Consider the following 68,648-nt stretch of genomic DNA (forward strand, 5'->3'; position numbering starts at 1 on the left):
AAGATTTGGAAGAAGGAGAGTTCATTACTTCGGAAGCTGATAGAAAAAGGTTGTTTGAGACACCTTATGACTTTGATCGTGTCTTTAATGAAGATGAAGTCATTCAAGTTGAACCAATAGCTGAAGTAGAACATCTCAATCTCAATCCAATCAGAGATAGTCCAGATGAACCTAAGAATGCTACAAGGTTGAGATTTACAGTATATGCAAATATAGTTGATGAAGGACATGATAATAATTTGATCTATACTGGAATATAGATGCTACACGAGAGGTTGATCTTGGAAGATTTAATATACCTCCGGTGCAGCAAGATCATGAGTTTATTGTTAATAGACTAATTCCAGGTTATAGAGGACATACTGGTTTGATGATACGTGATACGTATAAACCATCAATGTTTTGGGAATATATCTTAGACTAGGATGCACCCAAATATTTCTCAGTGATACAAAGTTGGTTCTATGATCACAGAATCAAATTGTTTATTATCAAGAGAAAGGAGGGATGCCAGTACATGTCAATAAGTCAAAGATATTTCCACTCTCTCAGTTATTCAGACATGATAGATTTGGGAAAACGATGGTTCGTTAATCTTCAGAGCAATGGACTTGCAGATTTCTACTGGAATAGATTCAGAGATGAAAGAATTAAGTATTTCAGTGATAGAGGTCTGAAGCCAGAAGAAAGGTTGATAAAGCCAACACCTTTGAAGAAGATTAAGAATCTAGATGGCACATTTCGGTTTGTCCAGAAAAGAATTAAATGTGTTAAGAAGGTTCGCGCTATCAGATGGGATCAAGATATGTTAACGGAGATGAGATTTTGGCAGATAGATATCAAGTCAGGCGAAGCACAGATGTTTGTTGATGATTCACAAAAACAGATGTTGCTACGCATATATGATCCAATGCAGGTTGTCAATTTGTCAAGAGGTGATCATAGAAGACTTTTGGATACACCTTGCTCAGCAGTGGATTTTTGGAGAGTAGAGGAAAGACGCTATCGCAGCATTCTCGCTCATTGTTTACAAAAGAGAATTCATGCGAATAGCACCAGACTTTTGTTTAACGGTAATTTTGAAGTTCAAGTTTGAAGACTTTAAAGAGATCTAGTTGCAATCGTCAAGGGGGAGTCTGTAGATGCAGATTTGTTATGACAATCGCAACATAGATTTGATTATCGTTTATGTTTTTAGGAACTTGTGTGTAATCATTTAAATAAGAACTTGTGTTGATATTTAATGATTACGTTTGAACTTCAATATTATATCTGTTTATGTTTTATATTGTGTTTGTGTGTTATATATTGTTTTGCAGGTACAAGAACATAAAATCAAGATTTATAAGTGTCATAGAACACTTAAACGATGATTGGATGTTATGTACGAGCCAAACAAAGCTAAACAAAGAGTCAAAGGTCGTCCCTCGTGCTGACGTCATCAGCATGTAGGAACAACCTCGTGCTGACGTCAGCACGAGGTAAGTCGATTGACTTATTGATTCGGGCTTAATTACACGATTAAGGTCGAAGCCCATACAACCCAACATCAACTAGTATAAATACAAGACCTAATCTACGAAATTAGGTTAATGATTTACGAATCCTTGATAGTTATTCACGAATTTCAGAGCTAAGGTTAATTGTTCCTTCGTGTGTTCTTCTACACGAACCACAAACCTTGTGCATCTCCTTGGGTTGATTAATTACTTATTAGTTAACAAAAGGCAATAGCAATCTAGTTATCTCAAGACGATTCCGCACTCTTGACATAACGAATCACATCTTATTACGATCCACGCAACGATAGGGCACCTTACACCACTAGAAGCCGCATCCAAGGTGGGGTGGTGCATCATGGTTGTAAGTCCCTCTGATCTTGTACTACTATCAAACCAGAGATCTACTTAAGGATATGTCGAGGTGCGGAAATTCCTCAAGATAACCCACGGTTTATATATCGACCTTTAGATGATATATATATATATATATATATCTCTTTTACGTGATGATAAATACTCCGGGAACGGCTCTCCGGACGCATCTTACCAAACACGTGGTAACTTGCAATCTACGAGCCGTTTGGGGGCCGAGTGTGTGTTTGCGGTTCGTGCACGAGACGAGTATTACCCACAAGATAAATCGTGCGTGTTCTTAGTTTTCTCTCTTTAGGATTTGTTCGTTTCTCTCTCTACACTCTTGTTAGAACACTCATGACACACACCCTCTATTTATAGGCAAGGGCTAGGAACACGCAAATGGCTATATGCGTGTTCTAAAACACGCTAGCCCATGCGTGTTTCGCAGCCCAAGCCCATTAGGGTTTTGGCCAGTTTACGTGTTTCTGTGGGCATAGCATACTTTTGCTTGCTTCCACAGAAACTCTCATACCATTTGAGAGTTCTTGAGAACAAGCATATTTTTGTTTGTTTCATAGAAACTCTCAAATGAACATTTGAGTGTTCTTACTTTGACCAAGCAAGACTTTTTTCTTGTTCCTAAGAACCCTCAAATAACACTTAGGATATGGTGAGTAAATGTCTTTACTGCTGTCAAGACGCAGAACCCGACATTGTACTCTGAGTTAATGTCTTTACTGCTGTCAAGATGCAGAACCGACATTCTTTAACTGTTGTAAAGATACGCAGAACTAGCATTAGCCTTTGACACATTTCAACTGCTGTGAATACGCAGAAACAGTGTCGTCAATATTACCTATTGGAAGTGTGTATATAAGATTAATGTTCAAACTGCTGTAAATACGCAGCAACACAAATATCTTAACTTCCCTCTGGAAGTACACTAAGTTAATATCTCAACTGCTGTTAATACGCAGAAACAATATTAACTTAATGACTCTTTACATGTTATGTCTAAAACCTGCAAAATACAAATAATAAACAAACATATAAACATAAGTTGGATCCCAATTGGCTTACACAAAATATGCCAGGGTAATATTAAGACAAACGGTAATTACAAGATAATTACAAGACTTGAAATTATACACAAATATACAACACATATCTAGAATGCTCATGTCACCGAGAATCATGCACTAACAGTCTCCCCCTTGACATCAGCATCTAGATATGGCCTTCAAGACTTCGTTTGTCATCCTAAGTGTGGCCAAAAACCCTTTTTAGGAACTTCAGTCTAAGGTACTATTATTGAAGCACCTGGCTCAAATGCTGGAGGAAACGTAACTCGCTCACCTCCTGCAGGAACCCTTACTTCTGCGGTTGACTCTACAACTGGAGGAACTACAGATTGTTCTAGTCCAGATGGAGTCCCTGCGTGTACCCTTTTAAGGAACTACTTTTTGCTCAATAGTTGACCTGAACTGAATACCAACTTTTCCAATAAGAGTTGGTTGTTCCCGGACACCAACCACATCTTTTGCGGTCGGTGGATAAGATGAAGAAGCATTAGCTTGATCAAGTTGACCCTGCTTTCATTGCTCCCCCTGAGCTGTATAAACATCAGATGCCGGAAATCTCTGAATCTCCTCTTGGTGTATGGAACTGCTTGGATCTTCATCCTCATCATATCTTCGACGATGTTTGAGAGTATCATCCTTGCATCCAGACTTCTCCCCCTGAGATTCAAGAATCCTGATCTTGTTATGCAGCTCAACAGACCTCAGATGACAGTGTCATATGAGATCAACATCTCTTCTTGCATGATCATTGTGATAACATTATCACAACATGCAAGGACTGGAAAGTTTGATTAGGAAGTATCTTTGTTCAGGAAGTGTTAATGGAGATGTTTTTGGTCACAAAAACACGTATCAATCAAGTGTTATGAATCGAAGATATGCATAGTGTTTGAACAGGGAACGCGCAGATGGAATGTTTGGAAGAACACGTAAATAGTTTTTAGGATAAAAACATTAAATGTGTGTTCTTTTCCTTTTATATCCAAACAAACACGCAAACCCTTCATCCACTAAAACACGCATATCGTCCCACTTGGCCAAACACGCATATAGGTCCAATTGGATGAAACGCGCATATCGAAGCCCATTTGGCACAAACATGCAAATCAATCCAATGAAACATATGCAAAGTTAATCTCACTTGACTACAATATGCATTATTAGCCCGTTTTGCTTAAAACATGCATATAAGTCCACTTGGTGTAATCCAACTTGACTACAATATACATTATTAGCCCATTTTGCTAATGACACGCATACGAGTCCACTTGGCATACTTTGCATAAAAATGCAACCTATTATTCTTCGATTGAAGGAACCTTGACTTACATAAAGTCAAATTTCACAAACTTGATTAACACATTTAAAATTCACAAAGAATTTTATCGAACCCGATATGATTAACGAAAAGAATTCTTTAGAGAATATGATAAAACGAATATAAACCACTTTTTCATATCAAAGTTATCATATTTTTTCTCGATAAAGGAATTCTTTACAATTATCGCTACTTAATAATCTTGCAATATAAAGACATTAAATTATGACCCATTATGTCGTTAATTAATAAAATTCAATGCACCATCTTTAAGCGTTGACAATGACAGCCATTGGACACACACAATGCTGTATAATAAATTCAAATACGACAAAAATGAATGATACAAGATTGATCACCCTCATACAATCTCTCAGTCATTATTTTCGTCTCCATTTGAATTTAGCTGAGTTGTGGATGTGCAAGTGTACTCTGCTTCCATTTTAAGCTTGAGTTGTCTCCATTCCGGACTGGATAGACTCAGTTTTCATACACTTTGGAGATCTTTCACCTTGCTGGTTGACACACATCCAGATAAGATAAATAAAACTGTAACCACATCAACGAACTCATGAGATCTATGCAACTAATGCATTTACCTCAAAAATAAATAATTGAATTCAGAAAATACTTCAACAGAGTTAACTGATAACATACAACAGATTCTTACACTCAAGAGTAGAATCTAAGCACTTTATCAAGTTATCGCATACAATAAGAATATTCAATTCAATAATTATTTAATAAATTGCAAATCAAAATATATATCTGTCAAATATATCAATTAAATGATTCTGTTTGACCATTTTGACCGAAACCTTAAGTATCAAAACTTAACTTTCCGTGCAAATTATAAACAAGACCTAATTTTAGGCGTACTAAACACACTCAAATTCATGGCTTTTACTTTACACTTCTTCCTTGTCACAATACACATTTTTCCTTGTGTTTACCAAGAACACAATCAAGTCCTTCAGGAACCCAAAAAACCCTAATTATTGTCTCTCGTGCAATAGAACCCTTTTATTGAGCAAGAACCTTACGAAGTATAAAGTTACAAAATCAATCACGGTGACTTTTAGATCAAAATCACTCTAACCAATCTTGTAATAGCCATGCAGTTCCTTGTGATGTGCCTAACAGAGGATAAAGGTACAAAATCAATCACAGTGATTTTAGAGTCAAAATCACTCTAACCAATCTTATAATAGTCATGCTTGGTCCAGCATATGCAATATACCCTACTGAGCATGAAATTTAAAAGTCAATCACAGTAGCCTTCATGAGTGAAGGTACTCTAATCAACCTTAGAATAAACATACTTAGTCTGATACATGCGATAGGTTCTAGAAGAAATAATTACTACTAAAGAGATCGGATATAGCAAATGAGTAAACTTAAATGCCATATTGAATAGTCATTTCTCTTGCAGTAACGACTTCCCCATTAAACCATTATTGTATTTTTTGTGTTACATTTTTTGATTTTCCAAATCAAGAAAGTTCTAGAAGGAACAATTACTACTTAAGAGATCGGATATACCAAATGAGTAAACTTAAATGCCATATTGAATCGTCATTTCTCTTGTAGTAACGACTCCCCCTTAAACCATTATTCTATTTTTGTGTTGCATTTTCTGAATAGGCTGATTCTTGAGAGATAACAACTAAGAATTTCTCATTCCAGTTAACTGGACTAGAAGCTCAAAACATGATCGATCAAAGGCCTTATTGTAAGCATCATATGTAACTCATCATTGCATATTCATCATTGGATAACATTAATCATTAGACTAATCATCGAGTTATCACAAATGATTTATTAACAGGTATAAAGTAAAGTAAAGACTTTACATACATCCATTTTTCTCAAAGTTGTTCCTTTATAAATGGATTATAAATCAACATTTATGAGACTTGCACAATGATTTACAAAGATAAAAACTAATAAATAAGTATGATAACCCACTATGTTATCTAATGAAAGTGTGCCTAGAACTCAATCACCGATAATCAATATAACATGATATTCCTTGACTGTGTTCTTCGCACGAATGAAGGGAGTTAGTTTTCTTCATCAAGAACCCAGACCTTCTTTGTCCAGATTCTCCCTGAATCATCACGATATGCAAACTCTCCCCATCCTCCCTTACCCAAAACCTGATTTAATTGATTGGAATCATCTTTATGTCCCTTTTTCTGAGAGACCTTTGATGATTCTCCAACATGAAAGCTCTGAGGAGTTGATCTAAAATTGTTTCTACTTCTTCCAGCAAATCGATCATAGTATGTACTATGATATTCTGTAGGCTTAGTAGGAGATTTGTTACTTGAAGAAGCATAATTTGAAGAAACCGATTTCTTAACAACCACCTTTGATTTTTTAGTAGATAAGGGATGCATAGGAATCTTTTGAGAAGAACCAACAAGATTTCCAGTTGATCTCTTGTGTTGTTCATTCATCATATCTTTTCCCTTCAATCTTTGAGAACTAATTCTCAAATTTCTCTCATTTAACCTGGATAGGTTGTCTGAAGATTGATCATCATTGCTTGTAGATGCATTAATGTTTGATCCTTTGCTTGGGCATTTACTTGAAGAGTGACCTTTCTCACGACATATGAAGCAGGAAATTCTCTTTTTACTTCGTTTCCATTTGAATTTCTTGAGATTTTCTTCAGTAATGGGAATCCTATACTCTGTCATTTCTTCTATACATGAAAATCTTTCCAAAACTTCCTTCATTGTTTTCACAGGCTTCAATGGAGTAGACTTTGAATGTCTCAAATACATTGTCTCATTTTCTTCAAGAATACCTCTTCCGCTTGTTGAATAATTGCCAACCCTGGAAGATTCTGGAATCAAATGAGGAACATTTTCATGATCCTTGTCCCATTTATGACACACATCATGTATTTGACTGACACTCACAGTGTTTTGACTAAGATGTTCAACATGGAACACCTTGTCAAGACAAAGATTTGCGATGTTCACTTTACCATGGCCTGTGGCATAGCCTTTTGCAGATCCGGCAAAGTTCGCCTGAGCATCAGAAATCTTAACAAAGTCTGACAAAATACCACTATCTTCAGTCACATGAACGGAACTCCCTGTATCAATGTTCCACATGTTATCAGTCTCTTTTACTGACATTTGACTCTATGAGATCGTTAGGTCCGTTATGAGGTTCATCAGACCCAATAATGTCTTTTGAACTTCGACTTTATTTGGATTGCTCAAAACTAATATTTTTCAAAAGTCTCAGACGCTTGAGTATCATCACTTTCTTGAATCTCTGATTCAGAATCTGAAGATACATCAAAACTAATCTCAACAAGATAGGCATTGTCGGCTTCTTCCACAATTGAACCCTAGTCATACGATCCCTCCTGTTGTTGAACCACCAAAGCTCTTGACCCACTTTGGTTACTAGATTTTGGACTTTCAACCTGTGAACTTTGATAACTGTTTTGTTGAGAAGAGTTATTAGCATTTGAACTTGATCCTTAGAAAAATCTTCGTTGTGAAGCACCGGGAGGAGTTGTTGGTCCACCTTGATTGAAGTTTTGACGAGTCACAATTGACTTATCATCCTTTTTCGATCTCTGGCATTCCCTAGCAAAGTGTCCAAATCCTTCACAATTGTAACACTTTATCTTTGACTTAACAAAGCCAAACTTGGAACCCACGACCTTACGCCCTGTCCTTGATAAGAACCGTTTAGCCCGAAGAGTGAGCATAGCCATTTGCCATTGCAAATCCATCTCTTCTAAGTCCAAAGGATCAATTTGCTCATAGTCTTCATCTATAAGACTAGGGTCTTGAACCTTTCCTTGGATAAAATGTTCATATGATGTCACGAATGACCCAAGAACTGATAAGTGACTTTCCGCATTTTTGACACTTTTAGGCATGGTGGAACGAGCACTGGAAGTAGAATATCCACGGTTGCCTAAACTGTCGTTTTGACTCAAAACAAGGCATATTTTCCCCTCAGAATCAACAGAGATCCTTTGTAAGTCGACATCTTCACTCATGAATGCCTTGGTGCTTTCATCAGGAGAACTTGTACTTACATTAATCGAAGGCCTTCTATAATAAAGCTCAGGAATCTGAGCATTATTATATCCTGCTAATTAGCAACTGTTTGAGTTAGAGACATGCCGTCGGAATCTGCTTTCTCTTGCAAAGTGGTAATATAGTGATTCCACTTTTCTAGCAAAGAGCTCAAAAATTTCTCAAATGCTTGCAACTCTGCTAGCAGATGATAATATCGTGTAATTAGTTGATCTAAGTTTTCACTTCTTAACCTATTAAATACATTATACTGATGCTTTAGAAGGTCTTTTCTATTCTTTTTAAGTGTTTCATCCCTTTCACAATGATTTTTTAGTGCTAACCAAAGTTCTTTAGAAGTATTAAATCCGTTAAACAAATGTAATATATCTTGTGGCAATGACACCTTTAAACATGAAAGTGCCTTTTTCTCTGCCTCATATAGTTTCTTATCGGATTCAGTCATATCTTGATAAGCATATACTTTGGTAACACCACTGTCCTCATATGTCGGGGCTTTATATCCTTCAGTCATACAAGTCCACATTCTAATATCGGTGAATTGCATAAAGGATTCAAATCGACCGTTCCAAGAAAAGTATTGGTCTATGATTATTAGCTTGGGTGGTAAATTACCCTTACCAGTCTCATGGTCCATTAGTATTTATTGATTAAGATAGTTTGCAGCCATTTTGTATGTGGTTCAACTTATAAACACAAAAACTTGACAAGAACACCCAAACTGGGAACACGCAAATGAAACACGCAAAAATGTAGGAACACGCAAACACCATGAACAGGCAAATGGTCCAGGAACGCGCAAAATCTAAGAACACGCAAACTAGGAGAAACGCGCACCGTTCAAGAAACACACAAAGTTCAAGAAACACACAAAATCTCAAGAACAAGCAAAACACAAGAACACATAAAAGTCTTGGTAATATCGAAACGCCCACGAAAGGTACTAGTGTTCAAGAACACGCATAGTACACTTATCAAGAACACACAAACACCACTTTCCCATAATTTCTTAGATTCCGAGCCCGATATTGCTCAAGGATACACAAGATTATGAGAAATTATTACTAGGATATAGATTAATCAATATTTGGCAACAAGTTTGAACCTTTCTTTCAAAAACGTGCCCAAATATTAAATTTCACCTAATTCACGTAAATAAAGGGATACCACAAAACCGTTGTCAATCTCTAACTAAGGTTACGAGAACCTGGGTCTGATACCAGTTGTAAGTCCCTCTGTTCTTGTACTACTATCAAACCAGAGATCGACTTAAGGATATGTCGAGGTGCGTAAATTCCTCGACATAACCCACGATTTATATATCTATCTTTAGATGATATATATATCACTATATATATATATCTTTTACGTGATGATAAACACTCTGGGAATAGCTCTCCGGACGCACCTTACCAAACACGTGGTAACTTGCAATCTACGAGCCGTTTGGGGGCCGGGTGTGTGTTTGCGGTTCGTGCACGAAACGAGTATTACCCACAAGATATACCGTGCGTGTTCTTAGTTTTCTTTCTCTAGGATTTGCTCATTTCTCTCTCTACACTCTTGTTAGAACACGCATGACACACACCCTCTATTTATAGGCAAGGGCTGGGAACAAGTAAATGGCTATATGTGTGTTCTGAAACACGTTGGCCCATGCGTGTTTCCAAGCCCAAGCCCATTAGGGTTTTTTCCAGTTTGCGTGTTTCTGTGGGCATAGCATACTTTTGCTTGTTTCGACAGACACTCTCAAACCATTTGAGAGTTCTTGAGAACAAGCATATTTTTGCTTGTTTTATAGAAACTCTCAAATGAACATTTGAGTGTTCTTACTTTGACCAAGCAAGACTTTTTTCTTGTTCCTAAGAACCCTCAAATAACACTTAGGATATGGTGAGTAAATGTCTTTACTGCTATCAAGACACAGAACCGACATTAACTCAACTAATGCTTTAACTACTGTAAAGATACGTAGAACTAGCATTAGCCTTTGACACATTTCAACTTCTGTGAATACGCAGAAACAGTGTCGTCAATATTACCTATGGGAAGTGTGTATATAAGATTAATGTTCAAACTGTTGTAAATACGCAACAACACAAATATCTTAACTTCCCTCTGGAAGTACACTAAGTTAATATCTCAACTACTGTTAATACGCAGAAACAATATTACCTTAATGACTTCTTACATGTTATGTCTAAAACCTGCAAAATACAAATAATAAACAAACATATAAACATAAGTTGGATCCCAATTGGCTTACACAATATATGCCAGGGTAATATTAAGATAAACGGTAATTACAAGATAATTACAAGACTTGAAATTATACACAAATATACAACACATATCTAGAATGCTCATGTCACCGAGAATCATGCACTAACAATGGTTAACCCATTATAGAAGGTTTGGATAACATGAGTATCCGTGAGATTATGATTAGGGCACCTCTGCAGCAATCCTTTAAACCGTTCTCAGGCATCATAGTGATTCACCAAATTCCGGACAAAAATTGATGATATCATTTCGAGTCTGAGTAAACTTGGATGCTGGAAAATACTTCTGCAAAAACTTGGTAGCCAACTCATCCCATGAAGTGATGGACTAAGGCTTGAGGCTATCGAAACAAGTTTGAGCATGATGAGTGAGAGAGAAAGGGAAGATATGCAAATAAATGGTCGTTTGAGAGATACCCCTTTGGGTGAATGTATCAGCTAACTTGAGAAAGTTCCTCATATGACTATTTGCATCCTCCTTAGCAAGCCCATGAAACCGATAATTGTTTTGAATCAATTGTATGATATGGTGCTTAAGCTCAAGGGTATGTCCCTCAATGACAGAAAAGCAGATCGGACCGCCACGTCCTTCAAGTGAAGGACGGGTAATATCCGCCATAGTCTGACGTGCATCCATGGGGTCAGGAGAAAGAAGAAAAGAAGATGATGAAGACTCGGTGTTACTCGACACGGCTTGTGGCTCTTTGAAAGCTTGTGAAGTAGTCTCTCCGGATTGGACGAAGGACTTATATGATCTTTCGAGGAACCACGGGTCATACACCACGGTGATGAACAACCGACTCTCGCACGAGTACACAAAAATGAAGCAAATAGCACAAATAAAAGCAAATAAAACAAGTAACTTCAACAGAGATGTAAGTCTCAAATGAAGGATCACAAAATGCACACAAAATCAAATAACTCACACAAAATGATCGGACACCAACCTCCCCGGCAACGGCGCCAATTGACGCAGGCCCCAGATGACGTCAACGGAAAGTCAAAGGGCCACGGTCAATAAAAGGGGGTGGAAATGAAATGAGATGATGGAAAGTTAATAATTGACTAGATACAAAAGTATATGGCAAATATGACTCGGGTGTCGAACAAGGATAGCGAACCGGTTGTTTTTAGATCATATCGTTTTTGGTCATTTACATCAAATTATTTATTATTGGTATGTATTTTTTTTTATGTCTAGCTACATACTTATTTATTATTGCTATATATTTTTTTTTATGTCTAGCTACTTATTTGAAGATTTTAATATAAGAGAATAATAACACCGTGACAAACATCACAAAAAATGTTAATTAAATAAAGGTTCTGAGTCATTTAAAATTCCTTTTATATTTATATTTAACTTTTGTTTAATTACAACTAATTGTAAAATTTATCTTTGTAATATGTAGTAGCTAATTAATTCGGTTAAATCCGGAAATATTAATAAAAGGTTTATAAAAACATATCTTCTCTACTAAAGTTGCGATAAAATTGATTGAGCCTATTCTTTATCCATGTGATATTTTACTAAAGTAATTTTTAGTTTTGATAAACAATGCATACACTTAATGTGCGTAAACAACAAATATATCTCACAACCTCAAAATATAGTATACCCTATAAGTTTCAAATAAATATAATTAGCGTATAATCCGTATATATAATGCGCAGACGATAAAAATATCTATTATGACATAGTTATTTAGATGATGAACATTAAATGACTATGTATAAACTATTAGAGTTTTCGGAAAAAAAATTTATTTAAAAGATGAAATCATAATAACATAAAATAAAAATGAAACAAAATTTAAAATTGAAAATGTCTATGACATCATAATTTAATTTAACAAAGAAGAGCTAAGTTTTAAGAAAAAATGTGAATATGACAAATAAGTTATTTTTATAAATTACTTATGTCATAACAATTGTCTTTTATTTGATACGAGTCATATGTTCGCGCAATGTAACAGCGATGGTAGTAGCATCACGGGGTGGTGGTGTTGGCGGTGGTGCGATGGGTGGCGGCGGGCCGGGGGTGGAGACATGTGGTGGCGATGACGGGTGGTGGGGCGTCAATGGTGGTGAATGTAAAAGTAATTGATGTTAAAGGAGATAGTGTAGTAAATTTATGTAATAAATAATTTATTAATGATATTGTATGTATATTAGGTGAATAGTTTTAAATTAATAAATAAAGAGAATGAGTATTTTAGATAGTTCAACTTCTTTTTGGAATTTGAGGTGGATGAATTTCCGAAAAATTTCTTGAAATGGTGTGATTTCATTTTGGTTTGTCAAACAAGTTTCTTGAAAGGGTAATCCGGCACTCCCACTGCCGGACTCGCTATTCTCACACGAGACCGGCATTGACAATGTCGGCCTTGGTTTGATTAGCGAGACCGGCACTCCCACTGCCGGCCTCGGTTCAAAGACGACAAAGCCACTGACAAGGTGCAGGTAGGTGTAGTCCGAGGTCGAATAATTTTAGTCCACCAAATTGTACTTGACCTGGAAATTTAGCCATACCATGAGGTCCATTTTTATACTTTAACTCAGTTTTGATATTTTCTTTGTGTTTCATATGATATAAGGGTTGAAACTCAGTTTCTATATCGTTCAATAGTTTCTATATCGTTCAATGTTTATTATTGTCCTATGCTGTAAGGTATCATCTATCCTTTTCTTTCCGTTTTTTTAACTTGGATGGTTGGTTGAAGGAGCAAAGAGTCTAACATCATGAGTTGGCGATGATAGATTTTAACTATTGCAGTAAATATATTCTAATCTCCTACAGAAAATATATTGTTTTATGCAGCCAGAAGGAGCATCGGCTCAGAACTCACTGATATATGTAGCACTTCATATGGTAAGTAACATTGAATGATCGTCTGATTGAACTTTGGTGCTCTTTATCAAATGTTAATATCTGCTCGTGTCTTATATATAGAACTAAGAAAGTTTAGATTTGAATAATGTATCCATGTTTCCAGGCACTGAGTTTGTTCAGGTTTTATGCGAGATGTAAAGCTGGCTGGAAACCTTTGTCACTGGCTTTGTCGTCTTTGAACCGAGGCCGGCAGTGGGAGTGCTGGTCTCGCTAATCAAACCGAGGTCGGCATTACCAATGCCGGTCTCGTGTGAGAATAGCGAGTCCGGCAATGGGAGTGCCGGATCACCCACTTTCACAAAAAAAAAAATCAAGAAACTTGTTTGACAAAAACAAAATGAAATCACACCATTTCAAAAAAAATTTCATGAATTTTCTTATAAATAGAGATTAAGTACCTTAATTATTGAATGAATATGAACATTTTTGATTTCTTTCATGCTAAAATTGATTACGAGCGCTCATTGACACCATCTTTGTATATCTTTCATTGCAAAATAGTCACAATTGTTGTAATGCAAACAATAATGTAAAAAGATAAGATGTCACCATTCACCCTACCAGTCTTTATAATGTGTTTTTTTTAACTAATTACATAAATAACAAAAGAAATACATTTCAGACAACATTAGTTTTGTTAGCTGTTATTTACGATGAATTATGTTAGAAATCAAAAAAGACCGATGCAACGCACGGGTTTCACCTAGTTCTATACATATTTACATATCTAAAAAAGATAAGTGGTGGGAACCCTCTCGTCCCATGTATCGTCTTGGTACCCAAAGCGTACATTGCATAGAACTTATATGTCTGGCAGTCTGGTGAAGAATCATAATCCCTCATACATGAATGTTTGTGCAGGCATCTGTGACAAAAACATTCTAGATTGATATGTTTTTTTGTCATAAAGTCTTGTAATTTATATTAGAAATTGCCGCCTGTTAATGAAACTATACCTTTACATATTTTATGATCATATTGAGATCTTTATATATATGTTTTATATATTGGTTTATTGTTTTTGTTTTGCAAGTACTTAACATTAATATAAACAATTAACATATAAAGGGTAATTAGTTAACATTGGATCTATGCTTCATAAATGAAATATTAACTACTTGGAATATTCTTAAGTGTCATTTGAGATTTCTTGGAAACACGCATATGTTGCGTGTTGTAAGAACACTCAAATGGTTTGAGAGTTCTTGGAAACACGCATGTGTTGCGTGTTGTGGTAACACTGAGACCAGTATGCATATTCTTGGGAACACGCATATCAACATATCTTTAGTCAATCTCGTTTTGACGGTGTACAAATGAGGGCGAACTGAAACTTACAACCAATCACAAGATATCGTTTTTCCAATTTTTTTACAAATTTTGAACTTGTGACATGCATTTTTTTTAACTGAATTTGAGAAGTGGGTTACTAATTACGTTATGTTAACATTGATTATTTTTAATAACTTTTTGGTATCGTTACCATGTTACACATGGGCCCACAGATGTAGGCTGCAAGTTACAAGTTTAAAACCTTTTTTTGGAAAGGCATACGCTAAGTTTGTTAAAGTTAAGTGAAGAAACTAAATTTTATTATTTATATGTAAATTAAGATGGTGATTCACTGTGCATGAATTATATGCATGCATATGAGATAAAAGTTTTCCCACCCATTTTTTTTTATCGAAGTATCTTCTACATGACTTTAACACTGGCCCGGTTGTTAGCATGTGCCACCGGCTCAATTAAGCAGCGCACCAACAATTCATGGGGCACCAAATTTATATAAGATACGTGTATAGATGCGATCATATTTTCATAGTCCAATATTAATAATATTTATATTATAACTTATATGTCTTATCCCCATAATAAAAAATTACACCTTATACGCTGAATGGAATTCGGGAATTTTAACTTTAGAGGTTTGGAAACGTAATAATAATACACTTAGGCCCCGTTCTTTTTTTACTTAACAGACTTAATAGTTAAGAACTTAATGCATTCGGTCAAATTTTATGTTATTTTTTTGACTTAACAAACAAAAATAACTATCAATTACCTGTTTTTTACTTAATACATACAGATATTATTAATACATTCAGTTACTTAATACATTCAACACTTAATGACTAAAAAAAAGAACAGATCCTTAAACTTTTATTAATAATAATATTAATACACTTTTATTCGGCAAGTGGCGAGTTGGAAACGTAACATACATTGATCGAACATTTACAATTTTAGTGTTTAGAAGGCCTCGTTTATGTTATCAAGCAGGGTATTTAAAATTTATGGGACGGGTTTGCTTTTAACACAATGTAAAATTGATGTATGAATCGTTACACACAACACGAACCAGATCAAATTCAACAGTAAACCCATGCCGGTGGTAAAAAGAAGTTGAAATTATATTATGTCTGGATTATTAATTAGAAGTTCAGTTTTATAATACCCTTACCCAAACATGATTGTCAAATAAATTAGTTTCTACATGTATATCCAAACACGTACATACACTTAATTGAATAGAATTCTTTGCTATTCCAAGGGGGCGCGGTATATACTAGAACATGAATTATTTCTTATCACATGTATTTCCATATCCTTGCATACTATTCCAACTCATCCACGTATCACCAATCACGTAAAGGCCTCATGTGCTACTTACTTAAACAAAGCCAATTAAAAGTCAGTTTCTCACCATGTTTCCATGTTAGCTGTTACTTTTCTATTCATGCTAATGTGAGGTGCTCGACGTTATCGATTTTTTCTTTGTGAGTTAGCTAGTTTGTTCATGTGCTTAATAACTTTCATACATATTTTACTAAATTTCATATATATTTTACTAAAATCAGAATATGTGTATAAATTTAATATACGTATTCTGATTTTTATCAGCCTGCATGAATTTAAGTTTTGTTAAGTTATATATACAAGAAAACAATGAGCTTTAAATAACCATGTATTCCAACAGCTTTGTACGGTACGTATATTAATTATGGTCTATTTTGTGATGCATTGTTTCTATCAATAACTTGTACATTATTTGGCTAATTGGCTCAATGATTAGATCCCAGTTTGTAATATTACTTATAAGCAGAAGCTAAGTTGACAATGATAAAATAATGCAAATAACCATATAAATAAAAATGTTGACAACAATAATCCATAATACAGTTGACTTCTGCAAATGTCTCTTAAAATTTGAAGGATATTTTCTATTCTTAGCAACTATAAAATCATGACACTCGATGCCTTTCTAAATCATCTCTCCAATTAACGTCCGCATAACTACATAGACGGATTGAAATGGCTTCCCAAAAACACATTTCGTCAGTTGTTCTCCAGCTTGTTTTTGTTGCGCTGCTTCTATTAGTGGCCTTTGCCAATGGACAAGGCCTTAAGGTAGGGTTCTACAAAAAAACCTGTCCTAGAGCAGAGGCTATTGTAGACAAGGCAACTGCAGATCACATTTCTCGCGCTCCATCTCTTGCAGCTCCTTTACTCCGAATGCATTTTCATGATTGCTTTATTAGGGTTCGTTCGTTCGTTAACCACCCACCTCATTGCTTAATTTGTTTCTAACATTATGCATTATCTATTCATTAAATTGTATACGTATATGATTTTTGTGCATGTAGGGCTGTGACGGGTCTGTGCTAATAAACTCAACCAGAAATAACCAAGCCGAGAAAAGTGGAATTCCTAATCTTTCCCTCAGAGGATTTCAAGTTATAGATGCTGCAAAAGCTGCACTCGAAAAGGCATGCCCCGGTGTTGTTTCTTGTGCAGATATCATCGCTTTAGTTGCTCGAGATGCAATCCACCAGGTACTTAAACATTTTTGTGTAATGTTACGTCTAGCTTGTCCTTGACTAGCTACTAAACTAACATATGCATCTTTCCCCGCAGATTAAAGGACCATTTTGGCCAGTACCCTTGGGAAGAAGAGATGGAAGAGTATCAATTGCATCCGAGACTTTGACCCAACTACCTGCACCTTTTGCCAACATTACTCAGCTCAAAACACTATTTAAGGCCAAGGGTTTAAGTGTAAAGGATTTGGTTGTTCTTTCAGGTATTTTTCTCCATTTTTTGCCTACAATATAACTCCAATAATTAAAATATCAAAAAAAGATAATGTGACTCTTATTAATAGGACCTGGAACGACAACATAGGCTAAATATTCATCATTGTGAAAACCTTATACAGAATGCATGCAGCTTAAGTATTACTGTAATAGTTTGTAATATCATTGTTCATATATATATATATATATATAGGAGGACACACTGTGGGGACTTCTCATTGCTCTACCATTGCAAATCGGTTGTACAACTTCACCGGAAGAGGTGATACTGACCCTTCTTTGGACTCGGAATATGTACCTCACTTGAAGAGTCGATGTAAGCCCGCCGACCAAACCACGTTGCTTGAGATGGATCCAGGGAGTTTTAGAACATTCGACGAGAGTTACTACACTATGGTCTTGAAAAGGAGAGGCCTGTTTGAATCAGATGCTGCTCTTCTCGCGGACAAGGAAACGAGTGCTTATGTCAAGCTTCAAGCACAGACGCATGGATCGACTTTCCTAAAAGATTTCAAAAGATCAATGGTTAAGATGGGTAAAATGGGAGTTTTGACAGGCAATGCTGGTGAAATCAGGAGACACTGTGCCATAATTAACTAATTAAGTTTGATTAATTAAGTTTTGCTTAATTAATTAACATCGCAAATAAAGTCAAGGGATGATCTTCTCTGTGTTACGAGATTCCAGCGGATCGGATTATATTTTTGTTAAATTGAATTAAATTGATTGTATTTATTTCTTTTGGCATTGACATTTGTTTGAGAAGGTGTTGATGTATAATATTTGGATTTGGAAAGTCGAGAATCTGATTAATTAACTCGAGAATCTGCAATATGTGAAGACCACTTGTTAAATTCTTTTCTATATGACAATATCTATAAAAAAAAAAAAAAAAAGAAATTTTCCCTTCCGCTAACTATTTCGGTAGAAGCAATTAACGACGTTGGCCAACCGACTACTCTGCTGATGGTTAATTCATTCTTATATTACGATTTCAAATCCCAATCTCATTTCCGGCCCTATAATGATATTTGTCACGTACACGATTTATTTTTTCCGTTTTGGTTGCTGCAACACCGACCGGCTTTTTTTTTTTTTTTCCACTTCTGCAAACAGAAACTCGATCACAAACATCCAACATTTGCAATAATCCATAACTTATTAGTACTTTGCTATCTATATATTGTATGTATATGTTTAGCGACAGTAGTTTTGTAGTAGTGTTTGCAACCCGTACTTCGAGTGCCATGCTAGCAAAACTCGAGACTAAGAACTAATTTGTTATTCGTTTATAAGGCGTTTTCACAATTATATATACTAAGAAAGTACGTACGTAAAGATGAATATATAGGAAATTAACAAATCTTGTAGTATTAAATACAGTAATGCATTGTTTAACATTGTCAACCCTAATGTAATCCCTGTCGCTAGATTCCAAACTAAAGCCATGTGTAGACTTCTCAACCATTTGTTAATTGGTTACTAACTTAAATGGGAAAACAAGAGAAACCCTCCCTTTTTGGTTCATTTAGATTCCTAAAGCTTCATACATCGTGTTTGTTTATTATACACATATGAAATGTTCAAAGATTCCAAATATCTACTTTTTGTTAAATGATCTCAAGAATTGGCACTTGTATATATCAACTTATAAAGCAATGATTAACTGGTTAATTAAGAAAAAAACAACTCATTCCAATCAGTGCAATTAAGCTAGGAACTTTTCTCATATTCACCACTCTATATAAAAGTAAAAACTAAATTGGAGCATAGAAAGACGGACCTCCAAACCTTGACAACATTACTACATTGAAAGCAAAATTTGCCTCTAGGGGCTTGAGCGTCAAATTAAAGACCTTGTAGTTCTTTCAGGTATCTTATTAACTTGTGAATTCTCGATCCAAATTTCCCATATGTTCTCGTAAGGCCGGAGCAATACCATTGCAACTTGATTGTACAACTTTACAGGCAATTATTAGGCAAAGGCGACACTGACCCATCTCTGGACTCAAATTACGTAACTCAACTGAAACGTAAATGTAAGCCCACGGACACAACCACGCTCCTAGAAATGGATCTAGGTAGTTCCAAAATATTTGATGATGATTACTACACTATTGTTTCAAAAGAAGAGGGTTTGTTTCAGTCAGATGCTGCTCTTCTTAATGACAAGAAAACAAGTGCTTATGTGAAGCGTCAAGTACTACAGACTCAGGGATTTTCATTTATCAAGGATTTCCAAGTCTCGATAGTTAAGATGGGTAAAATTGGAGTTTTGACTGGGAAAAATTAACAGTACTGAATTCAGAAAACGGTATAGTTTAATTAACTAATCATCCTTGAATTATTTACTCCAAGAAAAATCATTTTTTTCGGCGATGTCAAAATCTGATCATATGTTTTCGCAATCGACTTTTTGTGACGCAAAAGTCTGTCGTATGTGTTATTTGAGTTACAAAAGAGAGATCGAGGCATGGGCCTCTTGGTCTTTAAAACAAGATCCTGCTTTTGAAATTGATTGTTTTTGTGGTTTTTTTACTTTTATATGCTGTAAAATATTCTTTGTGAAAAACTTATTTATAATTTAATTAATGATATGATTTATTTGTGGTATACTTTGCTCCTCAATTTCAAGTTGTTTGCATCTTCATATGATCATATCCACAAACTAAGTTAAAAGTAACAATTAATTTGATACTATTAACATTTTTTATTTTCACAAATCCTTATTCAAGTCACTTACTACATATGAAAAATATGTCATTGGTCGAGTATAATGGATTGATGGGTGACAAATTAATATGCATTAATTTTATTATTTTGATACATATCTGAAGATGATCCACAAGACATTTTAATTAGTAAAAGCTTCGTGTAGCCGCCTCCTTAGCCTATTGTATTTGAACCAAATGAAGATATTGTGGGTCTCACAAAATTCCATATAGAGCCACCATAATCAATAATATGCCATTCTACCGACAAAATCTCAATAAGTTACATAAACTTCTAGTTCTTTATTAACAAAAAGATAGAAACAATTATTCAAGAAATTCGTAAAGCCGCCCTATATGGCAAATATACCCTACTTTCGATAGAAATGAAGGATTGATATGAATTTAGTCAGTCAACTTTGTACCAAGTTAACTGTACGTGATTTTAACATGCATGCAATATATTGCCTATAAATACTTTTTAATCCCTTCACCAATGCATATATCAGTCTCATCTCAAATTATAAATCTCAATTCATCTTTCCCATGGCTTCTGCTTTTTCCATTCCTTTAGTTTTCTTGTGTTCATTTCTCTTTATTGTGTCTTCTTGCATAGCCAAAACAACACCTCGTCCTATCCTTCAAGTAACAAAAGATGCCAAAACACTTCAATATGTCACCCAAGTCTATCAGAGAACACCTCTAGTCCCCATCAAATTAAGTCTTGATCTTGGTGGCGAATTCATGTGGGTTAATTGCGAGCGTGGATACGCCTCCTCGAGCTATAAAAACCCCACTTGTGGCTCCCCTCCATGCCAACTTCTCAACACCACTTCATGCATCACCGGATGTCTTGGTTCGCCATCTGTCGATTGTGCCAATAACACTTGTGGTAGCACTGCTAGCAACCCATTTGGTAGCATTAGCACTGGAGGTCCCATTGTGGGGGATGTATTTGCTATTCAATCGACTAATGGGAAAAGTATTTTGCCATTGATCAAGCTCCCTAGCTTTTATTTCGTATGCGGTAGCAATGTGCTTGATGTCGGTCTAGCTAATGGGGTTACTGGCTTGGCTGGGCTAGGAAGGACTGGCATGTCACTTCCGGCTCAATTATCTTCTTATTTGAAATACGATAGGAAGTTTGCTTTATGTTTGAGCTCATCTAATGGTGCTGTATTCTTTGGAGATGGACCATATATGTTAGGTCCAAATGTTGATGCGTCAACCTCTCTTCAATACACTCCTCTAATTGTTAACACAATTACTGGTGGTGGTTTCTTTGGTGATGCCTCTCCTGAGTACTTCATTGGAGTGAAATCAATCAAAATAAACGAAAAACGAGTAACAGGGTTCAATGAATCTTTGTTCTCCTTCAATGCGGAAGGTGAGGGTGGCACAATAATCAGCACGACTAGACCTTACACTGTCTTGGAGACGACAATCTATAGGGCTGTCATTTCAGCATTTGTGAAGGCAATGCCCAAGAATGTGGAAAGAGTTGCTAATGTTGCACCTTTTGGAGCATGTTTTAGTTCCAAGAATATCATTAGCACCCGCCTCGGTCCGGCCGTGCCTTCCATCGAGCTTGTTTTGGAGAGCAAGAATGTGTGGAGGATATATGGTGCAAACTCCATGGTTCAGGTGAATAAGGATGTTTTGTGCCTTGGATTTGTTGAAGCACGTACAGATTTTTCACCAACTATTAAGGTTGTTATTGGGGGGTATCAAATTGAGAACAATCTACTACAATTTGACCTTGTTAAATCAAGGCTAGGATTCAGCTCTTCACTTCTTGGTCGATCAACCACTTGCGCCAATTTTAACTTCAAATGAGCCTAGTAGACTTCAAAAAGTTATTCCTTCTTTGTGTAATAAATAAATAAATGGTCTTAATTGCCATTTACCCAGTTTGACTACGAGTGTAGTCATGTGTATTTTTTATTTGTAATAATGTCATTAATTAATGTTAAAAAAATAAATAATATAATGAATGTTGTCTTTTCTATTGTCAATTTATTTTTATTAATTATTAAATATATACCCGCACACTAGCTACGTAGTTATGGATAAATTTATTTAGTAATGCATCAAAAGGCACGTGATGGTTACCGGCAGCTCGCTAGGTCGATATTCGGATTTAGACTGTTTAACACACACGCGTGTCGAGGTTACCTAATGGGTTAGACTCATCCCTCAAATACTAGCAAAAAGAACTTTAAGGACTAATCCCCCCAAAACACACCCAATGCATTCATCCTTTAAGGACTAGTACCCACCAATTATTTAATTTCAACATTTTATCTAAACTTTACACTTTTAACAATCTAAATTATAAATAAAATACATTTTAGTCCATTATTAACACAAATTATTAATAAAACACACAAGTTCATTAAAAATAAAAATACATTTAGAACATAAAAATAGAAAACAAAGTACAATAAAAAAAACCACACAACCTAAAAATGGAAAAAAAACAAAAACAAAAAACACAATGATATTTTTAATTTTTTAAACTAAACTAAACCTAAACTAATTGGGACCGAATAGTTAGCCTTTGTACTCCGCCATGAGTTTCTTCTTGGCTTCCTTGATGTACCTCTTCTTCTCTTCATCACACTCTGTTTGGCACTTGGCACTTTGGCCCAAAAACGAAAGAGCCGAATACATGGTACGCTTCCTTTTTTCCTCACTACCTCTTTTTACACCCAAGTCTGTCGAGTCGGGTGGCTAGGTCGGAAGTTGAAGAACGAGCAGACCCCGCATTGAAAGAAGCAGATGTTCATGAAGCCTTTGACTTAGTAGGGGGCGCGTATACGTATACGTATCCGGGCTGAAAAAGTCATTATCACCAAGGTCTACCGGCTCGTATTGGGTCTCCTCCTCCTCGTCACTATCAACAACATTAAGAATGTTTTTCATTTTATGCAGGCTTCGCCCCAAAACATCATGAGCGAATGGAGCGAAGAACTTTGGCTTATCTTTCACAAGCAACCATCACTCGTACATGGTAAATTGAGTTTTGGTTTGAGTAAAGTACTCTGAACGTGCTTCCTCCATGACTTTGGTATCGTTCTCACCACTGTATCGATGATCATCATAGCCTTTCCAGATTGCATTGAACTTTGCCACATTTGTTTTGATCTTCCCCATTTGCCACTAATCTGATTGTGATTTATTGGGTTGTTGGGGAATCTTGCGTTGTACTTCTCTATGATTTCCCCCCAAAAACAATCAAGCGATTGGTCTTTGCCAACTATTGGATCTTCAGTAGAATGGATCCAACACTTAGTGAGAACTTTCATCTCAAGCTCACTCCAATGTGACGAGTTTGCAGTAGGTTCTCTTGGTTGTTTGGTTATCTTGGTGCGTTTAGCCATGCTTTTGACCCAACCCTTCTTTGGTTATGTTTCTGGAATGGATTGGGGGTGGGAGCAGATTCGGGTGTGGGAGCAGATTCGGGTGTGGGGTCAGATTCGGGTGTGGGGTCAGATTGTGGCGTGGGAAAGGAGTGTTGATCACGTTGTTGAAAACCTCCTGCTAACAAAGACCCCTCAAGGTAGAAATTAGGGGCTTGTGAAGCGGCAAGTGAAGCATAATAAGATGCAATGAATTGATGATAACAAGGGTCATTTGGATGTGGGATGAACGATTTTAGTGGTGGTTGGTTAGGGAACGATTGATTCAAAATCATTCACAGCGTTAAAGAAGAAGTCGTCGGTTTTTTGGTTTTTGAAGTTTGACATGATTTGTGCTTAAAATGGATTGAAATGTGTTAAAATATCTTAATAATGAAAGTGTTGTATGTTCTAGTGCTTATGGAGGTGTATATATAGGCTTTATCAAAAACTAGTCGTTAAAGGACTGAAAGTGTAAACTTTTCGAACTGGAGTTGGTCAAAACAGCCGTTACAAGGACCTGTTTGCCAACTTTTGAAAGTTCAAAAGTTTTGTCTTCTACCTTCAAAACTGGCTGTTGTATTTAAAAAAAAAAATTTTAAACAACTACTCCCTCTCGTCCTTACAGGAACGAAACAAGCGGATGAGCCTATCGGACGAGTGAGAGACGAGTCCCACACAGTCCTACCCAACGGTGTGGACTCGTCCATGGATTTCGAATGAGTAGGGGGACGATCTCATTGGGCACCATCTGAGAAAACGTGTTTGTTATCATTGCTAGAATATTTTATAACTGATACACAATTAAAATAAACATTAAATGATAAGCTTAAACAAATAATTTAAAATTTTCCAAAAAACAAAAATATCATTTAAATGTATTTAAGTGTATTATAGATTATTATTATTTATTTTCGAGATTGCATAATGTTATATAGACTACAAGGATATCCAAACAATGTTAAACTATCACTAATACTATTAACTCACCTCCATAAGTTTAAAAGTTACTATATCCAAATCGAACTTTAATAAAAGTGATGATGATAACGACAACGCTACTTAATCCCTCAAAAAGCGGGGTCTGAGAGAGGTAACACGTAGACACTTTTACCTTTAATCAAAGATAAAGAGACTGCTTACTAGAGAGTCATCGAGCGTAGCTAGAGTTTTACCCTTGAGAAAGTTACGATAAAAAGTCAAGCTAAAAAGGAAAACTCTTGATCTCAAAACTAAATATCTCTCGATCTTAAAAACCCTCTAAAAAAATAAAGACATGGAGTCGTTGAGTGAGATCCAGCTTGTGATAAAAATACTACAACATATATATATATATATATATTTTCTCTTAAAAGTATTACAACATACTGTTTTTTCTCTTTTAAAAGTACTACAACACATTGTTTTTTCTCTCTTATATTATACATTAATTATTTATATAATAGTTGACTAATTTAAGGGTGAAGAGATTTCTTCAAGTTACAAATAAGTTGATGGGTCAAGTTAGAACAATCTTGACAATTAATTTAAAATCAAGGGTTAATATTAAAAGATCATCTTTTAATCTTAACCCTTGATTTAAAATCAAGGGCCATGATTTATCCAACTTAAATAACTTGAGAGAATCCCTTCCCAATTTAAGAACTTTCATGGGCTCAGTTGACGTCAAAATTCCAGTAATTTACAGAATCACTTAAATTTTGTTTTCCTTTGTATCACATATGGGTTAGTAGTATAAAAGATAAATTTGTTTGCTACATTTGTCTTTTTAAAAACAAAATTAAAAAATAATGAAAAAGTTAATTTATGCATAATTTAACGACAAAAAGTGCTTTTCTTAAAAAAAAAAACATGTTTATAGATTTTATAATTAAATAAATTTAAAAATACAGTGTTAATTTATTTAAAAGAATAAATTTTATAAACGTAAGAATATAATGGGAATTTATTTTAAAAGAGTTAAATTTAAAAATCACCAAGTAAAAATGAAAAGAAGAAAAAATCTCAAAATTAACTTGATGCATAACGTTGTACTGTTTAAAAATAAAAAAACTAGGGGTTAAAACATAAAAAAAAAAATTAAATATAAATATATTTTATGGATTATATGTTGTAAAAAAAAAAAAAAGAAAAGAAAAGGATGGAAAAAAGAAAAAAAAATGATAAAATGCAGCAAACAATTGCAAATTGACAAATAGTAATGATTGACGAATATGACGAAGGCTTTTTCTGAAGCCCATCAAGTTTATTGGATTCCATATATTAGCCCATAAAACCCAAAAGGATTCCCGGCTAAAACCCTAATCAGCTCACATCACACACCCTATAAATAAAACACATTCATCCCTTCTTATTCATTCATCCCTTCCGCTTTCTCAATCTCTCTTATTATGGCTTTATTTTCCTTGGCTTTATTTTTCCATTATTCCCATTAGAATTCGGTATTTTCCATCTCTTATTTGTTTATAACTCTATTTTATCTTTATATAAATATGTTTGTGCAGTGATGAAGCAATTATTGTGGACTAGAGTTTCTGATATTGGGCTCTTCTTCCCATTTATTTTGACGACAAACCCTTGGCTGTCTGAGCACATAGAAATTATATATTTAGAGTTTCTGATATTACAACAGTCTTGCATAAAGTTTTTAAGAAGTTATTTGTATAAATTTATGTTTGGAGCTTATGATGAAAAAAAATAATTATCTTAGCGGATTTCAGTGAGATTTTAATCAATGATCTGATTGTTACACACACTGAGGCTCTTTTCATGTTTTAATTATTTTGTTGAAATATAAAGGTTTTAAAATTTTTTTAAAAGAATATCAGTTTACACTTAATGGAATCGGGTATTATTGTTAATGCTTTTATAAACGAATAAAAGAAAAGCTGTGATGATAATCAACACTTAAGGAAGTGTTTAGGGAAGTGGACAAATATAATTAATTTTGTATTTGCCGTGATCCCATAATTAAACGACTTCTCCTTCCACTGAGCTTTCTTTTAGTTCATTTTTTTGGGAGTATTTTATTTTTATTTGACCTTTCTGTTTTATAGAAAATGATAATAGCGTCCGTTTACCAATTCTGGAGGATAAAAAACAGTTCCTCACGGTGTAATGGCTTGGACGCCAAATAAATAAATGTGGCCATTCTGATAATTGGTTTTTCAATGCCATATTATCCGGGAAACTCCTCATACATTTTGCTCATATATTTCTTACCGAAAAAAATTATTTATACTGCCTAGTTTTTTTAAATTTAAACTGTATAAATGTTCAAGTTGAGACTTATTATTAAAGAAAAGGAAAATGTTAGCCTCAATTTTAACTCAGTATAGCTCAGGTCGAATACGATGTCGGACATTTTAAGGAATATAAACAGCATATTAGAGGACCCTTTAAATGGTCGTTGTAAAACTATCATAGCAAATCTTTAAGAAGTAAATCGAGGATCACTTGATTGATTTGCATTTTTCGCGATTAACCATATATACAATACTAAAACTAAGAAATTAGTAAACAGAAACAGCTTGATGTTAAGGAATCTGAAATAATGATTTGCAGAATACATAGATGGCGATGTTTAGTTGAAGTAAATACGATAAACGTGTAAAATCTTCACGTTTTCAGGTAAAATCGGCATTTTTGTAAATATCGTTAATTGATATATTCTATTCAGTTACTAATTTTTTGTCTTCAAGAGTGTAAGGTGTTTCAAAGTGATATATCTTTTTAAAATGGGTAATGATAATGAAAGCCATAGACTCTAGTTAACAATAATAATTACATTAAAATAAGGGTGCTACTACTTAAACACCGTTTCTTTACACCTGCTATACGACCTATTTTTTGTAGTACTCCCTGTTTTGGTGATAAAAACGGTCTATAAGTAAAACGCGGTAAAAAGCGGTGTGTAAATAATTTTACACGGTTGAAGCGGTGTGTAAATAATTTTACACTGTTGCATTGACATGTCAGATAATGAACCGTCATAATTAACAATATGGTGGATATGATTTAAAACGGTGAGTTTTATATAAATGAGTCAAATACATAAAGTTCTCTTATATTTTCAGGGAATTATCACTTATTACCCCTCTTTGTTAAGATTTTTTATTATCCATCCTTACTATACTAAAAGTGTAACACAACCGTCATCCCTTTTAACTCCGTTTAATTCTCCATAAATAGGTGTCTTATATTATCCATATACTGTAAAACAACGTATTTTAATTAGTTGAAAAGCTTATTATAAATTTTTATAACGGTGAAATTTAGTTTTTCCTTCTAATTTTTTTAATAATGTACGAAATCGTTGATATGAGCGTGTAGATGATACAAAGCTTATTATAAGTTTTTTTTAAAAAAATTAATAATTGTAAAATACTTGATATGTTAACATAAAAGTCTCTTTGTATTAACTGATACGTTTATTATATAAGTTTAGTATAAATTTTTTTTAAAATAATTTAATAATTGTAAAGTACTTGATATACTAACATAAAAAACTCTTGCTAATCTCACAGCATAAGGTATTCACCTCCTGACAATCCCCTGTATCAACTGATACATTTGACATTATGAATGTATACCTTAAAAGAATTTTGCCACATTTCACATTTTCACCTATGAAAAATAACTTGTTAACACATTTATTTTTCAAACACAACCATAAATAATAAACCAAACACACATTAAACGGGCCATTAAAACACAAAATATTACATAATACACCCATCATTATAGTTTTCTAACCATTAAAACATAAAATATTACATGATACACACAATGTCATTGTTCTTAGCCATTAAAACCCAAAATATTACATAATAAACACATAGTCATAGTTCCTAAAAAGTACGTATGACACATAGTCCTAAAAAGTTCGCATAACATCAAATACATCCAAGTCCATCACCAGGGCTCTCTGACGGGGTAGTAAAATCAGGACTGAGTAGAGCAGTAGGCTCAAAACCCTCAGGTGAAGCAACAGGCTCAAAACCGGGTGGAGCATAGGGAGTCGGTGGATCACTGAGAGTAGGACTACTCACACAAGTAGAAGATTAAGGTGGAATAATATGCCCAGGACTCGGAGTTGGAGCAGTAGCAGTCGCAGGTGGATCATCATAAGCCTAATAAAGAAATGGAGAACTAAGAGTAGGAAAACCCGATGGTAAAGCAACAAAAGCAGGCATATCTGGGGGAGGAGTGGGACCAACAGTATGTGATGGAGCAGTAGTAGCACGAGGACTAGGAGGTGGTGTCATCGGGTATGGACCATCTGTCCCCAGGGCCAACAAACGACACATCCATAGTATACGAGCATGTGTCGTAGTCATCATTCGCTCCAGACTAGCCACAATGTGCTCCACACTCCCGAGTCGAGATGCTAGATGCCGAAGCTCACGTGTGGTGTCTTTAGGGAGCTGGGCAACCTGATAGTAGCGTCGCGGGCGATATGGTGGGGAGGGGGGGGGGGGAGGTCCACCTGATGGTCGGCATCCCTATCGTGCTGAGGCCTCACAAGCACCTGCTCAATCCGTACTCCTGGAAATGGCGCTGGCATGTTCAACGGCTTCGGTCCCTGCCACGGTAGTGTGCCTTGCTTGTACATCAACCTGGAGGTGAAGGCCCAATAGGCCTTTGAGATATCAAACAAGTGTGAAGGCCCACTAGGCCCAATAGGCCCATTCGAGTAAAAAGATGTGCATATACAACCTATTTGACCCATTTATACAAATGATAAACATAATTTGGCCCACTAAGCCCATTCGAGTGAAAGTCGAGCACATACAACCCATTTGGCCCATGAGATATCAAACGATGTGGATCTTTTGAATTTACATACTTATCCATATATACATACACACGCTCACATGAGATCTGAAACGAGTATGTAGGCCCAATAGGCCCTTAAGTAGTAAAAACGGGCACATATAATCCATTTGACCCGTTTATACAAATGATGAACATAATTTGGCCCAATAGGCCGATTCGAGTGAAAAACAAGCACATACAACCCATTTGGCCCATGAGTTATCAAACGATATGGATCTTTTGGAAATTACATACATATATCCATATATACATACACACGACTCACATGAGATATGAAACAAGTATGTAGGCCCAATAGGCCTATGAGATATCAAACGAGTGTGAAGGCCCGCTAGGCCCATTCGAGTAAAAGATATGCATATACAACCTATTTGACCCATTTATACAAATGATAAACATAATTTGGTCCATAAGGCCCATTTGAGAAGCATATTGACCCGTAGCATATCAAATTTATTTAAATTTTTTTATAAAAAATGTTACTTTTTATGTCGTTTTATATAATATGGACTAGCAACCATAAATACTCTCCGTTTTTATGTCATTTATCTACTACGGACCGTATTATATTAGCCAGGTAAAATACTCTCCTTTTTATAGTATATGGTTAATTATGGGACACCTATTGATGGGGTTAACGTAGGGATGGTAAGGGATTGATATTGGAAAATATTAAGAAAGAGGGACCATAAGTGATAAATAGTGAAAACTTTTGTTAAAAAATATAAAATATCCACTGTTTTAAAATGTGACGGTCCGTATTACCTTTTTAATATATGTTGAAATTGAGGTGTCAGGCTCTGACATGTCAGTGCAACAGTGCAGAGTTATTTACACACCGTTTTTTTCCCCGTTTTACTTTATACGGGGCGTTTTGGACACTAAAATGGAAAGTTATACATGAAACAGGCGTATGAGCGGTGTGTGGATGAACAGTAAAAGGTGTGTAAATAGACACTCCCTAAAATAATTAAAAATAAATCAAAGGAAATAACCCGTAACAGTTAACTCCTAATTTTAGTCCATCATTTCATTATCAAATCAAACAACCAAAACAATTCGGTGGGTCTGTGCTATCTCTACTATTGAAGTAAGTATATTCATTAGAAGAATAAGGTGTATATTCATTAGAAAGAATAAGGTTATTGCGAGAACTAAAAAAATTTCAAACGGAAAGCTCAATGGAACCAAGACGAAGAAGGAGGCGTCTTGTTAGAGATCGAAGCGGAGCCAATGAACGACTAATGCGTGACTACTATACCGACGCCTTGTTTCAACAATCATGAGAACTATTCTAAACCAATCATTTTTTTTCATTATTTAAAGTTTTTCTAAAATCTAAAAGGGCATTTTGTTAAAAATTTCTTCCAACCTATTTATTAGGATTTCCGTTTTTTTCTACCTTTATTGTTTCAAAAATCAAATATATGGTTTTAGACCTTTTGGTATTTGATATTTTTATCCCTGCACGTTTCAATATACTAACAATTTTTTTTTTAATGGTATGGATTATTTGCTCGCAACAGGAAATCTAGGTTACGTTGTCTTAACCGGGTCCACGCTAGAGAGTCCTCTCACCCTCAATATCTAGTAGGAGGAGAAACTCCGAACTAAACCCCGAAGACACGACATTTAATTGGGATAAAACCCTACCCCTTTGCAGAACTCAAACATGTTTCACTGGAGGACTTTATTGTGAAATTTTTTTAAATGTACTTCTTAGGTCTCGAACTCGAGACCTACAGCATATATAGCTGATACTTAACAACTAAGCTGTACAATTTAATATAAAAACACATAAAGCATATATAAATACTAATGATGAAATGATTACACTAAAATATACTCCTTTCGTTCAAATTTAAATGTCATGTTGACTAACTTTGATCGTAAATAATTTTGTTTGTACTATATGTTAGTTGATGAAACTTATATGAACGAAAAATACATTAAAAACTCAATCCATTCATATATTTTATATCAAGTAATCCATGACACAAACAAAGTTATTTACGGTCAAAGTTAGTCAACATGACAACTAAAATGGAACGGAGAGAGTAATCAATTATGTAAATGAAAAAGGTACACGAAATTATAACATCTGGAAAGTTTATAAACATTCAGAACAAAGAGTCGGTACACGTACACATATGTACACTTATAATATTTTAATAAAATTTCTTTGATGGAATACATATGTACATTTGAATAAATCCATTTTTCTTTTTGCAAGTTACATATTCATATTGGTCTTTGAATATATCCGATTTTAAATATGTACAAGAGAACATTAGTGTCTATGTACTAATTTCAATTGCATTTGTAAAAAAAAATATGAATAAATAAGATCACGTGTGAACATTAATTGCATACAAATATGGACAAATATGAATATAGTTATTATTATTGTACACATATGGACTACATTGTTTAAAATGTTTATTGTCGTCACTTTTTCTTCTATACTATATGTTTCAAGGTGTGTATGAGTGCAAGATATATGTGTTCATGTAAACAAAATATAATTTTGTTAAATGCATTAACATTTGAGGTGTGAAAATATGAGTTGAAGTTTTTTTCACTTTTGATATTAGTCAATTTTGCAAAATTATATGTGAAATTGTGCACACATGTAACAATAATTAATATAAGTTAAACACACACGAACACTTATAATAGAATTTATTTGATGAAGTGCGCATGTGTACATTTTAACAAATCGTATTTCCTTACAAGTTATACTTTTACAAGACACATCGGGTTTGAAAAAGATCTGAATAATATATATTTGTTCAAGACTTCAAGTGACAATAAAAATAAGAAAGGAAAAGGTAACATATGCACATCTAAATCGTGAGTCAAAGATAGAAAAATAACATATAACGATTACTACGCTTTTAGTGGAACGACATCCCTTAACTACCCTTTTCCTATGATAAAATAATATATTAAATTCTTTTTAATTAATTAAAAGTCATAATTAATTGTAACCATTGATTCATTTATTTAATGGTCTAAGATTAGTTCTTATAGTTTTCGATATATTTTTAGTTCTCAATTTATCTTTTTACGTTAATTGTAATTCCAAATAAAAGAGTGTGCCACTTGAAACTTCTTGCAAATCCTCTCCAAAAAATAAATCATGATAATTCATTTTTCATATATATTTTAAAAAAAACATATATTAATTATTTAAATCTATTTAAATTCCAATATATACCTACTGCAAAAAAAAAAAAATGTTTATATAACATGGAATTATAATCAATACCATAAACATAAAAACTTTTTGTGTTATAATTTTTTCCAATAAATTGAAAATTGTTAATATTTCATCACTTATTAACTTATTGTATTTTTTTAAAAAAAAAAACGGGTTTCTAATCTACTCTTACTCCTAAATTACATGAATGTTTGAGATGAAACTCAGAACTCTCGAAAAATTCCTATTAATCCACCCCCACAAATGTGAGAAGTGTAACTCGAACCCGAGTGAAACCCCCAAGGTCAAAGACCTTACCAATGGGTCGCCAATCCAATTGGCGAAAATGTAAATTAACTTACATATATGATAACGTACCAAAAAATATACATAATTTGTATCTAATTATATGTCATTTACCATTTTTTTTTATTATTATCAATATTTGTGTGAGATCCATTAAATATATCTTTATTACTATATATCTATTTACAAGATATGTTTTTTTTGTATATTTATCATCTATCATCTATATATCCTTCTTCAATTCAAATATTTTCATAATCTTAATTTCTTTTTATTTTTATCCTTTTCCAACTCTTCCTTTTCCTTATTTGGATTAACAAACCCGTATATATACTTTTAAGATGTACAATTTTTCTATCAAATTCGAAATGCTTTTTATGCATTAAATAGAAAATTATAGTCGACCAAGCAACACGCACGAGTATTAATACTATTATGAATAAGGAAAATCCAGTTTTTTGGTAAAAGATGTGATAAACCAATATAATGAATAAACAAATTATCAAATAACCAAAAAACACATATTATCAAATTATATACGTACTATCAAATCTGTAATTATAAGAACTAAAATCTTTCTAATTAGATAAATACTATCACTATCCAAAAAATCAATGTTCATCCTATTTATACTCGGATTATTTTTATGCATGCTCTCATATCTCAACACACAACAAAATAAAATCTCATCACACAACAAAATAAAATCTATAAGTTTTTACATTTGCTTTCTTTTTATTTGAATTGTATGTAATCAGAATCAGGGTTTTTAGGCATTATTTTTTCATGAAAAGTAGCTCACTATATTGACATGAATTGAAGTTGTATGTATTTAAAATTTTAACATGTCGAATTGTATGTACTTAGGATTCTAGGCTTTATTTTTCATAAAAAGTAGGTCAATATATTGATCTGAATTAGTTGTTGAGTTTGAGTTGTATGTATTTAAAGATTTAATATGGAAGACGATTTTATTTTTTTAATGATTTTGAAAACGATTTTTTAGTTTTTATTTAGTTATTCTGAAATCGATTTTATTTTTAGCTAAGAAACATAAGACTCACGACTTCGATTCTTTCATAAGCGGAAGAAGGGAACTTGTGGATCCAAAAGACCAAAATCAAAGTAGTTAAATATAGTTTAATTTAATCTAAGAGAAAATATCACAAATGGTCCCTATGGTTTGTCATATTCGCATTTTGCCTCCTATGCTTTTTTTCCGTTGCAAATGGTCCCTAAGTTTTTTATTTTCGTTGTCAGCTGTCTCTGGCACTAACTTCTGTTAGTTTTGACCTTTTAAACCCCTCACGTGCGAACCACGTGAGGGTATAATTGTCTTTTTGCTAACCACAGGGACTATATGTAATAAAAACCTTTTTAGTTATACATATATGAAAAGAAATTTTCCAGACATAATCATACATACATATACAGGAACTATATGTCTATATGCCAAGTGTCAACAACTCCTTTATCCCCACACGCATTATTCTCCATTCCTAAAGATAAATTTCTAGATCTTTTTCAAGAATCACATTTTTCAACAACTCCAAACATATACATATTAGTATACATATATAAATCACTATACATATATAGGAAAAAAAAAATCCATCTATCAATCTATACATAAATATCATCTGTTCCATATATATATATATATACACGAGAGTAAATACCTGCGCGTTACAACGGTGAGATGGTGGAGGTGATAGGTCATAGAGAGTGATAGCCAAATGCCTTAACCGTACGGGTTCTGCCTTTGGATTTAAAAATTTGTGGAAAGTATATCGAATGACATCTCTAATATAAGAGCATGAAATTTTAAAAACACCCATATAATTTTTATAATTTATCGATGTATGATTTTTGAGATAAAAGATTTTGAATGAATTGGAGAATAAATGATTGATAGAGGAGAAAAAAAAATGATTGGTTAAGATTTGAGGAGAGGGAAATAGGTAAATATAGAATTGATATATGGAAATTTTGGGAAAGTAAATGTTGAAACTTAAAATGTAGGCAGGGGAGATTTGCTTTATAATATAATATGGATATATATATATTACCGGCGAGATGAGATCCAAAAATTTTTCTTCTGTTACTCCAATCTTTCATCTAACAAAGATCTGATCGGTGGAATTTTTTGAATGGTTCGGGTTTGAAATCTGATGGTGGGTTTGGGTGTTGGATAGGTTTGGGTTTTTGTTAAATGTAGACTCGGCGGTGTACCAAAGGTGGATGGTGGTGGCGCGGTGGTTGTGTGGTGGTGCTCGGCCGTAAGTTTTTATTTGTGTTATGTTTTCATCTTTATATTGTAACAAAATTCGAATTCTAAATTATGTTATTGTTTGATATCTTATTAAATAAAACCATTGTTTATAGAACCATTATTTACAGTAAAGTTGAGATCTTTAGATCTTTATTTGTTAAAGTGTGTATTTGAATTTAGGATTTTTAGATTTTTTTGTGCTTAGTTTTGTAGATATGAAAATTTGTTGAAAACCTGAATTTTATTATCTTTCAAAATTATTGGTAGAGTATGTGTAATATTGTTTTTATTTATTTATTTATTTATCAAATGTGTTGTTTTATGTTTATGGTGTTGCAACTTAACATATCACAGGAGAACATGTATTATCATTGAAATCAAACATTGTTTTCTTTATATTTAGACTGTCTTTAACGCTGGGCGTATTGCCAGCATCTTTCGTCCAATACGCCGGAAGTTGAATGCGGTGGGTTAAAGGCGTCGACGTTTTCGTCAGCGTATCCCCCCAGTGCGGATGCCACCGCGCTACTACTCTTGACGTATTGGCTTCTTTTGTCTGTGCATTTATTATGTATTTATTAATTTTTCCTTGTAAACCCAGATTTGTTAAAAAAAGTAATTAACTGTGTTTTTTTTGGTGTTCAACGAAGAAGAAGAAGGGTTTGGTGGGGGTCAGTCTTTTCGTCCACTTTCTTTTTTATATTATAATTATTTTTTTCATTTACACCTCTTTGAATAATATACTTTGTATTTAAAACCCTTCTAGTGTTACTAAGTGTTAAAAGCAGATCACTTATAGGAATTTTTTGGATTTTACATTTTACATTTTGATTTTTGATTAATAAAATACTTTTATTAATATGATATGTTTTTTGATTTAATATAATGTGTTTTACAATTTTATATAATGTAGCTTTAAAATATTGATATAAATGATGATGTGACATCAACAAACTGAGTTTTCAGTGTGGGGGTTAATGATAAAATTGATTCAGTGTGGTGAGTCAGTGTATTTATGACGTGTCATCAATAAACTGAGTTTCAGTGTGGTGGTCTTAGTGTATATCAATATATTTATTTGTTTGATTTATTTATGAGATAGAAGATAGATATTGTGGATGGTGGAAATCTGGGTTGTGTTTTGTAAGAAGATGACAAGAATTGGTACAAAAAGTTGAAGAAGATGATTAGAATGGATTGACTGAAATGGAAGAATATACCCTTACTAACGGGATAAAACTAACGGAAGTTAGTGCCAGGAATTGCTGGTAACGAAAATGAAAAACTCATGGACCATTTGCAACGAAAAAAAAAACATAGGGAGCAAATGCGAATATGTCAAACCACATAGACCATTTGTGACATTTTCTCTTAATCTAAATTCGAATTTTGGATCTTGGAATAGGTCAGGTGTACTTGACAAAGCAAAAGGCACATTATGAGAAAATGACCTCAAAGTGTTAGGCTTCAACCAGAAGATATATTAGGAGTTAAAAAGTCAAATTGTCTAATGTATATATGGACTACTTACAGATCAAAGGAAAGTTGAGCTAAGATAATGAATTACTCCGTATATATCAGTCATCAGTGTTGATGAATTTTCGCCCATCCATAAGGCTACTGTTGATGAATGTTGTTTAAAATGATCGATTGAACTATTTGGTTATTATTTATTATAAATGGATTGAGATTCTTTAAAGTTGTAGGTAACTTTATTAGTAAAGTTGTGAATTTTGACCTTTGGATTAAAATCAATAGTCAAGATCAAAATTTGATATTTAAATCTTGATCTTTGATTTTAATCCAAAGGTCAAAATTGCTCCAACTTTATTTGTAAAGTTAGTTTTAACTTTAGAGAATCTTTATCCTTATCAAATGGGTATGCAAATTTGGTTGCAAATATATAGTTGTCGTCATAGGTTTTTAGTGTGATAGTTATGTCACTGAACTTATAATTTAAAGTACATATTATGAGGGACAGAGCAATTATGAGGGTAGTGAGGTCAACTGCTTCCACTTCAATTTTGGTATAATGTAATTTTTTAAATTTTAAATGGTATATTTATAAATTTTTCTGAAAATAAGAAAAAATTATATAAGAAATAAATATAAATGTTACCTCCGTTGCTATAAGCTTATTTTTTAAAAGTCGTCGGTCATCAAAACATTAATTTTGAGATAAATCTCTCCAAAGGCAGAAAAAAAAACTTGAGTTGTTTTAATATTTAATAGAAAGAATAAAAAAAGGTTAAAGAAAAAACTTTTTGTTTGGGTACATATGTAAATATGTAGTACATCAATAATGTGGTCGTTTGTGGAATAACTATTTCTTTCAAATTATTATACATCTATCATAAACAACTAATTATAATAACCATAATAGTTCTTAAGGTTCTTAAAAAAAAAATGAGTTCTTAAAATGAGGGTCCCCTACAAGCTAATTATTAATAGGGAAAATAATCTGTGTGTGTATGTAATTTGTCTTCAGCTACTATTGTAGGAAAGAAACTTTGTGTTGATTCATTGTATATAAGTTTGTCTCAAAACTGGACGAATTGTGTAAGAAATCGGGCGGATACCAACGTGGCACCATCAAACATCTGATACGTGGCCCAATGAAAGGCCACCACATCAACATTTAGCAGATTATTTACACGATTCATTCAGTTTAGCAGGTTACTTACATACAATGAACTAAAATAAAGTTTCTTTCTTACAATAGTAGCTGAAAACAAGTTACATACACACAGATTCTTTTCCCTTATCACTAATAATAAGTATAGTTTTTGGGTTTCTTGCGTTATGATTTAATACGGTTTCATTCAATAAGACTTTGTCTGAAACTTGTGGTCTTTATTTTTTAAAAAATAAACTGGTATGTTCAAATTGAGTGTTATACCCAGTGTGTGGGACGAAATTCATTTGAAGGTCTATTTTGTATTCTCGAGCTTGGGTCCAAATTTTTTTACATTCTCACATATGACTTTTATAAGTATGACAAACACTTTTAAAATTGACCCCTCACACAAAAATTTCTGACTCCGTCTCTGCATATTAAGTTTGATTGGAGGTACAATATTGTTGATTGTTATCATGCGACTTGCGACATTGTTAAGATTTGAAAATGCCATGAAAAAAAATCAAAAAGTCGTTAGGAAAATTTGTGTTTCCGCCTATCATCGAACGTTCTTTTATAATATGAATGTTTTTGAATACCATGAACATTTTTATTAAATAACCGCACAAAAATACTTTGTGTATCTCTATCTCTATATAGAAATTGCTCACGTGGCACTCTCTGAGCCCGTCATGTCAGCATTTTCTTACGTGGCGTCACCATATCGATCCTAGAGACATGTAAGCATCCACGTAGTAACCTATTTTGCTTAGTCAGCTACCACAAGTATTTTAGAGTAATAGTGATTGGGAGTAGAACCCACAATCTCCAAGTTGGGAGGGCTTATTTGCCATGTGAACCACATGATGTTTTGTTTATTTTTTGAGATCCATACTAATAAACAACCTTAACTCCTGTAATGTCCTATGAAATTAATAAATAGTGTTTGGATCCACACGTAAATAATTTTACTCTTATTTTATGAAATAATAACTGACAATGAATATAATCCGTAGGTTTCTTATTTATTTAATATTTGTTAGCTTTTATTAAAATTGATAGTTGAGAATTTTTCCTTTAATACAAATAAAAAAATAAAATTGATTGTTTAATTATGATTTGCTTATCATAAGTACTATAAAATTATAAGATTGTTATTTTTAAAACTTTTTAAGCCTTGATTGCTTGACACACCATCCATCGTTTTAGTTTTACTATTTCAAAACTCATTTGTATGTGATGAATTTATTCATAATTTTCTATTTACACGATTGTGCATATAATGAGATATATACATACTTCGTTGATCATTAAATTATTTAACTTTAATATTAATTCATCATATTCTTAGCTTACAAGTGTTAACAGTAGCACTAAGTTTTTTTTATTAGTATCTAATATTATTTTGTCAAAATGAGAGGTATAACCTAGCATTCAACTTATTTCGTCGGATAGAAAAATACATTTTCGTATTCAAAAAAACCAATTCCCGAATCTGTTTGTTTTGCAATGACTATTTGACAAAAGTCAAGGATAGGGTTTTTCAAAATTGGTTTTTACTTGAGGAATCTCATATTTAGTTATAGTCAATTTTATTTTGTCGTTTCAATAGTAAAAAAAAAAATGCAAGAACTGAATGTTTTGATTTTTGGCAATAATGACAAAACTACAAATTCCCCGAAAATATGTTATTTTCAAGGATGTTTTTTTATCTATAATTTATTTTATAATTAATCTTTTTTTTTTTAATTTAAATTAAATAAGCAACACTTTCTTTGTAATAAATATTAAGTACCTACCCTATATTGGTTACTCATTTTGTGAGTTTCACATGAACAAATATTTATAAATGCTACAAGTTAGTTTTATAAAATCAATTTAATGGCCTTTTCTGAAAGAAAGCCATATGAGATGAGACATACCTAAACCTGTTTTGTTCACTCACTTGCAAACACCCCCCCCCCCCACCCTTTCCATTTATATGGATTTTTGGTTTTGGTTCAACTTTTATATGAGAATTGTGACTAAATAGTAATATAAGATCAAAGAGTTATGAGCGATCAAGCGTTTAAAGGAGGTCAACCAGTTGATTGCTTTAAGCATCCTAACATAGTTGGGTGTTCATATAATGTGGTGGTATTTTTATAATGGGTGATTCACTATGTCTATTTGGAGTAGGTTTTAGTTAGTGTACGTGTGTATGTATCCAATATGTTCATGCATGTAGGCATAAATATGCAAGCTGGAAAAGGTTAGGCATTTTACGAGGTTGTGTTCATAAAATCATAAAAATAAATTTATTATTTGTTTCAACTATAATTTGCTTTCAACAAGGGCCTATATGTGTTTAAACGAGGTAGTGTTTTGTGAAAGGGGACAATTATCTTAACATATACATTTAACTGTAATGTAATTTCATATGTTTCTATAAGTCAAAAAAACTTAATATTTCAATGTCGTATAGCTAGGTCACTCTAATTTACATATTTGATGCAAATTATCTTTGCAATGAGCCAACGAATTAGTTAATGTCTTCATTTATCGTGTTACTTATGGATTATTGATATGTTAGTTATTGTTACCATATATCATAATGATGTATACACATAGGAACTGAAATGCAAATTTTTTTTTTTTTATCGATACACAACTACTTTGACAAGAGACTTTTAGCAAAACCTAAAGAAATCATTTTCTCAATTTATTCTAAAACTAATAGTAAGTGGAAAAAGTTAGTCTAAGACGAACCTCATTCGATTTACTTCATTACTTGATATGGACCTGAATTACCGGATAAATATATAGCCTTGAATAGCCTTGGAGCAAGTGTTGGTTAGTGTACGGGTGCTAAGTATCTATACGTGTCCAATATGTAGAGGCATGTAGGCATATAAATATGGGCTGAAAAATGTTAGGCAAATGACGAGTTGTGATTATAAAATAAATAAAAAAAAAAGATTTATTTTTTGTTGCAACTAAAATTTGCTTTTAGCAAGGGCCTATAGGTGTTAAACGATGTAGTTTTGATTGTAATTTAATTTATTATGTTTCTATATGCCAAAAAATATTAATATTTAAATATCTTGTAACTTGTCACTCTAATTCATATTTGATTATTTTCGCGATAAGGCGACGATTAAGTTATTGTCTTCATTTTGTGTTACTTATGCATTAGCGATATCTTAGTTATTAGAACCATATCATATGATGTATATGCGTAGGAACTGAAGTGCAAAAAATGTTCATGGATATACAACTATTTTGACAATACTTTTTGCAAAACCTAAAGACATCATTTTCTCCCTTTATTCTAAAAAGTTAGTATGGTGCAAAAATACCATTTAGTAATGAAAATAGAAGACTATTCAAGGCTATATGTTTATCCAGTAATTCATGTTAATATCAAGTAATGAAGATAGATCTAATGAGGATTGTTTTTTAATTTTTAACAGTCTCTTATCTAAAAATGCTTTAAAATTTAACACCTTTAGTTTTGTTGATATTTTATTTTTGATTCCATATGAATATGTATTTTATTATGTGCATAACTTTTTCGTTGAAATTTATATAGTTTTTTTATTGCATGTCATTTACGATGAATTATGTAAAAAATAAAATAGTCGGTGCAACGCACATGTTTCACCTAATATATATATATATATATATATATGATCCTATATTATGTTTTGAGCAGTTTATTCAAGACGATACACATTCACCACTAAATCCTTGGAATACATCGGGGAAAAATGTATATATGTATATATTTAATAGATTTTCATACAATAGGATAAAACTAGATCATCTTTTATTAATGTAATAACAAGATCTTGACTTGATGATGTTCCTTTAGTCATGCGTACAATAGGCTTTGTATATCTAAATTTGACATCATGCCTCAAGAAATGGATAATCAGTGTATCCCACAATCGGATCCTGAGTATAAAAAGTATCTCTGTTGTACTTGTTAAGAGTTGTATCAAGCTCGAACCGTCTAGGCAAATCTGGGTTAGCCAAGAAAAGTCGCCCATACGCAACCAAATCTACATTGCCTTCGGCTATGGCGTCGTTTCCATCATCTTTCTGATAACCACCCGAGCTAATAAACGTACCCTTGAAAGCTTTCTTCACTGCAAGAGAACTATGCGTAGTTTCGGACTTTTCCCCAGTTATGTCCAATCTAGGTTCAATGATATGGAGATAAAGGATATTATACTTGTTTAGTGCATTGGCCATGTAAACACCCAAGGCTTCCGGGTTAGAGTCACCACACTCCATAAAATACGCGAATGGAGACAATCTTATACCAACTCTGTCACTTCCAATCTCGTTTGCAACTGCTTCTACTATTTCCAAAGCAAACCGACACCGGTTTTCTAGGGATCCACCGTATATATCTGTTCTATCGTTTGCTTGGTCTTTCATAAATTGCTCAATTATGTATCCATTTGCTCCATGGATTTCTACTCCATCAAATCCTGCAAATTTGATCAAGGAGTGTGTTACGAATTGTTTAAAGATTATAACTATGTGGACAGGTTAATTAACTATATACTAACCTGCGTCAATGGCATTGCGGGCAGCTAGCCTAAAGTCGTTAACTATAGCTGGAATTTCTTCAATTCTTAGTCTACGAGGTGGAGACCAATCTCCACCAGCTAGGCCCGGAGATAACTCTTTGTCTGTTGAAGATATCGGAGCTTCACCATTAGGTTGGTATCCTGATTGTCACACAATAAGATATATGAAGGATGTAAATGTTAGTTACCGGCTTGATATATCTAAAATTCACTCAAAATGCATTTTATATTGACGCAATTCACTAATGTCAATATGTGTAGCGAACCACCTGAACGGGTGTTGCCCCTTCACCCGCAAGAGGGTGTGTTACCTCAAGTATTTTATATTACAAACTATGATATTAAGGAAAAGGTTTTGGAAAATTAATGACATACCATAGTTTGAGACACGACCTACATGCCAAATTTGGCAGAAAATGATGCCACCCTTGTCGTGAACCGCTTTCACGACTGGTTTCCATGCTTCCACTTGATCCTTGGTCCAGATTCCAGGTGTGTCAATATACCTTTTGATTTGTATTTTTGACAACAATATCATCGATTAAGTATTCATAATATGATATGAATATGTGAATGTAATCACATTTTAGAACTTAATTGTAATGATACGATTGAGATCCTCTAAAATTATAATTTCTCATAAAAGCTATCTAAATGTCAAAAAAAATGTTAGTTGATTAAATAGGTCTTTTCTCTTTTATTTGCGAGTGGACCTTAATCACGTTTGAAAGTTGAAACAGTTTAGTTGGTTCAACTTTACTAATGTTTGACATTTCAATCTTAAAAGATCTCAATCTGTATTATTAGTACTCACCCTTGTGCGGTGTCTGAGACCCCAACTGCTTCGGTGATAAGAAGACCACCTTGAGTTGTTCTTTGAGAATAATACAAAGTAGTGTTGGAATGTGGCATGTTATCATACGATCTATTTCTTGTCATTGGTGCGAGAACAACCCTGTAATAATCATTTTGAAATATTATTTGTAACTTGTATATGTAATAATCTTGAAAGCTAACAGAAGGACAGTGGAGCCCCATTGATGTTTATATAAATAAATACAAAAAATTACGTTTTATATATTGATTGAATTGGGGCAAAACAAATTGTTCGAGTCCCGCAGGAGAAATTAATATTGATTGAATTAGGGCAAATCAAACTGTTTGAGTCCCGCAGGAGAAATTAATTACCTGTGGGAGAGATTGAAGTTGCCCATCTTGTATGGAGATAGAAGAGGAATTCTGTGAGTGTTAATTGGTGCCATATTGCTACGTGAAATTGTGAATCTATGCTTTTAAGATCTTCACAATTATAAACCGCATTTAGATTCTTTAAATTATTACATTTGGTGCATTATTTATGTAATTACGTACGCCATTACCTCATAAGCCACTGGGTCAAAGTAAAAGACATTTATATTAGTATTTATATATATCGTTTATATAAATGTGTTTCATTTTAGATTTAAAATTCTAAAATATTTCACATTTGTTTATTCCAAATTGCTGAAATATTTTGTCTTCTTTATGTCAACGAATCTTTTAAACGTATCTTGGGAAATCAATAAAACTTTAGAATTTTTTTAATCAGGTCATTCGTTTGTTACTAGGAGATATTTGCTCGTCTGGCTGCTTTGCCCAAGATGGTGGCTTTATTTTTTACCACGCTTGGGTGCAGTTAGCATTGCTTTCAATTCATCAAACTTCCATGTAGAATCCATATGATGCATTAACGTAGTTTGTCATTTGACGTAAATACATTCAACCTCGCAAACCACCCAACCCAATCCATTCTCCCGAAAATAAACCCACCTACACTATCACCACGACTCATGTTTTACACCATGCCCCTGTAAATCAATGACTCCCAACAATAATTGCCTGAAACCACCAAAAATAACACGTAAAGGGGTTGTCATCAAAATACAAGAGGCCCGTGAAAACCTTTTTCTGAGCTAAAACCTAGCACAGCCATAAAGATATTACAGATAGTAGTAAGCAAGTCACAAATTTAAGCATGAGTTCGTAAATCATTAGATTAGAAAGTTGTAGCTAAGCGACCATTGCTAAGATAATGACTAAACCTATTATAATCTTGCGATATTGGTTTTCAAGATACCCATACAAAATTGAACGTGCAAAAATAGTTTACCAGATAGTGAAATACGAAACACGAACTCAAATGTTAGTCAAATATGCAAATATCTATCTATACATTGTGATTGTTCAAGCTGAGTAGTTTTTCCTCTTCACCAGAGATGTCACCCATCTGAACGTTAATGTTCTGTCTCGAGTTCATTTTGTTCCACTCATTTTCTACACGGAAAAATGCCCATTGGAATCTGCGGAAAATCTCTAATGTGGTAATTGCAAAAACTGTGAGGTGATTATGGCGAAGATGGGCAGATAACTTGTATGTCCAGGTACAACGCAATATCAGATTGCTTCCTATCACCCAGAAATATACCTGTGCAATCCAAAAAATACACAGAAATGTTGAGCCAAACCCAAAGATTTCACCCTTCTGCTATCAAGTCATAGGTGGTTGGTAAAACGGTCAAAAGGGTTCAGGTCAAATAGGTAATTTTTGTCAGGCCACGGTGGTTTGACTCAAAACACTATTTATTATTTCAGAAATAACTTAACACTACGACAAATATAATTAGAAGGTCTAATGCACTATGCACTAAAAACTACACTTTGAGAAACTTCCAACAGTTTGACTTTACTTTCTAGCTAATTTGTTTATAATATATGTTTGTCATGTCTTAAAGCCTACTCACATTTTTAAACCTCAAGATATCTTCTGTTTGGTTGTTCAAACACTGATTTTCTATCCCATGCTCCTACTTTCAGACAAGATGATAACCTTACACAATGGGATGTAAACACACCGCATTTGTGGATCCATCTAACAAGCGGGCGAAAACAGAAAAAGCCCATATTGATAAGCAAAATCTGCAAACTCATTAACACGAAGTGATTCTTACCCATTTTTGTCCATAAATAAGTTGCGAGACGAGATGTGGTTTGGTGAACTTGAAGATTCGAGTAAAGCAGCTGGTAAGAAGTAAATGGTTATTAGAGTACTCCGCAGCAGGAAATTAATTTAATACATAAAAGAAACAATAAAGCATTATACTCTAGAAAGTAGAATTTGAGATAACTATTTATGAACTTTGTGAAGCAGACTGAATAATATAAGCTCATGTCCTGTTAAGTAGTATTAGGTCAATAGGTCATGAGTTGGAAGAACTACCAAGTAGATATAAGACGATCAGATTACTGGACAAGCATTGTGGAAGCAAAGCCACACATACACCTAGACAGTTTACAAGTAATAAATTCCAATAGCACACATTCTCCTATATAATTATACCTATATCTCATACATAAACTGAAAGTTCGGGTAATCGACTTTAGCTTCAACGTGTTACACACATGGGTATACAAGATTGATGGAAGTGATAACACTAAATAGCATACTCGCTTTGGATTGATTGAAGTATCAAATGTTAATAAATCATGACTATAACAAAGTTTTACATACCTTAGATCCCAATCTCGAGTCACATCCCAGTAAAATGAGTACAGAGAATTTAAAAAACTTGAGAGTAGCCAGAGAGGTCGGTAGAAGTTAATCCAACTGTCGGGAAACACATGATACTTCAAAGCAGAAAGGAAAATCACCGGTACAGCAGTTGAATACTTCAATGCTGAATCATGGAGGAGCACAATCATTATGAATAAGAAGCTACTAGATATAAATCAATGAGGGCAATGAATTGCTATAAAAGTCATACCAGTGCATATACTCATGTAACCAATTGACATTTTCATTAATTAGGCGCAATATGGTGTGCGTGAGTCATGAGTTGGGTAATAGGTTCATATGGGTTCCATTTAAAACAAATAACTTTTAGTACGAAAAAAAAGGATAAGGTACGGTTACACTCATACACTGAGGATGGATTTCGATCTGTTAGACCCACGTGACCCTTTTTTAGTTCACTGGCTCACTTATAGGTAAATGAATCATATTTGCAACCTCTTACAGATCTAGTTCCCAAACATCTGGTGCTGATATCCACACAACTAGATGTAATCATATCGATGAATTAAATTCTATATCCCGTTTATGTTAACTACATATAATATATAAGCATATAACTCATATAGACAGATACCTTTAGTGCCAAACTCTATAACTATAATAAGGGTGGGACTTTCATTTCGAAAAACCCGCTAATCTTCCTGACAAAAGAAGTCTTTAGTAGACCATAAAATGTATCAGCCTATAATGTGACAAGCTAGACCGATACAACAAAAAAAAACTGATACAAAAATAGCTAAAAGTCCGGGAAAGTTATTAAATGTAACTGTTACCATTAAGTAAAGAAGTTTTTTCCTTGGTATCCTTGTATTGTCGCAAACATTGAAAGAGACGAAATATATAAGGCAATACAAGAACAATTGGAATAGCAACGGCATGACTGCCACAAACGGAATCAGCTTCAAACCAAGCAATGGTTGCCACCTGCAAATAAATATCAAATCGGAATCCTTATTTAAGCAACAAAAACAAGGTTTGCAATAAATCAGGAGTCATGGGTAGCAGAGTTTTGTATTAGATACTTACCATAACTTTTAAATTAATAATAAGCCCCATTACACTTGCTACAATTCCCATTTTATGGGACTCGTGCAATGCAGTGTTGGCAGATAGTTTAGGGTAGTTTATAGATTTTTTCAAAATTTGCATTAAATTAAAATATTAGATCTTTAGGGGGGAAAAATTTGCAGCATTGGTAGAATCGTCGGTGTAAGAGGGGGGAGAGAGAGGGTGATGTGTCACTTTCTTTTATTGGGAACCGGGAATAGGCCAATTGGTGATATTGGGATGTTACTTGATCATAAAAGGTATCACAAAAACTATCATGACTACATACAGACTGTGATAACTAAGCTTCAATTAAACAATGAGAGAAAGAACAACAAAGTTTGTTTAGTATTTTTACATGATCGAAGTATTGGCAGTTTTCTAAATAGAAAGTTAATATGAGTATAATCAAGAGTGAATACTAACCTGCTTGTGAACCATTCTGCAAACCGAACGTTCCAAATCTGAAAAGACCTGCACAGAAAAATAAGTTCAAAAAGACAGTTGGGTGATAACTGATGATCAGTTGAGTAAAGCTAGGCCTAACTAGGTGTTTTCATATTTATGTAAAAATCCATTTTCTTCCAGTTACAATCTAATTATATTAGCCCTATAATTACAATAACAATCACTCTTTACCCAACAGTCAAAACTTTGCAACTAGCAATATTCACCAAACATACCCTAAACACAAATATTCATCAAATTAAAGCCAATTGACAATTAGCATCTAGCTAATTTAATAAACTATTACTGTTTAGTGAGTTTGACAAACTTTATCCTCCTCATGCTCCAGAAAGATGCTCTAAGTCTCTAACCATATAAATGCATATAGCTTCACTTATAGTCCTACATTGGGGGTTTGAGTTTTATATCAGGGGTTAACTACCGTAAAAAAACTACATACAACGTAAACTCTCTTACAAAACAAATGTCCAACCAGCGTAGCACTCTCCGATAGCAGTTGCACTGGTTTTAAAATTGAACAAGAACTCTACTTGATCATTGAAGTCATACTATCTCACAAAGTTGGGACTCTGGAGTCTATCAACCAAAGTTCATATTTATGTCTCGAAGCTTGTCCTGATCTTTGAACTTAGCTATTTAGCTAACATCATAAGAAAACATTTGATAGGTCAAATCATTGACTTCTTAGGCACATAGTATTTGACGCGCCTGGTATGTCTGTAGTCAAACACAGAACTGAACTGCTAATTGCAATATTCATCAATAATCACATACCTTTGACATTGAGGTCAATATATCAGCCACAAAAAAATCAGCAAATGCTATTGCCTGTATAAATCAAATAAGACAAAAAGTCACTTCATATGTATAGCACAATGACAATATAACTACACAGCTAGGATTGGTTCCTAGCTACTGACACCACTTCACTCATCAAAATAGATATGCCCTAGCATAAATGGAATTATTTATGGACTTACCTGAAAAGGAAAGACAATTCTCCAGAGCGTCCTTAGCAGATAGAAGCGCGTTGACAAATAAAAAATATCAAAAGGGAATATCAGGATAATTGCAACAGCAGTATACAGGAGTACCTGAAACAGATCATGTGTCAAAATTACTGTGACTTAAAGTAGTAACTTGTAAGCATATAGAAAGTTACAGATGAGTAATATGAGTATAGGTTAACAAAAGCTCCTCGGAATTACAAGGGCCAGGGCTGTAATATGAATTATGATTCACCGCCATTATAGTCTACAGCAACAGTAATAATACGTTTATACATTGAATAACATGAAATTATAATTTGCTTGTGGGTCCATAGTTATGCCTTTGATTGGCAATGCAATATCTGTACAAGTGTAATGATAAGATGTGTTGGACTTACAAAAATATCCATTAGATGCATCATGTGTGAACCAATCATACAATGAGTGGCCTAGCTTCTTGCTGTCATGCTTATTAGAGGTCATTATCTCACCTTGCTAATGTTAAATAGTTAAATACTCACTTTGCCGAAAAGTGCTACATGCTTATTAGTAGTCCTTCCCTCACTTTGCAACTGTTATATAGTTAAGCACTAACTACATCTAGATCCATTTGTCACATACTGCATTATGATTGGAATAGGTTATCTGCCTAAGATAACAACCTAATTTTCCAATTGAAGGAACATACTACTTTTTGGCCCAGGACCGCGATTACACTTTTAGGTAACTGTTCTGTTCAGATGACTGTAGATAAAGCTTATATCGCAGTATGATACTTACCATGTGATGATGTGCTCTTAATATGTTAACATGCACATCAGCATCATCTTGCGCTACAAGCCTTAGTTATAGCCATTTATAATTTATTTATTATATATAAGAGAGAGAGAGAGAGAGAGAGAGAGAGAGAGAGATGATCAAAAGAGCAAATGGAGACAACTTATAATGGCCCATTTCATTTTCAAAGTTGGGATAACTTGAAAAGTATGTTGTTATTTTGGGTAAATGACCCTTTATAAAACTAAGATATGCATGCAATTCTAATAATGATATGTGAACACTAAGTTATAAATCAACTGAACAAAGACTTCTATTACTCTTGCATTTAGATTGTCATCAATATTGTTTGTGGAGAGAGAAACATGTTACATGACATCATTGCACATATGAAAATCAGATACGAAAAAAATTGTAAAAGGAAGCATCTATTACACTGGTTGAGATGCCGCCCATGACACTTCTCCATGAGAATATAGATAAAGATATGATGTCATGCTCGTTGGAACAATGATTGTCATCCATGTGGCACACTGAAACATAAAATGACTATGAGCAACTCTAGTAACATCCATTGCAAGAAACTTTAGCCAATAATATGTAAATGATAACCTAACTTGAAATAAAACATAATCACAGAATAGGTATCTATTTTCTTTTAATTGGCCGAAAGGCTTCAGGGAACTCATTATTTAATAAGTTGCACCACAAATTCAACAATCAGCTAATAACATAATTATAACACATTATGTAACAATAAAGGAGTGATAAATTGAATAATAGATGAGATTTCTACATATTTACCTTCCATATTTCTTTATGACTAAGATGATTCTGATCAAGATCAAAAATCTTGGAATAACTGACGTTAGACTGTGCAAAAACCCATAAGTTTGCACCCCAAAACCAAACTGCAGCGGTCTGCACATGTTTATACACAACAAACGATGGATTACTGACCGAATTATGTTCCGCTTTACATAAAGTAAATGCAGAGGCGTCACTCACCACAAGAAGAAGAGGATTATAATACAAAAACGCCTCATAAAGAAAAAGATCTCGCAGGTCCAAACTCATCCTCATGACAGAATCCCATCCAATCTAATGTATAATTTATATGAATTCGTTATGCGAGTTCAATAACAATAAATAGTGTAATGTGAAATACTAGTAAGCCAGCCGAAAGATATGTACTGTCGGAACACTTTCAAAATGAAAGATAGATAAAACTGACCTTGCAACAGCTAAACCCCCATAAAAAGAATAGCACCACCTGTAATAGCACATCAATTGATATCATTTAAGACAGGTAATCTCAGAAACTAATATAGTTGATGCATAGCAAAGTCGCAAAGAGTGGGAGAAGATAAAATATTACATTAAAAGAACCATGTTTCGCTTATATGGCTTCATACCAAAAGACACTAGGATCTCTTGAAGTTCATGCCAAGGATATCCAGGATAAATTTTAACATCAAAGCATTGGGTGTCTAATTTTCAACCAAACTATAAAGTATATATGTGAGACTGACCATTACTCAACTTAAAATCAGATATATTCACAGCATCAAATCTCTTTAGCATCAAGAAGAAAGATGCTATTATTATTCATAAAATGCACATGTATTTATAAGTTATAACCATTAATAGAGAATTAAGGGGTTTGGACCATTTGATGCAAGCTACAAAAGAATATATCTAAATTCGCAATAAATCATGGTATTGTGCGGTAACCTACCTCTGCTGATAATCATCCATATTATTTCATATTAACCGCAGCAAGACTAATCATTAACAAATGGCAAAGTTACTTGCATGGATAATGAAAGCACTCCGCATTATGCGATCATCTTAAGTGATTATTACAACCCCGAATAGAAAAAGCACTTTAATTTGATTATACCAAAAAACTGATTTTGCAGTCAAAACCAGACCGCCCAAAGCCCATCATGTAGATCAAGCTCACCCAACACCCTGCTCATATAGTGTCCCCGACCAACTAATTCAGGAGCTTATGTGACAAACCAGGTTCCCAATTGGCTCCACTTCCCATTAAACCCGGGACACTTTACATCTCGAGAACCAACTAAGCTAAAAGTTTGAGGTTATCATTCCGCAATCACTTTCAAAAAACACGTCCACATAACAGCACAAAAACAAAAAATCAAACTACCTTTAACCTCCAAAGCAAAACCGGGGAGGGTAACATAGCACCAGCTACCAACGGTGTGCCCCCGGCAACCTTCATTCCACTCGTCTCTATCAAACGAGGAAAAAAAAACAAACAGTTAGCAACCAACAAAGCAAAACAAAAACAATAGCCGATCAACACGTATTATGAATTTCGAATATGGGACTCTTACCAAGAAGATCAGAAAACAATTGTCTACTTCCAGATTTGCGTAGATGTGGACTATTGTTAACAGGAAGAGTTGTCACATGTCCTCCAAACATAGATATAACCAAACTATAATATTTATATAATAATCTGCAATTATATAACATTAACATACATACTTTATATTTAAACACAGCTATATATTGCAGATGTACCGTAATAATATATAATATATTGAGTAAATTGTAAATGGGGGAGAGATGAACATACCCTGGAAAATGGAGATTAAAGGGGTTTTTGGATGTTTGTAAGAAGAATGAATGAACGAATGCAAGTATTTGTTATTATTATTTTAATGTTAATAATATTAAATGGGATGAGATGAGATGGGAGTTGTTAATGCTGGTTTTCTTCCGGGATCTCTCTTCCTTCCTTCCGCAGGCTGGCTGGATCTCGCGTGAAGGTGAAGAATTTGGGGGTATAATGTAAGAATTAAGGAAAGGAAGAAAAAGAAAAGTGGGATTAATATTTTAGTAAATCTTTTAACAATACAATTAGGGTTCTAGTTTGGTTAATTTAAGACCATCCTTAAAATAAAATCATTAGAATCAAATCTTAACTATTCATTTTTTTATCTCCTCAAATCTTTAATTTTGTTTTCTAGAATCCGACGTTATCTCCAGCGATGGCGACGACATTTCCGGCAATGTGGATACGGTACAGGCGTTGTCGTCATCCATTTTAAAGGGGTTGTCACCGGACGCATATGAAAATGATATAAATTTCGGTACAGGCGTAACCCTTGCTTCAGCATCATTGCTAGGGTGGTCGGACATGATGGTGGTGGCGGTGGTTGTCTCGCCGAAGAAGAAGGGGGGAGGCGGAGACGGTGGCCGGAAATTAAGGTGGTGGCCGGAGATAAAGGATGAGGGAGGAGAGATAGTGAAATAAAAAATGAATTGTTGAGATTTAGTCCAAATGGTCTTAAAATAACTTTTTCCTAGGGTTCTAAGGATTAAATTTATAACTGATAATTCGGATAGTGGATTTGTCAATCTGAATTTGAAATTTCAGATATTCGATAATTGATATTTGAAATTTCAATACTAGATTATCTTTAATTTGAAAATTTTCAAAATAAAGAAGTTAGTAAGTAAACATCTAATGTTGTATTCCTTGGGTTTTTAATCTCAAAACTTTGACAGTGTTTGGGGAGGTTAAGATGTAGATCGTCTTATCCTGACTACGACGATGTAGAGAGGTTGCTTAACTATCTATCTGAAATAAAAAAAATAAAAATACCTCCAGCTTTACAAGGCCTGAGATAAAACTCTTGTCTCCAGAGGTAAGGGCGTTAAGGTCATCTCCAATGCTAAGGATGTTCTTTAGTTGTAACATCATATCCTTACAAATACTTCAAATTCTTTAATTTTACCTCCAAGCATCCTTACGTACAAAAAATCTTTAGCTTTGGACAAGTTAAGGACATGTCTTTAAGTAAGGACATACACCAAAAAATGTTTAGTTTTGGACATACTTCGATAGCAAAAGATATCCATGGACAACTAAAGGCACTTAAAGACATTGCATTAGAGATAGTCTAGCCACTAATCCAACCTTATCACACAATACATCATTGGTCGTTAACATTAGCTTCTAACATTAAAAACTAGGGTTTATGGCATACAAATGTAAGCATCATCAAATCCAAATAAGATTATCTCAATTAATCCATAATGTAATGATTAACTAAGTTAAACTAATCTGACAACAAAAACCACAATTAGCAAATCCAATTTAACTTAAATCATCAATCTCCTAAATAATTTTTTATTTCGAGTCCGTTTAACCTTCTTGGTTTTATAAAGTTTTTTGGCATCCAAGTTGAGTTGGTAGATGACATTTACTCTCGTTTGCATCATCTCCCATGAACTTGCGTTAATGTTAAATCTCATTAAGTACCAAAAGTCTACATTTATAAACTCATTTAAGTATTAAAACATGGCCAAAAGATATAGGAAATAATCACTAAATAATCACTCATCACCAACTAAATTTCTTTTATACCTTCTTTGACATCTAAGTTGAATCACATCTTTTTTGACATAAAGATTATACGAGAGCAAGTACCCACGCGTTGCGGTGGTAAAATGATGAGGGTGATATGTCATAGAGTGTGATAGGTCATAGGAGGTGATATGTCATAGAGTGTCATAGCCAAATGTCTTAGTCGTACGGGCTCCGTCCTCGGATTTAAAAATTTGTCGAAAGTATATCGAATGACATCTCTAATGAAAGAGCATGAAATTTTAAGAACACTCATATAATTTTTATAATTTATAGACGTACGGTTTTTGAGATAAAAGATTTTGAAAGAATTAGAGGAATAAAATGATTTATGGAGGAAAAAAAAAGTTGTATGCATTGATGTATGGTACATCATGTATTATCATGTGTATATTGTTGAAATTAAATATTGAAAAGTTGAAAGTTGAAAAGTGAATTTGCTTTATAATATAGTATAGAAGTATAGATATAGATATGCAGGTTGAAAAGAAGAGATGCAAAAGATAACATTACCGTCTCGCCCCCAATTCCCTATTTTCCCTCAAAGATATCTTAAGTTTTAAAACACACGCTCCTTGATGGTGTGTTTTTATTATTGTCTTTAAATTTATATGTTGTACAAGTAACTATCTAAATTAAACATACGTAACGAGCAGAGAACCCAGCCAGTGTAGTATAGTCTAGTGATAAGCTACAGGATCGTTCGCACGGACGCGTTGCTTTACCTAATCTAGTAGTATGTGCAATTCTAGTTGTTTTGGGGGTTTGTCACTAACTCCTAAATAACTAATATTTTAACAGTAAATTAAAATAGCCGCAACCGTTTATTCAGCGAGAGGCTAATCTGAAAATGTTTGGAAAAAGCAAATAACAGTAATTAAATTAAAATCCTTGTTTGGTATCTCCAATCTCATGGTACGGCCAAATACTATTCTACTGGTTTGCTAGTCTATTGGAAACTTCATCACGACTCAAATTCTCGTTAGATTCACTTTGCCTAATTAATGGTGTTGTTGCTAGACTCAAACTACCCTATAAACAAATTCTCACTAGATTCATTGTTTAAGCATTAATGACCTAAAGTTTGTGTTACTAATTCATCTTTTAATTACCCAGCTCTTAAGCCATGGCTAGATATAATTCTCTCGGGTGACCACGGTGCTCGTTTCCAAGTCAAAGGATCGCGTCTGACATTGTTAAGCTTAATGTTCAATTCATCCTAGTTACTTTGGTTCTGGATCCCTCGGTTACAAGTAAATGACTTTTTACTTCTAGTTATAGACCGACTAGTCGTTTTCTATCCTAGCATATTAGTCCTAGTGTATGATCATAGACAACCATCAGAATTAAACTAATATGTTCAGATATAAAACCAATAGCAACATGAATTACTAATAAATATAGATCTATGATAAACAGTAAAACACATTCCAACAGAATCTAAACAAACACAGTAAAACAATAAAACGACTACATGATCACATCAATTCAAACAAGTATTCAGCCTAGCATTATTAAAGGAATAACAAAGTCTGAAAGATGAAAGACATTGTTTGATAATATAAAGTAAATAAAGATGAAAGATCTAGACCGAGGATGAAGATCGGAAGGTGTTAGAAGCTCCAAAACCTCTTTGGAATCTGCAAAGTCGACCTAGGTTGTTGCTGGGCGGCTAGGGCTATTGAATCAGCTATCTCTTAGGGTTTTGAGGGTTAGTTCGACCTTAATAGGTGTTTAAGTCGATTTCTAATCTGGGCCGACCAGCAGCACTGGTGGGCTTACCAGCGGCGCTGGTGAATGGGGAGCGGCGCTAGTTGTTGGCCAGCGGCGCTGGCTTGGTAGCCAGTGGCGCTGGTGGTTGCTGTTATTCTTTGTGCGTCTTCGTTTGGCTCTCGAATCATTTCCTTGTGTCTTGTAACTTCATAGGCTTCCTTCTTGAGTCACTTGATGTAACACCCCACCATTGGCGGAAACATGAGGTGTCATGAAAAGTACAGCACGATATGAAATTACATAGATACTGCTAAATGAATCAGAATATAGTAAATATATTCCTAAAAACATGAGTTCAAAGTCAAAACAATGCTAAAATAGCTTATTACAACCAAGTCCATAAAGAAATAATCCAAGGCATGTAGCCTTAAAGTCTGACAATAAATAAAGGAGCACTAATCTCCGAAGTTCAAGCCTAGCATAGAAGTCTTTATCCCTGATTAGCCTGAGTACCTGAAAAGTATACTAAAATGTGTCAACACAAAGGTTGGTGAGTTCGTAGGTTTTATGTCAAAAAGTCTAGTCGAAGAAATAAGTCTTTTGTCGATTCTTTTAAGTCAAAATAAGTATTTGTTCAATATATAATGAGCAGAGTTACGCCATATAAGTCAAAGTACTCAAGTCTCAAGTCCAAGTCTCAAAGTCTCAAGTCCAAGTCTCAAAGTCACAAGTCTCAAGTCCAAGGTACTCAATGTTCCCACAGTACTCAAAGTACTCAAAGAGTGGCCTTACGGTACCTGCCTTAGTCCAAAGTCTCAAAGTCTCAAGTCTCCAATACACACAAAAGCACGTCAATTAAGCACGTCATTAAACACAACAACAAACACATAATCACATACATACAATAAGACAGAAGCACGTCAAATGGCATAAGTAACTCTATATGCACATGCTCAATATTGAACATAAACAGAAATTGACAAAACTGTTCAAAAAGAACGAGTATACTTTTCACCCTAAAACATGTAAAAAGAGGGGCTACGAAACTCACCTGAAAAGTGTTACGAAGGTATAACGAACGAGCACGACAAACACAATCAAAATCCACGACAATCAACACCTACCAATAATACATGACAAGTCACAATGAAAGTCTTTGGTCTTAAGTCTTAGCCTATTAGAAATGCCTTTAAGTGCACATGTCTTTATTTAACTTCTAAAACGATGTTTAACAAAATTCGAATAAACCGAACAAGAGTCTGGATTTGACAACAAAGTCCTTTATTAAGTTCAAACACATTATTAAGTCCTTTATTAAGTTCAAACACATTATTATATCAATACAATCTCATTTGAAATCATTTTATAGTTCAAAATAAGTTTCACTCGAATTTTAATCAAAACTAGACGAAACCGGAGATTTTACCGAAAAGCTTACGAAACTGAAACGAGTAGAGGTTGAGCTCAACCTAATGGTTGAACTCGACCAACTAAAGCCCAAATATGTTATTTTAAAGTCTTTTATTCATATGTTAGCCAATTGGACCAAAACTACACCTTTTGAGAAAACTAGTCAAGTTTAAGAACCGAATAAGCGCGTATGGACACGATAGGCTAATAAAATCGACTATATGAGTAGGGAAGTGGTTGAACTCGACCATGGAAGGTTTAGTTTGACCTGGACAGATGTCAAAATGATTCTTTTCTAAGTCTTAAAAGTCCGAGAGTTAAAACAAGTCATTTCGGGTCAAACTAGGAACCTTACGAGCCGTTTAAGCGACAAAAGTCAACAGAGGGTCAACCTAGACCACCAAAGGTCGAGATTGACCTGCCTAAGTCGAGCTAGACCAGGTAGAGGTCGAGCTAGACTTGTTCGGGGTCGGATTTGGACGCATTTTGAGCAAAAACGACGATTTTGATGCGATTTTTGTTAAAACGATGTAGATTATGGCTAGCCAATTCATACCCATGGATCTTGGATGCACAAAAGTTACACAACTCAGTACAAAAAGGGTGATGTTTGCCCGATTTCATACATAATGTGATTGACAATTGCACAAATCTTGATCTAGGATACGAAATCGACTAGTTTTTGAGTCTTTTAGCCAAGTAAAGGATATCTTCAATTTGTAGTTGCACAAAACCGATTACATAAGTGCATAAAGATTCAAATCAAACCTTAATTAAGGTTCAATTTCAGTTCTTACACACAAATATAACCGAAAGATGCACAAACAATAATCAAAGACATGATTCGCTTAGCTTTTGATAAGAACTGAAAATCAAACATGTATATACATATAAAAAAACGAATTGAATTGGCTAAGAACAGAACTTACACAAGTTTTTGATGAAGAAAATGATAATATTCACTTGTTTCTAGATCGAAGATTGAAGCCTTGATTGATTTACACGCGTTTGGAACCAAAAATCAATAGAAAACCTTGGTAGAATTTTTTTGGAAGAAAACCTTGTGTATGTGTGTGTTTATGAACGACCAAACAAATAAGAAAAGGCATAAGGCTTGGTCTTCTATTTATAGGGAGAGCCAAGGGAGGGGAGGTCCGTCAGACTAACGGAACGCCTGACAGTTTTAGTCGTTTTTGCTTACCCGACGAACAGCGAATGTTATAGAAATGATTTGACCATATTTTATGATATAGTTTTGAATTACGAACCCAACGACTAGTCATATGACCATATTTGACTCACGAAAGTATTTTAAGTCTTTATTTAGGCATTTCTATTAAACAGCTAGTCTTCCTCACACATTCGCACCAAGTCTTAAAAAGTCTAAAACACTAGTATACAATAAAATGACATGTCTTAATCATACTTTAATCCATAAAAACTCACGTCTTTAGACTTATGTTTGACGGTTACTAACCTTATTCGAACGAAAAAGTACAGTCAGACGAACGCTCAGGTGACGGTTGTTACACTTGATGTCATTTACCCTCTCTCGCATCTTCCGTGAACCTGCATACGTATACGTTAGGATGAAAGGTTGGATTTTTAAGATGAGTATTGAAAAGAAAACTAAGGATTTTGACATCTTAAAAATGAAATGGACTTTTGTTGAGGTGAATGAAATGGATTGGGTAATGGTCAAGATTAAATTCACATTTTACTCACCTTATTCGTGTAAACCGCCCGACACTTTAAGTGTAGGGGCGTTTAAGACCCCGCCATGGTAAGTTTAGGGTAAGAGTCCGGCTGAAAACTCGGAATTTAGCGCTTCTTGGGAGGCAACCCATGTCTTTGTTTTTATTTTCATGCATTAGGTTATTTCATGTTATAATAATATTGCTTCTTGTTCTACTTCGGTTAAATAAGCAAGTAATCGTGTTTTTCATTTTTGTTTTGTCTTTTCCATTTTGATATTTTGATTTAGATGTGCAGACGACAGGTTAATCATGAGCTTTGCACGTGGTGAGGAGGAGAACATCAAGGAACAAGGTTCCACGAGCTCAAAGAGGTGTAGTGATGGTCTGAAGAAGAATCGGTTCATGATTCAACACTCAAGACGGAGGATAAATGATTGGTATGAAGAGTTTGGTGCGGTCTTGGTATTTTGGCCATAACTTTTTCATTCGATGTCCGTTTTTGACGAGTAACTAGGCCACAGAACAGGGAGACAGAGAACTACAACTTTGATTTTGAGCTCCAGGTCTGACCAGCGCCGCTGGGACCACTAAAGTGCCGCTGGGACCACTAAAGCGTCGCTGGATGCAACAGGTTCATTACCAGCGCCGCTGGGAGCTCCAGCAGCAGTTCGAACTTCATTTTAAACCTTATAAACACATTTCTAACATCTCTCAATCACCCAACACTTATAAAGAGCTACCCAAACCTCTGTTAGCACATCGAGATTACCGAAAAATATTCAGAAAAACCCAAAAATCCAAAAAAATCAAAAAATCAGAAAAACCCAAAAATAAAAAAATAAAAAAAAATCAAAAAATTAGAAAATACCGAAAAGAAAAGAAGGTGGAGACACATCCATGGATCACCATCAAATGGAGACGACGTAAGTCATTTAAGATTCTACATCATTAAAGTCGCTCCGCAAGTGCCATCTTCAACAACAATCATGCAATACTAGACCCGGGAAGTTTCGTTAATCCTTTTTTCTTTTATATTTTACGTGTTTTTCCTATTTCCCTTTGTTTTCTATGTCTAGTATAATGAGGACGTTGTACAATTTAAGTGTAGGGGGATGGAATAGGAAAAACGCTTGGTCTAATTTTTTGACTTTACACAAGTTTTCTACTACTTATTTCATGCAAATTTTAAGTTTTTAAGTGTCTAAAATCTATTTTGAGATTATAAGCTTTGCAAGTAGACAAAAGATGACGATAACTAAGCAATTGTAGCTTTGGTAGATGAACGATTAGTTAGGACTATTACCTTAACTATAGATTTGTGGTTATTCATGCTTCCAACTGGATTAGAGCTTAGACTGAAACTGTATGCGATTATGTTGCCATAGCACATTTAACTGGACTTTAATATGCCTAGCAATTAGAGCTATCTAGTTATTATTATTTTTTTAGAACAGCGAAGGACCGGACCACGGATATCCGGACTGGATACCGAGGGCCTACCCGATCCCCTCCCCCCGCCCGAGTATAGGTGTATTAGCTGGACTTAATTATATACGTGCTTGTGTAGGAACTATTTTAAATGTATGGTTCATCCTTAGTTCTTACACTATTTAATGTGAACTAGTTGCATGCGGAGTAGGAGTATGAGTCATCTGGGGTCTCTGATAATGTCTATTGCATGAATAATGTAGTAAATCTTAAGAAAGGCAATCAGTGGACTAATAAAAAGAGTTCAAAGAACTATTAACGAGTATAATCTATACGCATCAAGTTATGCCGCTCTGCATGTGGGGAACCACTGACCTGTCACCGCTGTCTTGATGTGAACTTTTAGTTGAGTTATGTTGCTCTGCGCGTGGGGAATCACCGACCCGTCACCACTGTCTCAACTATTAAAGATGATAATATTGTATGACTGCTTTAGTATGTAGTTAGTGAGCATGACTGTAGTGTGAGGGTATGTCTAAGTAGTGACTCATAAGTACACAAACGAATGAAATATAAATGCCTTGCTAGTAGCTAGTAGTTCTGATTGCTATACAAACTTTAAATTAAGTGCTTAACTAGTCAGCAGAAGGTACTAAAATTGAGCTGTAAGACATGTGGAAGTATAGAACTGTTTTAAAGGTATTAACACGAATAAAAAGTTAGCTTTTAGTTTTGATTGACCAATTATCTCGCCTCTAGCTATAACTTACTGATTTTATCTAAAGCTTTCTCAAATCATTTTGCATGAACTAGTCTTAAATTGTTTAATAAAGTAGAATAGCTTAAACACTTAAGTAGTCCGCTCACCATTGATTTATTTTCTTGGACTATTTTCTTAAGAACAAGCAAAGACTTAAGTGTGAGGGTATATGATGAGCATCCATTTTGTGATTATTTCCTATATCATTAAGTCGTGTTTTGATGCTTAAATGAGTCTAGAAATGTGAACTTTTGGTACTTAATGGGATGACATATTATGATAGGTTCACAAAGCGTGCAAGTGAAGGCAAACGTCTCTAATCAACTTAAAATGAAGCCACAAGACTTTGGACTAAGACTAGCAAATGGAAGATGAAGAATTCGAAGCCAACATGAAGCATATGACCACGTGTTAGTATTTTGGGCATAACTTCTTCATATGGACTCCGTTACTGACGAATAATCTATCCACGGAAAGGCGAGAGAAAGATCTACAACTTTCATGTTGATGTCTAGGACCAGACCCGCTCACATAAAGTTCTAGCGCCGCTGGAAGTCATCCTGAAGCCAACCAGCAGAGCTGGAACATCACCAGCGGAGCTGGGAGCCAACCAGCGGAGCTGGGACACCAACCAGCAAAGCTGGAAGCCAGCCAGCGCCGTTGGGACTTCTACCAGCGCCGCTTCCAAGGTCGGTTCAGCTAGGGTTTATCCAAAAACCTATAAATACCCATCTAAAACCCTAGAGCCGTAACACACTTCCTCCAGACGACTTGTTGGTCATTTCTAGGGTATTTTCACCGGATCTAAACCCTCGTAACACCTCCATATCATCCAAATCATCAAACATCAACCCTTAACAAAGGAGGTTTTTGTAACGACACGACTTGAAAACTCGAAAACACAAAAGTTTTTTTTTTTTTTTGTGTGCTCCACTGCGCCGCAGTGAGGTCGAGTACCCCCCCCCCCCCACTGCGCCGCAGTGGAAATTCTCGGGCCAAAACTGGAAGAACCCCCACTGCGCCGCAGTGGGCTTGGCACGCTCCCACTGCGCCGCAGTGGGAAGAAAAGAAACTTTGGCAGTGGGATTCCACTGCGCCGCAGTGGGCTCGGCACGCTCCCACTGCGCCGCAGTGGCCCAAAACCCAACAACATTAACTTTGCCCACTCTAAGACTTAACCAAAACCTTTGAATCACAACCAAAATTATAAGAAATTACATTCCAGAATTGAAGGTAAGAGAGTTAACCCGAAAACATACATATTTGTCAAATTAGTTTGATCCATGATCGACCACGCAACTATTTGGGTCGATTACCCATTTGACATGCTACAACCAAACCGACTATCCTTATCAACTCCAAAAGACATGAACATGACCATTTACAAACATATCAAAATATGGCCAATAACAACTAAAATGTACCATGAGCCCATGTCAAGAGGGACAACTAGGTTTCTAACCAAATCATTGTCATTCGCCCGGAATGACCTAATTACCTTCAAGACGTCCAAAAATCGCTTCAAACTCTAGATCAACTATCTTCAAGCAACACTCACTAGTTCCTTCCTCCGGAACTACCTATATAAGAGGGTAAACATCTAAAATATAAGCAAAGGCTTAGTGAATATACTTGCATACATTTACGAATACGAAGGAGGGCATAGTACAAGGACTTTCACATGTAACCTATGGCATCGTCATGTCACATTTACATATTCACCTTGCACGCAAACAATACATATATGGATCCATATAAGCTAAACAATCATAACAAATCATATCTATCGGGATTCTTAGGCCCCGGAGGTTCTTAGGCCTCATTTCACATCAACTATCGGGATTCTTAGGCCCCGGAGGTTCTTAGGCCTCATAAACAATGCCCCACATGGGCTTAACGCCGAACCAATTACCATGCTTGAAACATTCACATCTCATGGTAATTGGCCCAACGTATACATAAAGGTATGCAAGAATACTCACATCCTTCGCAACAAAGAGAAAAACGCTAACAACAAGCACAAGCAAGCTTCACCCTAAAATCATATCGAAAAAATGCATAAGCTTACATTCACAACTTGACTAGTTCAACCTAGTCATTCACAATCACTAGCCTTTTCTAAACCCAAAACCCAACCCATTTGTCATTGAGTTACTTTCATCTTTAACTATAACATTAGGTAGTTCAACCTACTATTTTCATTCACACAACAATAACTAGTAATATTCATCTTTCCTTACAAACTCAATTCGTCACATGAGTTTATCCATTTCATAATCAAACACATCTTATAACTCAATGACAACTAGGTTAACTAAGGAATTGGAGAAAATGAACCATAATTCATTTTCTAGCAAAATCCCCCAATTTGGTTCATCCATGAACCCTAATTTCTAAAGGAAGATAAAACTAAATTAAGGGAATTCAATACCTCAAGATTCAAAGAGCTAAATCAAGACTATAGGCTACAATTCCTTTTTCTCCCTTTTTTTCTCTTGATTTTCAGCCACCACCCAAAATCACCAAAACCCTAGCTTGTAAATTCCTAATATGGGTGGAGATGATTAATGATTTTGCTCTTGATGAACTACTCTTTGTTTTTGAAAGAATATGAGAAGGAATGCATGAAGGGAAGAAGAAAATGAGAGTGGAAGTATGATTCATACTCAAAAGAAGATGTCTGGCACTTCCTAAGGGTGCCACGACCCACTACTCAAATTGGTGGGTATTTTACCCGCTATCCGCTAAAGTTCTAACTAAATTAATCCCATATCCAAAAATAAATTACTAGGAAGTTAATTTAATGTCAAAACTAAGAGAAGGGGTTAATTTCTTTTACCTTAAAATATTTGGGGTGTTACAACTCTCCCCCACTTGAAATGGATCACGGCCTCGTGATCCAAGCCATATGTAAAGACGGATAATAAACTAGTACGTCATGCTCGGATTCCCACGTACAATCGGACATCCTACCATGCTTCCACAAAATCTTGTAGGTCCTCACCGTCTTATTTTGTACTCTTCTAAGCTCTTCCTCGACTATGGCAATCGGCTCTTCAATATAATTCAACTTATTATCAACTTCAATCTCATTCAATGGTACATAGGAAGACTCATCGGCAAGGCATTTTCTAAGATGTGACACATGAAAAGTAGGGTGAATTCCCGATAACTCTTCCGGTAACTCCAAACGGTATGCGACCTTGCCAACCTTAGCCACAATCTTGAATGGGCCAATAAAACGAGGGCTTAACTTTCCACGCTTTCGAAAACGTAACACACCTTTCCATGGGGAGACTTTCAACAAGACACGATCATCAACATTAAATTCAATTGGCCTTCTTCGTTTATCCGCATACGACTTCTGTTGGTCTTGAGCCGCTTTCAATCTTTCCTTGATCACATCTATCTTCTCAATGGTTTTCAGCACCACTTCTGTGCCACCTATTTCTCTTTGACCTACTTCTCCCCAGCAAATTGGAGATCGACACTTCCTTCCATACAACATTTCATACGGTGGCATTTGAATACTAGAATGGTAACTATTGTTGTATGAGAATTCTACCAAAGGCAAGTGAAGATCCCAAGTGCCTCCAAAGTCAATTATACAGGCTCGGAGCATGTCTTCAAGCGTTTGAATGGTTCTCTCACTTTGGCCATCCGTTTGTGGGTGATAGGCGGTGCTAAGCTTGAGCTTGGTACCCATATCTTCATGAAATTTCCGCCAAAAGTGAGAAGTGAAACGAGTGTCTCTATCTGAAATAATGGAGATAGGAACTCCATGTCTAGCTACAACTTCTTTCACGTAGATCTTTGCCAACACTTCGGATGATGATGCCTCACGGATAGGAAGAAACAGGGCACTCTTGGTTAGTCTATCAACTATCACCCATATTGTATCAAATTGATTTCTAGGGGTCTTGGGCAACTTTGTGACGAAATCCATGGTGATCTCCTCCCACTTCCATTTCGGTATTTCTAACGGTTGCATCATACCATAAGGCTTTTGATGCTCCGCCTTCACTTGAGCACAAGTCAAACATTTCTCAATGTACTTCACTACATCACGTTTCATTCCGGGCCACCAATACTCCACTTTTAAATCATGGTACATCTTTGTGGCACCGGGGTGAATGGAATACTTGGATTTGTGAGCCTCACCAAGGAGAACTTGCTTCAACTCACAAGAGAATGGGATCCAAATCCTCCCAAAACGTAAAGTAAGGCCACGGGAATCCTTAGCGAAATATTGCAATTGGCCTTTAATTCTTTCTCTTTTAGGATTCCATTGCAAAGCCTTCTCTTGAGCTTCCCTAATTTGATCCAAGAAATCGTTAGTGATCAAAACCCAAAGAGGAGAAACGAATAGGGCATGATGAGAACTCTTCCGACTCAAAGCGTCCGCTACTACATTAGCCTTCCCAGGATGATACAAAATCTTGCAATCATAATCCTTCAAGAGATCTAGCCATCTTCGTTGGCGATTATTGAGATCTCTTTGCTCAAAGAAGTATTTGAGGCTTTTATGATCGGAATAAATGGTAAACTTGACTCCATAAAGGTAATGGCGCCAAATTTTCAAAGCAAAAACCACCGCCGCTAACTCCAAATCATGAGTGGGATATCGTTTTTCATGCTCTTTCAATTGTCTAGAAGCATAAGCAATAACTTTACCTCGTTGCATAAGAACACAACCGAGGCCATTAGATGATGCATCACAATACACCACCATATCTTCAAGACCATCAGGCAAAACAAGAACGGGTGCTTGACTTAGCCTTTCGCGAAGTTGTTGAAAGGCCATCTCTTGTTCATCTTTGCATTCGAACTTGATATTCTTGCGAGTTAATTTGGTCAAGGGAGAAGCTATTTTAGAGAAATCTTGAATAAAACGCCGATAATAGCCCGCTAAACCAAGAAAACTCCAATTTCCGACGGACTCTTGGGTTGCTCCCACTTCATCACCGCATTAACCTTAGCCGGGTCTACCATAATTCCTTCACTATTAACCACATGACCAAGGAATTGTACCTCCCGTAACCAAAATTCACACTTGGAGAACTTGGCATAGAGCTTCTCCTTCCGAAGGGCTTCCAACACCTCCCTTAGATGAACTTCGTGATCGGAAGAACTTTTGGAATAAATAAGAATGTCATCGATAAAAACAATTACGGACTTGTCAAGCATGGGACGACAAACACGATTCATGAGGTCCATGAAAGCCGCGAGAGCATTAGTAAGACCAAAAGGCTTGACAACAAACTCAAAATGGCCATAGCGAGTACGAAAAGCGGTTTTGGGAATATCTTCTTCACGTACCTTGAGTTGATGGTAACCCGAACGAAGATCGATTTTTGAAAAATATGAAGCCCCTTGAAGTTGATCGAATAAGTCGTCGATCCTAGGCAAAGGATACTTGTTCTTTACGGTTACCTTGTTAAGCTCACGATAGTCGATACACATCCGCATACTTCCATCCTTCTTCTTTACAAATAATACCGGTGCGCCCCAAGGAGAGTTACTCGGTCGTATGAAGCCTTTGTCTAACAATTCTTGAAGTTGTTTCATCATCTCTTGCATCTCCATTGGAGCCAAACGGTAAGGAGCCTTAGCAATGGGGTTAGCCCCCGAAATGAGATCAATAGAAAACTCAACTTGCCGTTCAGGAGGAATGCCCGGCAAGTCTTCGGGAAAAACATCGGCGAAATCATTAACAATAGGAATGTCTTGGATAATCAAGGGTTTCTTCTCAACATCAACGATGTGAGCAAGGTAAGCATGGCACCCATGCGATATGTAACGCTTGGCACGAGCAAAAGTGCACACGTGTATTGAACGCCCTTTCCTATCACCATAAACTACCAAATCTTCACCCTTGGAGGTCTTCAAATATATCGCTTTTTCATCACACGCGATCTTGGCGTTGCAAGAGCTCAACCAATCCATGCCCAAAATTATGTCAAACTCTCCCATTGGGAAAGGAATTAGATTAGCTTGAAAGAGTTCCGACGAAATTTTGATCTCACACCCCTCATACACATCCTTCACTAATTCTATCCTACCATTACCAACCTCAACTTGCAAAGTACTTTCTAAACATGATTTAGACACGGGAATAACGTGAATTACTCTAGTTGCAACAAATGATCTATTCGCTCCCGAATCAAAGAGAATACGCATAGGCACATTATATACAAGGAATGTACTTGTGACAACATCATTGGTGTTTCTTGCTTGCTCCACGGAGAGTTGAAAGGACCTTCCCCTTTGATTCCCATGGGTTTGAGCACTCTTCCTCTCCGCCTCCCTTCTTCTTTCTTCTAACCTCTCCTCCTCCGTCCATTTTGGGCATGAGCTTCTCATGTGGCCCTCTTCAAAGCACTTAAAGCATATAATAGGTCTTTGAGGTTTAGACCTACATTCCCGGCTTGTGTGCCCCGGCTTCCCACAAGTGTAACAGCCCTTGTCCGACGCCCTACAAACCCCCGGATGATTCTTCTTGCATTGGCGACAAAATGGGACATTTCTTTTATTGGGGTGGTTCCCGGGACTGCCCTCTTGTCTAGGCCGCTTGCTAGGAGAATTTACATCTTCATACCTTCTTTTTAAAACACCTTCATCAACTCTTGACATCTCAATCTCATGATCCCGAGCCACATCCGCCAACATGGAGAAAGACTCCATTTGGCGCAAACAAATTTTCTCCCGAAGATTCTTCCTCAGCTTTAAGTAAAATTGCTCTTTGAGCAACCGGTCGTTTTCAAGGAATTCTGGACAAAATTGAGCCTTGTCTAAGAATTGAGCTCGGAATTCATTCAAGGTCATGTTGCCTTGACAATCATTGAGGAATTCACTCCTCAATTTGGTTACCTCGGCCTCCGACCGAAATTCTTTGAAGAACATGTTTTTAAATTCGGGCCACTCAACATCATCTAGTGCCCCTTTCTTAATAGCCAACAATCCATCCCACCACCTCTTTCCACTATTCCTCAACATACCAACCGCAAAGATCACCTTCAAATGTGAGGGACATTGGCTAGTACGGAATGCCCCTTCAATTTCCGAGATCCACCGAGTACAAACAATAGGATCCCGATCACCGTGATACTTGGGTGGGTGACATACCTCAAAATCCCGAAAAGTGAACTTTTTCTTGTAGGTTCTTTCCCCCGTAACTTCCACCTCCTTTTCATCTTCGGTTTTCTTGCCTTTATCTTTGGCATCACGCTTCTCAAATTCCCGTTGCACATTGATTGCAACTTCTTCTTTAATCATTTGAGCGATGTGATCATTCACCGCTCCCTCCAAGGTTTGATTCAATCTCTTGAGTAAGATAGGAGTATATTTTTCTAATGCTCTCCCTATTTGATCCGATATATCCATGCTAGCCTCATCAAATACGGGCTCATCTTCTTCATTGTGTTCAATTTCTTCATGACGGAGTTGTTCTTCCATGCTATAATAAGAATAAATGAACTAATTTAAGCACACGACCTATTTCTCCTCACGAGCTATGGTCGAAACCTATAACTTTATACTAGACCGTTCCAAAGTTTGATGCGGTTGGTTTATAAATTTGTTAGTACTTCAATCACAATAAGGCCGGCTTCTTATTGTGCTTTAATACTAACAATTTCATAAGCTAACATCATCAAACACATATTCGGGTCCCATATAAAATTTCTAATACCTAAGGTCGAGTCTCAACTACGGTTTAAGTCTAGGCACTCTCTATACGAGGGAATACCTAAATCCCTTAAACCTTTGCTCTGATACCACTTGTAACGACACGACTTGAAAACTCGAAAACACA

General features: G+C 34.9%; 4 protein-coding genes and 5 non-coding genes across 10 annotated transcripts; 7 read left to right on the plus strand and 2 right to left on the minus strand.

Moving 5' to 3' along the window:
• The first annotated feature begins 10,771 nt into the window (after positions 1-10,771).
• On the plus strand, positions 10,772-10,875 carry LOC122586213. The gene has a single exon (XR_006321919.1). It is a non-coding gene; the product is annotated as a small nucleolar RNA R71 (small nucleolar RNA).
• Positions 10,876-16,822: 5,947 nt separating this feature from the next.
• Positions 16,823-18,204, plus strand: LOC122585650 (peroxidase 27-like). Its single transcript, XM_043757781.1, has 4 exons — positions 16,823-17,050; positions 17,155-17,343; positions 17,426-17,591; positions 17,798-18,204. The coding sequence occupies exons 1-4, from the start codon at positions 16,823-16,825 to the stop codon at positions 18,202-18,204; spliced, it is 990 nt and encodes a 329-aa protein (XP_043613716.1).
• A 2,625-nt stretch (positions 18,205-20,829) lies between these two features.
• On the plus strand, positions 20,830-22,321 carry LOC122607916 (probable aspartic proteinase GIP2). Its single transcript, XM_043780994.1, has one exon. It carries the CDS (start codon positions 20,862-20,864, stop codon positions 22,149-22,151), a length of 1,290 nt encoding a protein of 429 aa, XP_043636929.1. The 5' UTR covers positions 20,830-20,861; the 3' UTR covers positions 22,152-22,321.
• Positions 22,322-26,210: 3,889 nt separating this feature from the next.
• On the plus strand, positions 26,211-26,313 carry LOC122586229. Its single transcript, XR_006321934.1, has one exon. It is a non-coding gene; the product is annotated as a small nucleolar RNA Z157/R69/R10 (small nucleolar RNA).
• Positions 26,314-26,394: 81 nt separating this feature from the next.
• LOC122586232 lies at positions 26,395-26,480 on the plus strand. The gene has a single exon (XR_006321936.1). It is a non-coding gene; the product is annotated as a small nucleolar RNA R11/Z151 (small nucleolar RNA).
• A 120-nt stretch (positions 26,481-26,600) lies between these two features.
• On the plus strand, positions 26,601-26,715 carry LOC122586233. The gene has a single exon (XR_006321937.1). It is a non-coding gene; the product is annotated as a small nucleolar RNA Z152/R70/R12 (small nucleolar RNA).
• A 79-nt stretch (positions 26,716-26,794) lies between these two features.
• LOC122586183 lies at positions 26,795-26,920 on the plus strand. Its single transcript, XR_006321890.1, has one exon. It is a non-coding gene; the product is annotated as a small nucleolar RNA snoR80 (small nucleolar RNA).
• A 14,710-nt stretch (positions 26,921-41,630) lies between these two features.
• Positions 41,631-43,822, minus strand: LOC122609317 (12-oxophytodienoate reductase 1-like). Its single transcript, XM_043782372.1, has 5 exons — positions 43,720-43,822; positions 43,346-43,486; positions 42,907-43,037; positions 42,511-42,672; positions 41,631-42,429 (listed from the first exon to the last, which is right to left on the minus strand). Exons 1-5 carry the CDS (start codon positions 43,791-43,793, stop codon positions 41,843-41,845), a joined length of 1,095 nt encoding a protein of 364 aa, XP_043638307.1. The 5' UTR covers positions 43,794-43,822; the 3' UTR covers positions 41,631-41,842.
• A 773-nt stretch (positions 43,823-44,595) lies between these two features.
• Positions 44,596-52,242, minus strand: LOC122585526 (SPX and EXS domain-containing protein 1-like). 2 transcript variants are annotated; one of them, XM_043757653.1, is made up of 14 exons: positions 52,031-52,242; positions 51,786-51,835; positions 51,596-51,681; positions 50,657-50,695; positions 50,431-50,523; positions 50,227-50,343; positions 49,860-49,955; positions 48,637-48,750; positions 48,431-48,484; positions 47,615-47,662; positions 46,915-47,065; positions 46,079-46,244; positions 45,519-45,588; positions 44,596-44,995 (listed from the first exon to the last, which is right to left on the minus strand). In XM_043757653.1, exons 3-14 carry the CDS (start codon positions 51,668-51,670, stop codon positions 44,738-44,740), a joined length of 1,281 nt encoding a protein of 426 aa, XP_043613588.1. In that variant the 5' UTR covers positions 51,671-51,681; positions 51,786-51,835; positions 52,031-52,242; the 3' UTR covers positions 44,596-44,737. The 2 variants fall into 2 exon arrangements, with proteins under 2 accessions (XP_043613588.1, XP_043613586.1); XM_043757651.1 differs by having other exon boundaries at positions 51,786-51,910.
• Between the last annotated feature and the right edge of the window lie 16,406 nt (positions 52,243-68,648).

Source organism: Erigeron canadensis, chromosome 1 (genome assembly GCF_010389155.1).
Source record: "Erigeron canadensis isolate Cc75 chromosome 1, C_canadensis_v1, whole genome shotgun sequence".
In the NCBI taxonomy this organism is placed as follows: Eukaryota; Viridiplantae; Streptophyta; class Magnoliopsida; order Asterales; family Asteraceae; genus Erigeron; species Erigeron canadensis.

Excerpts from the sequence above, each read along its gene's own strand:
- LOC122609317 (XM_043782372.1), bottom strand. The coding sequence starts at position 43,793 with ATGGCACCAATTAACACTCACAGAATTCCTCTTCTATCTCCATACAAG. Across the intron at positions 43,038-43,345 it reads GTCTCAGACACCGCACAAGG|GTATATTGACACACCTGGAA; the intron begins GTGAGTACTAAT and ends ACAAATCAAAAG. Across the intron at positions 42,430-42,510 it reads CCGCAATGCCATTGACGCAG|GATTTGATGGAGTAGAAATC; the intron begins GTTAGTATATAG and ends TCAAATTTGCAG.
- LOC122585526 (XM_043757651.1), bottom strand. The coding sequence starts at position 51,876 with ATGTTTGGAGGACATGTGACAACTCTTCCTGTTAACAATAGTCCACAT. Across the intron at positions 50,524-50,656 it reads GGGGGTTTAGCTGTTGCAAG|ATTGGATGGGATTCTGTCAT; the intron begins GTCAGTTTTATC and ends ATTATACATTAG. Across the intron at positions 48,751-49,859 it reads CATGGGCGGCATCTCAACCA|GTACTCCTGTATACTGCTGT; the intron begins GTGTAATAGATG and ends GATCTGTTTCAG.
- LOC122607916 (XM_043780994.1), top strand. The coding sequence starts at position 20,862 with ATGGCTTCTGCTTTTTCCATTCCTTTAGTTTTCTTGTGTTCATTTCTC.
- LOC122585650 (XM_043757781.1), top strand. The coding sequence starts at position 16,823 with ATGGCTTCCCAAAAACACATTTCGTCAGTTGTTCTCCAGCTTGTTTTT. Across the intron at positions 17,051-17,154 it reads TTCATGATTGCTTTATTAGG|GGCTGTGACGGGTCTGTGCT; the intron begins GTTCGTTCGTTC and ends TTGTGCATGTAG. Across the intron at positions 17,344-17,425 it reads CTCGAGATGCAATCCACCAG|ATTAAAGGACCATTTTGGCC; the intron begins GTACTTAAACAT and ends CTTTCCCCGCAG.